We start from the raw sequence: 69,296 nt of genomic DNA, 5'->3' as shown, positions 1-69,296 counted from the left end.
GCTGTTGCGCATGCGGCAGTAAACACCTCCTCTGCACAAAACTGAGTCCGGGTAGAGTCCATGGAGACAGTGTTGGTAAGAATCCCAGGTGCTGCAGAAAAGCAGTCTGAGGTCTCAGCTGAGCTGTACTGCTTCAGAAGGGAGATTAGCCATAGATAGGTACGTGCTTTCTTTCTCAGAGAGGGGGAGGATGGTGTGGGATAGTCCTTTGCTCAGTGGTCCTGGGGCATGTGCACTGGAGAGGAGCCATCACAGGCCACCTCTTCCTGAGCAAGCCGCCACTGTGGGAGGCACTGAGATGCTCAGCAGAGGCAGTTTAGGAGCGACAGGGGTGGCTGGTGATCTGTCCCCCTGCTTGGAGGTAATCCCCTCCATACAACCCTGAGATGCAACGTACCCAGCTAGAAGGAATCCCAGCAGAGATGGACAAAAAGATGAACACGTGCAGGTATTGCTCCCCAGCAACATGTGAAAAAATTCATCAGCAGTACATATCCTGGCATGTATCTGTTCATACGGACGGTGGATATTTATGGTTTTTAGTGTAAGTCAAAAGTTGTTGGACAGTCTGTTTTGCCTTGGAACGAAACCATAAAATTAAATTTTGCGAAGCAACCCATGTTTCAAATCCGTGGACAAGGTGAAATGCCATGTGCATGAGAGCGTTTCTCATCAGCGCGGATCTTTGCTGTCTCTAAAGCAGTGCAGGCTGGGGCTGTGGGGGCTACTGGAGACATGCAGCCCACCTGCACGGCAGGAAGGTCATTCTGGTCTGACTGTCAGCTGGAGCTGTATGTTGTACAATATTGTACGTGTTGTGCCAAGCTTCCTGCAGGTAAAGAAAGCAGCAGTCATGTATTTGACAACAGCAATCATAGGTGATGCTGTGAAGAAATTCAGGGAAAATCTGCGGCGCAAGTGATTTTGACTATTAGCAATGTGTCATTAATTAAAAAATAACCGGTGCATGGGTGTTGGTCAGAAAGGCCTGGTTTCTCATGTGTAAATTCACCAAGTCAGAGGCACTGATGCAAGTGCCTGGATGAATCGGTAAAACAGGGCTGGGCTAGCCAGGGCTGGCACGGGCAGTGTGTGCAGCATGTAGTGGTTTAGGCAATAGCTCTAATTCAGAGTTATGGTGGAGGCGCTGGATGTGCTTGGGTTTGGAAGCACACGGTCTTTGTTAGCTTCAACGGAAACTGCAGGATTCTGCTGTGCAAATCAACGAAACTGTGAGATACAATCCACTGTTCAGGAAAGTCAGAACATGTTTTTAAGGAAGTCTCTGTTGGGAGGTAAAGCCGCTGCTGAAGCAATAGCAGCGATGGAGCGTGTGTAAAAGAGCCTGGGGAGACCCGCAGCCTTCTGGAGCCAGGCAGAATATTTAGGTTTGCATAACGCCGTCCAGCTTTACCCCCAGCACTGCTGTGAAGTGTCGCACCACATCTGAAACCAGCAGGCAGGGAAATAGGGAAGTGATTCTCCCTTCCCCGCCCTGAGGAGGAATGTGGCCTCTAGAAATGCTGAGGGACTTGGTACTTTATGCAGTAAGATTTGCACATGTATTTTGCCAGAGATACCGAGGCTAGAAAAACGTGGCAAGCAATCATTCTATGTTGAAGACACCCATCATTAGAAATTATACCTATAAGCACTTTTCAGCTGCAGCGCTAGGACTCCTGGAATAAAAGGGGTTTCAGCACCAGCTGTTTCCCTTTGAACTGGTGGAAATTAAGTGTCAGGATTACCTGCTCCTCTGCTGTCAGACAAATGGCGTGTGAGGTGAGTTGGGAGGAGCTATGAAGATGCACAAAAGCCTAGGTGAGCTGAAGACGACCAGATGTCAAGTTTTCAATCTGCATTATCTGTGCTCCCGGGAGCCTGGGAGCCCAAGCCCGTGTGCCGCCTCCTCCCGGGTGTGCTTCCTAGTGAGAGGATCCTTAGCCCGAGTGGGGCGGCTGTGGTTTGTCTGTGAACCTGTGGGCAAGGGTCAGGAGGCAGAGGAGAGCCTGACGGGGAAGAGCCCGTTTGTCGTGTCAGAAGCAGATGGTCCCTGTGTGAGGCCACTGACACCAGCCCCCCGGTTCCCGTGAGAGTTGCCCCCCTGAACGCAAAGTGCCAGGGCCGGGAAGGCTGGGCTGGGGCTCGGGCTGGGGCTGTGTGGGCGTTTGTGTCAGTCCGTGAGTGACCTCTCCCTGCCCCTCGCCTTCCCAGCCCGGCCTGAAACGGGTTTTGCTCGTCTGTTGCGCGCTGTGAGAACCGCTGGGTGCTGGGGGAGCGGGGAAGCAATGGCAGCCGCTCTCATGTAACCCACCCGCTGTCACCCTGGGATGTGCCATGTTGTGTCAGCGTCACTCCAGTCTGTGAGCAGCAGCTGAAATACCGACAGAGAAGGGAGAAGAAACCCAGGGTGCAACTCTTCTGGAGAGCAGCCGATAGCACTTGCGCTCTGTTTGTCTTGTTCCATGTCAGTAATACATTTATATAACTTTTCGTAGTGATTTTTTTTTTTTGTTCTTTTCTACAAGATCACTTCTACAGGATCCGTATCGCAATGTCTGGAAGTACAATTCAGTTTTCCAGCAACATCAGTGGGTCTTCTGCTCAGGCATCTATTGTCAGGGCAGCAGTTTGACTGAAATACTCTGTCTAGATCCATGTCTAGAGACACATTTGTGTCGGGCAAGGAATAAAGCTGGGGTCTTGAAGATTTCAAGCCTGTGACTTTGTTGTTCGTGATTTTCTGTGCACAACACACAGGGAAACGGAAATTGCTGGAGGAATCCTGTGTGGCGCACAGTGTGTCAGAGATACAGAGGTGTATATCTACGTATGAGAGAGAGAGAGGTTGTGCATGTTTAAGAAACAGGAAGGGCCTAGTTGTGACCATATATAGTGATTTTCAGCCAGTTTCCCGTATACGTTAAAAGGTATAATGCCCTGGAAGAAAGGATTTCACACAGATGCATCTTCAATCTGTATGATGATAATTTTCTCTCTAGGAGTGCACAAATTTGAGGGGATGTTTTATTTTGTGTTAAGATTTTTGTCACAAGTAGAATGATTCAAGATGCACTCTAGGTGTAAATAAGTAGTATTAAGTCGTGCTGGTTATAAAAATGTGTGGTTTTTCACTGCACGTGAGAACTCAGGATCTACCTTTCATACGTCATCATCAGCTGAGAAAGAAGACGTGAAGGACGCCATTGAATATTATGGGGTGTGGGTATGTAAACCCAAGTATTTTGGATTGCAGTCTGATTCAGTAAGTTGTACTATACACTAAGGTTAAGAAAACTTACCAGTCAGTGAATAATGCTGAAGGGAGAGTCCTGTAGGTGAAGGCTGCGTTACAGTCTGAAGTAAAGTTGGATACAGTCTTCTTATGGTGGGGTAAAATCCTTGTCACTATGCCGGATGCTTGCTGTTACACTGATTTGGTTTCAGTTGGTTTGCTTAAATTTTGAGCGGTGTTTTTCCTCTTGTGCACTGCTGAGAAACAGTGCGGGCAAATGCGGGTTTTTTTGCCTGTGCAAAATGCACGTTCAAGTGAAGAGGGAGATTTGTCTGTAATAGGCTGATCTGTTTGATGAAACATGCCGGTCTTACTCTTTGTAAGCCAAAGGTCAAAGAGAACACCTTGAGATGTGGTGACCTTTCTGAGGCTTCCCCAGCCTCTGCAAAATACGCTCTTGTTTGGCCACGTGAAGTGTTTGAAAAGGGTTTCTCAGAGGGTATCCTAGAGGGGAATAAGGCAGGCGTCCTGCTTGTGTTGGGCGTGCGGGGCAGGGCTGCACAGCGGGGTCTGGCGTCCTCTGGAACACCCGAAGGGACAGCGTAGCAAATGATTTCCACCCCACAGCCGGGCATCGCGAGAGAGGGACGTGCCTAATTCTAGCAGGCAAAGCGCAGGACTTAAGCCTGTTGCAAGGCGGTAGTAGTTGGCCAGTGAGCTTGGGAAGGGGGAGGGTGAGACAGGTGGTGGCTGGCTGAGGTGCTCCTTCCCTCTTGTGAGCGGAGGGGTCTTTGCCGCGGGAGAGCAGGGCCTGGCTGACGAGGGGAGCGCGAGGAGCGTGAGGGTCTCAGCCCGCTGGGACACCAGGGCTGCAGGCCCTGTTCAGAAGGCACCACGAGCCGAGGAGGCGTGTGGGGAGGGAGCGTGTGGGCAGGACTGTGACACGGGGCAGAAGCAGTCGGAGCTGTTGAGAAACAGCGTGGGGACAGGGGCTTGAGGGGGCTGGGTAGGGTTAAGGCATGGTGCGGTTTTCCTGCAAGCTTGGGTTCCTGATTTCTGGGATGAGGGCAGGAGCAGGCAGGTTTCCCTAATAAATCCTTTCCTTTGCACCTTGGAGTGGAATTTATTATTTCTGAAGCTTGGCTGAAGAAATAATCCTCCCTTAGCCAGTTCTCTGTGTGGTGAACGGTAAGAAGCTTGTCATGTTCATTCCCCTTGGGTTAGCTTAGACGGCCGGGGACTGTGCAATGCCAGACAGTAGAGCGCGATGGAGGGAGGAGGGTGGGTGAGAAAAATGTTGGCAGTTTTAATGAAAAATGGTATTAAAGCAATAAAGCGTGAAAAATAAACATGCTCTGTGACAAATGCCGGCAGTTACAGAAAGCGAGCAGGCGAAAAGGTAAAAGCAGCGCTAATGCCTAGGCAAATCTAACCCAAGAAACTGTTGTTTCCGAGTCCTTCTCTTGTTAAGAAGATGGTGACGCAGTGAACCTTTCATTTAGTATCCCTTGATTTTTATTATAAAAATGGCTTTCAAAATGCCTTATTTCTATTATAGGATGAGTTTGCAACAGGAATTGCATCGATTAACTGTATTGTTTTTTCTTGATAATCTTTCTGTCTGTAGCTGTTTACTTAAGGATAAATATATTTTAGAAACTACCAACTTGATAGAAAAAACCAGCACGTGAAAATCCCACTGATAAGGCAGAAATTTTACATCGGAAAATGAGGAATTGCACAGTGCTGACAAGCAGTTACGTTCAAAACCTTGGGAAGAAAGGTATGCAAGAATGTGGGTTGAAAATGAGAAAAGGGAATTGAAAACAAGTTTTCAAAACGTTACAGCAGAACTAAAGCAGCTGTTTGGTGAAATTAATGAAGCTGGGAAAACTACTTCCCTTGTGGAAGAAGTGTCAGTAGATGGCTTCAGCGATGAATTGAAGAGTTCTCATGTTGTTTCATCTCATGCAACAGAGTCAAGTAACAGCTTAGAAAGTAAAGGTGAATTTGGAGATATTAAACTTATGCTAGGTGGGAAAGTACCCAAAATGGAAACTGTAATCCGAGTCTTGGTGTCCTTTCTGATCAAGATAACTGAAATGCAAACACGGAAGATACCTGGAGTACGGATGAAGAAGATTGCACAAATAATATCAATGATACAAAGGTGCCTCTAGCAAATGGAGAGAGAGAAAAAAAAAGCCTCTTATGGAAATGGAAGAGAATGAAGATGGAAGCAGCAGAAATGCAGTGGGAGGTTGTGAATACTTCCTGAGATACAGCTTAAAACCCAAGTCTTTTGGATGACGTTCCTAATATGATTCCTAAAATAAGACCAGTTTCTACATGTGATGAAAATGCACTTTTTGTAACAGAGAGGGAACCTGGAAAAGACTCTGGATTTAGTGACGGTTTTCCCAGGGACTGCTTTATCGACAACAAATTAGGAGAAACAGAAATGGAAAGTCTTTTTGCAAATGCTCAGCAATCATGTGCCATGCTGAAAAGGAATCTTGATGAAGAACTAAAACAAGATACGGGAAGATTTAAGGGTAAGGTAGGAATGCTGCAAGTAGTAGTCCCGGCTTTGGAGAAAGAGAAGGTACAGCTGCCAAAAGAGGTAGTTCACCTGCTACTCCTTTATTCTTTAATCTCGCTCCGGATCAATGGTCCTGTTCACTTCAGCTATTTGTCACGAAGGGAAGATGCTTCCTACAAATTGGGTTTTGTTCTAATGGAAATAGGTGACTGGTGAATAAAGAGGGCAGTGGAGAGTTGTCTTTTTCCCCATTTTTGGAAAACGGAATGCATTATTGTTCCAGTTTAACAGCAGGTGGCACTCGGTTCCAGTGCAAGTAGTTATCACTTCATTGCCATAAAAAGAAATCCATATAAATATGTCGGTTCTGAGTCTGAATCAAAGAATGAAAATAGCTTCTGAACAGGGTCTTGACTATTAATTCATGTGCTGTGCTATCTGCATGGTGTGTCTTCATTGTCTTTTGTGAAAGTTCCTCTTTCCTGTGAAACCATTTGTGTTTGTGGGTTTGGGATCTTTTTTTTCTTTCCTCCCCTTGTTCAGGGAGCAGTAGCCCAGCACAGTTCCACTTGATTTTTTTCTGGTGGTGTTACAACTAACGCTGCAGTCCTTCTAACTGTCCATCTGTAATGCTTTCACTTTTTTGTTGTTCATGTTTTAAGATACACTATTGTTTCCTTTCTAAGGGCTGTATTTTTGTTATGTCTCTCATGATGAGTGAATTTGAAGAACTCTCAATGACATAATACACACTGTAGTGTAATTTTGTGAAAATGCTTCTCTATGGATTAAAAAAAAGATTTCATTTTGTATTATTTCAAAGGTAAACCCTGAATCAATCCATCTTGGGTGTGGTGTTTCTGTCTTCTAGGAATACTAAGAAATACATGAAGCTTAACTTTGTTTTTATAGGTTGAGAAGAAAAAAGCAAAGAAAGATGTTCAAGAGCACAGGCGGTGGCAAAACAGGAATGCCTGGATAAATTAAATACGCCACCAGGCAACATGACTAATTGGCAAATGAAGCAAAAGATTACTCTAAGGAAGAACGCCTGTTTGAAAATGGAGAATGAAAACACTATAGAAGAAAAAAACAAAAAGAGTTTTTCATCTGGGGAGAGCTCAAAATTGATTAAAATGCCAATGAAAGGGTAAGCTAAGGAAATAATCTCTAATTCTTAGTTGTAGTGCTATGTAAGTGTCTTAGGTTTTCTAATACTGTAGTAGTTGAAGTAGTTTCCCCAGGGGTGAAAGCCCTAGTGAGTAGTCCACTGCTTCTCAAAAAGCGAAGAAAATTTCTTTTTAGAAAACACGAAGCTCACGATGGAGGTTCAATTTTGTTGCCTGCTCTAAAAAAAGAAAAGGGGACAAAAAAAGAAAACAAAACCCACCCAAATTCCTGTGATTTACATGTTAATACTGAGGCAAAATGCATCTTCAAAACCAGAAAGAAAAGCAGACTGGAAAAAGCCGTTACTTTTTTAGGAAATGGCCACCTAGAAAAGAAAAGTAGGAACTTGGGGTTTGCTACTACTCCCTTTTCTAGGTGATTTTAGTGATCTCCGTGCAGTTGGTGTTTTCATTAAGTTAATATGCCCTTTGTCAGGGGAAGATGATATTACCGAACCGGTCTCAAAAGTCTAAAGAAGGCACACATCTTTTTATGTAAACCTAAGCAGGAGTTTTTTCCTGTCTGTCCTTCAAGGAATCTCTGCTCTAGATGCTTTCTGTACCGTGGCTATTTGGATATAGTCCAGCTTAACCTGGATCTAGCGCAGATTCCACGTGTCCCCCTCACTCCTAGGGGCAGGTTTTTTAAGCACTTGGGCATCTTCCATGATCTTTGCAGTCAAGTCTGTGGTTTTATCATAGATATTTGTCGTCTCAGTTGTTTCTGGACATCATCTTAAGTATGTCTGTTTCACAGAAATACTTTTTGCAAACCTACTCACTCGGTGATTTTTTTCTTTCTTTCCGTGTAATGCACTAAAGTTGCCCTGAATGCCAAAGGTGCAAAGGAAAGTAAAAGACAGCCTTCAAAGCAGAAGGCTCATCAGCAGATGAGCTCTTCCAGTGGCAATCATGGTCAAGTACCGGACGATAGCACGTCCAGTGAAACGTCTCAGGATGAAGGAAGGTATGCATATAAGGAATGTTGAAAATAAAACTTCCTGATAAAAACTGACCTGAGAGCTGGAGGCAAGTTTGGGGTTTTTGTTGTATTTTGGGTTTTTTGGCAAATCTGATGCATATGAAGATTCTTAGTCTTCCGTGTGACCACACTACCTGATGCGCTTTGTGTTGACAAACACTTCTTTTTTGTTTAGAGTGCCTTGAGCATGCTGGCCAAGTCAACAACGAGGCCACGTGCACAAATTCTGATTAATTACATGAGTGTGTGCACAGGCATAGAAGTATTACATGTGTTTAAAAAGGGCGAGGAGAGACTTACAGAAAAGCAAAATTCCTCTTTCACTGCAGGTATCTCAGGATTTTTTGCCCTGCTCCCCGCTCCACCTTTTCTCTTGCAGCTGCGTACCCTCCTGACTTCTTGCCCACCCTGAACTTACCTGTGTGGGTTGTGGCCAAGTGAGAAAGAGAAGTTGTTGACACTGTTCAGCACTAGCTAAAAATCTAGTGTGTTATCACCGCTGTTTTGGTCAGAAATCTAACACACAGCGCTGCAAATAGAGGCAAGCAAACAGCGCTGGGTGCACCGGGAGCCTCCGCTCCACCAAGACGCGCGCTGTACAAAGTTTATTTTTGGTTTATATTTCCTGAACTAAGACATATTCCTAGCTATTTCTAAGAAAGGGTCGGTTTATGTCAATGGGTCCTTGGAACAGGCGTGTACTTTGTGGCGCATGCTCTTTCTATCTCCGAGGGTCTTCTTAACCCCTGTGGGGCGGTTGGTGGATGAAGTCAGCAGTCTTCCTCGGCTCACCCTTAGGATGACCCTAGATTTTACGCGTGCGCCCTGTAAACTTCTCTTACTTAACACTCTGCTGTTAGCAGCTCAGCCTGCATATCAGGGTGTGTAACCAGATGTCCTTTTTAAGATACAGAAACGAGGTATGTAGCCAGATGTTCTTTGCAAGATACAGGAACTATAGACATTGATCACTCTGTTTTTCTTAAGCGTGTGGTTATACAAGGGTCTGTCAGACAGAAGGTTACATTTCATCCTGCGGTCCTAGCATTGTTCTATATCGACACGAAGCAAATGCACACATTTCACACAGGGAAGTGGCTGTGATGAGGGAGAGCGATTTAGTGGGGCAGAAGGTTTTAGCCCAGCCGCAGGGTGGGAGCGGGCCAAACCAGGGGAAGTGATACAGGCTCCCCTGCGCCAGGCTGTGGGAAATGAAGGACCCATTACGGTGACGGTCCCGTTTTCAATAACAGAGTTGAAGCATTGCAAAGCAACTGCAGGAAATTACCGAGACGACCCTAAGAAGGCGGCTGGTGTTTTTGAGATAATGATGGTTAAAACACAGGATGGTCCATGGCCGGAGCAGTGCGCTCCCCAGCCAGCTCTGGGAGCCGAGCGGCAACTCCCTGTGGGGCCGAGTGCTGCCCTGGGGGCTGGCAGGGGAGCCGGCACAGGGGCTTTTCCAGCTGGGACACGGGGGCACGGGCGAAGGGCCACAGTCACGCAGCCTCTCTCCTCGCCTTCTCTTGCAGACGGACAGCCCGGCGTGCAGGGTGGCAATGCCCTCCATCAGGGTGAGGCGGGAGGAGACAGCCCGTCTGCCAGCAAGGCAGGCAGCAGCACCACAGAAGGTGCACGCAGCTCGGGCACCAGGAGCTGCCAGCACTTGCTGCAAGCTCCCGCCTCTGCCAGCAGCAGCCTCTGCAGCTTCTGCCCAGGGCAGGGGAAAGGCCAGCAGCACTGCAACCAGCAGACACCGACAGCTTGTCCCATCTACTCGGGGCATCCCTGGTGAGCAGGGGAAAGCCACCAGTGGGCAGAGCAGGAGCCATGCCCCACGCAGCCCTGCAGCCAATGCCACAGCTGTCTCCCAGCCCACCCGCACCCGCTGCCTCCAGAACCAGCTGCAGCAGGAGATGGCACTGTCCACCCAACCCATCCTGCAGCGGTTCAAGCGCGAGCTGCCTGCCTCCCCCTGCACGGCCCAGCCCGAGGGCTCTCCTGGCAACCAGGGCCATCAGGGGACGCAGAGCTCCTGTTCCTCTGGCAGAAACAGGCCCCACACCTTGGCGGCCCTGCAGGAAAGACCAACAGAAAGCCACAGTGCTGGGCCACAAGCAACGTGCCAGGCTGTGAGAGGTGCTCAGCTCCGGGTGATGGAGCGGGAGGACTTGATGCTGCCTGGCAGCGCATACAGCCATCTCCTGGAGCAGAGCAGACGCCTGCAGCGTCTTCTGAAAGACCTGGAGAGGCAACAGAGTGCCCTTGAGATGGAGAGCCGCCTCCTGGGAAAGGACGGTTCTCCAAGAGCATGCAAGGAGGCAGGGAGACTGCAGCAGAAGAATGCTCAACTAGCTGCCCTCACCTTGCGGCTGGGAGAGCGAGCCAGGCAGCTGCAGGTGACCATCCATCGCCTGGTCAATGCTCGCGGGCCACTGCCCATCCAGCGCTCCGCTGAGCAACTGTGCCCGCCATTGCTTCCTCATCCGAGGCGTGGAGAAATGGGAGAGCCCAGCAGAGCTCTGCTGGCACGGGACAAGCGGGACGACTTGGCACAGAAGGCAGCTGAGGGGCTGGAGGCCCGAGCAGCTGCAGATGAAGAGGGATCCTCTGATGTGAGCACCCCCGGGCAAGCTTGTGAGGAGTTGCAGGTGCAGCTCGCCAAGGTGACAAATGAAAACACCCACCTGGCTGAAGAAAACGCTCGCCTGCGTGGGCAGATGGCTTTGACAGAACAGGTTCAGGCTGAAAATGCCAACCTGAAAGGGCAGCTAGCGCATCTGGCAGAGGAGCGAGACTCTGCCATCCAAGCAACCATCTGTCTTTTTACCCAACTGAAGCAGCCAAGCGCGAGCTGACAGCCATGAAGGACAGGGCAGAAAGGAGTCGACAGCTGGAGAGGGAACATGAGGAGACAAAGCTGGCCCACAGGGAGCACAGAGAATCCCTGTGAGCGTTTCCAGCCCCGCTGAAGGAACTGAGTGATCGGTTTGAGAAGCTAAAGAAATGCTGCCAGCAGCTGTTTCAGAAATTGGGACGGCTGGAAGGAGAAAGATCCAACAGCACCGTTTCCAAGCCGCAGCAGGCTAACCTGGGAGCAGACAAGGAGTCCGTCCTGCCGGAGGCTATGAGAAAACAACCGGCAGAGCTTCGAGCATTCATCGCTCGTTACAGCTATGATCCTTTCGATGGTCCCAACGAGCGGCCTGAGCTGGAGCTTCCGCTAGTTGCTGGGCAATACGTTTAAATCTTTGGAGACGTGGATGGAGACGGTTGGTACGTGGGAGAGCTGACCGACGGCACAAGGGGATTGATCCCCTCTAATCTCGTTGAGGAAGTTCCAGGTGACGGGCGACCTGATGACACCACAGTCTCCCCAGAGACAAGTGATTGGTGGCAGGGCATAGATGACGTCTGTCCTGTCTTCTCATAGAGCTTCTCATTAAACCTCTTTTAATGACCTCTCTGTGTAATCTCACTCCCTGTCCTGTTTGTCTGTGAGCTGAAGGGACTCTGTGCCTGCTATGGGGGACGTGGCGCGGGTGGACTGAGTGCCAGCTACTGGAGTCAACGCGAGGCCGTAGGCAGCTCTGGCTTGTGGTGCCAGCTACTGGTGTGCGTCCCAGTGCAGCCAGTGGAGTGAGAGGGGGTCCGAGTGCAGCTACTGGAGCCAGTGGGGATCTCAGCCATCAGGCACTAGGGGTGGGATTGGCGTGCGTCCTGAGAAACCACAGGGTATTTGCACTACAGTAGCATGTGCAGTAAAGAAAACTGGTCTTGCAGTTTGATCCAACGCTGCATCTGCAAACAAAACGAGGCGGAGGCATGAGGAACATGGATGGAAACCTCACCTGCCACACCAAAGTTACGCCACGGAAACTCTTCCCTTTTTGTCACCTGCCTCGGGTTTGGTAAATCTTTTGCCGAGTCTGAAGCAAAGGCCCATTGCCTCTTCCTGTTTCTAACAGCTAACGTCTGGGTTTCACAGGCTGCTTTGTTGTGCGGCACCGCTTACACCCCAGAGTTGCCTTCATAAATGCATCCTTGTACTCGGAAAGGAAAATTGCCTGTCATGCCAGTCATACCGCTGTACTACCCTACCCGCAGGGCAACAGACCGCCCTGCTTGTAAGAGGATTTAATACAGGAAATAATCCTCCAGTATCTGGGTGTTTTAACAGTTCAATCACGTGCTCGCAGTCTGACTGCTGACACAATCTAACAAGAAAAAATATTAAGGGGGCTAAATCTGTGTTTCAAAAAAAGTGGGGTTTCTCTTTCCTTTCCTGAGAAAACTTGCTCCCTCTACGTTTCTGCCCTGTCATTTCATCTAGCAGCTTCGAAGAAGGGTTTCCCGGCCAGCTATTTTGATGTCATGGTGAGCTCTGAGATGTTTGAGTTTGTTCCTTTCACGCCCCCAGAACTTGGAGTCCTGTGGCTACAACAGCATCTCTGCTGCTGTACAAAAGCAGGGCCCTTGCCAGGTCCTCACGATAATGCACTTGATGGGCAAGGTGAACACGTTATTTTACACAGCTTCAGAAATCTCACTGCATTGTTGCCTGCGAAAAGCCACTTTCCTTTTGGCATTTGAGACACCTTTGAACACTGACCATAGAGCCCTGTGGCAACCTCTAGGCCTGGGGGAAACCTGCATTAGGGAGGAAATAGGCATCTCCTCCTCCCCTTAAGCTTTGCGTGTTGTTCTGTAGAAGGAAGAGAGTTGCCTTATTGCCCCAGGGTGGGGTAGGGGAGCCCGGAGGCAGCGGTGCCTGAGCCTGGGACAGGGTTCTCCAGCCTGGAGGCCAAAGCTGTTGGTGGGACTCTTCCCTCCAGCCTCCTGCCTGGCCCCTGCAGGGGGCAGGGGACCCGTGCTGGGGCAGCAAACACTGCTGTAAAGCCTAAAGATGTCCCCAGGGGCTGCTCTCAGCTCTGCCTGGGAGCTGCTGCCGTCAGATTCACCCACTAGCAAGCAATTCCTGGTGCAGGAGTGACAACTGCGTGGAGGAGAACAAGTCTGGGTGTCTAATACCAAGGTCTCCAACATCAGCTGAGCAGCGTTTATTTTAATGGTTTGGGTTTTTTTTTCTCCCCAGGAGTTTCCATTGTGCCCCAAAGCCATTTTCTGTCAGAAAAGGTGCAGGCACGTGCATGAGACACAGGTGTTTCTCTGTGTTGTAACTGGGAACAAAGGCAGCTTTTCTTTTCATTCCAGCTGGAAAGGGAGCACAGAGCATCAGCCCCAGGGAGGCAGCCCTGCTCCCTCGTCCTGGCTGTGGGTGTGAGCCCGTGCACGCTCCACCTCTGGAGGAAAGGCACTGAAGAAGAGCAGCCTGGGAGGGACCTCCCAGAGCCGGCTGGGGAGAGGGCTGGTCACCCCGCGGCCCATGGCGACTGCCGGGAGCAGCTCGGCGTGGCCAGTGGCCTCTGGGCACGGGCCTGCGGGCCTCCCCTGCGTTGCTGTAGCGGGCACCGGAGCGTCCCCAGGCCTGGGCGCCCTGTGTGGGAGCCATGCCTGGGGACAAGGCCCCGGGTGGTGGCAGCCAGAGCTGCTGCACGCACACAGGACTGAGCTCTGCAGAGGCTGCTGGCACCGGGGGGATGTGGGAGGTGCGGGCTCGGGCCTGCTGGGGCCTCTGTGAGGGGCAAGCAGGGGCTGCCCCACGCCGGGCACAGCCGGGCACAGCCAGTCCCCGCCAGGCTCCACAGCATCCACAGCCAGGGCTTTGTGATGCAGGCGGCGCAGCGTGCCCAGAGGTCATTGTGATGCGGGTCCCCACGGTGACCCCGCGGGTATTTAAGGAGCCAGAGCCCTGGGGTGCCCACTCCCAGGAGAGCCACTCCCTCAGGAGGCAGCATCTCCCCTGGGTGACCATGGCCGGTCGTCGGCAGGCGCCGCCGAAGATGCCCACGCATGAGGAGGCAAACGCGCCCCCCCAGCCCAACAGCAGGCTGCCGGGCCTGCAGAACCGGCGCCAGGTGAGGGACGGGGCAGGAGGGGGAGGCCGGTGGTGGGACAGGGCCACGCGGAGCTGCCTTAGTGCCAGGGCCGGGCTTGCTGCCACTGTGGGGGCCGCTGTGCCAAGGCAGCCGCCTCCAGTCCTTGACTTCTCCTCCTCCTGCCCGCAGATGGGCCACAGGCAGCCGCTGGCAGCGCCGCAGGACAGCCAGGGACAGGCTTCGTCCCCCCATGGGAACAGGCTGCGACGGCTCCCCTGCCCACAGAGCTCGCAGGCCGCTGGGAGCCGACGTGCACAGGTAGGGAGCCCGAGGGAGCCCGGGACAAACGTCTTCCCGAGTCCAGGCGCTGCCGACAGGCACGCGGGAGCTGCAGGAGGGGACGGGAGGGCCCGGTCACCTAGCAAGCTGAGCCCCCCAAGCCGTGCCTGCAGGCTGCCCGGGCATGCTGGGGATGCTCCCAGGAGTCACTGTGGGCCATGGCCGGAGCAGTGCGCTCCCCAGCCAGCTCTGGGAGCCGAGCGGCAACTCCCTGTGGGGCCGAGTGCTGCCCTGGGGGCTGGCAGGGGAGCCGGCACAGGGGCTCTTCCAGCTGGGACACGGGGGCACGGGCGAAGGGCCACAGTCACGCAGCCTCTCTCCTCGCCTTCTCTTGCAGACGGACAGCCCGGCGTGCAGGGTGGCAATGCCCTCCATCAGGGTGAGGCGGGAGGAGACAGCCCGTCTGCCAGCAAGGCAGGCAGCAGCACCACAGAAGGTGCACGCAGCTCGGGCACCAGGAGCTGCCAGCACTTGCTGCAAGCTCCCGCCTCTGCCAGCAGCAGCCTCTGCAGCTTCTGCCCAGGGCAGGGGAAAGGCCAGCAGCACTGCAACCAGCAGACACCGACAGCTTGTCCCATCTACTCGGGGCATCCCTGGTGAGCAGGGGAAAGCCACCAGGGTGCAGAGCAGGAGGCATGCCCCACACAGCCCTGCAGCCAATGCCACAGCTGGGAAGGAGACAAAGAGGTACCTTTTGAGTACGGACCCGGACAAGGTTTGCACTGGGAGCCACCAACCCAGCCAGCAGACAGCGGCACAGTGGCATCGGGAACACAGGCTGGGTGCGGCGAAGATGGCAAGATCAGAGGAGGTCCGGGTGGCCCACAGTGGCAAGGCCCCTGCAGGTCAGCACGTGCCTGATCCTCATGCACGTAAAAGCACTGGTGCTGCTGGCAGGGTTTCTGTGCCAGCTTCCCTGGGCAGGAGGGATGTGGCTTCAGGGCAGCAGGGACAAGCGGAAGAGCGCGATCTCAAAACACAGGTGACGCTCACCAAAAACAAGTGCAAAGGCAAATCGCTGCGGGAGCACCACAAGGCTCTTCAGGAGCATGTGGCCATGCCGTCAGTGAAGACGGAGGATCAGAAAGCCCAGCCCAGCAGGACAGGCAGTCATGCAAGCGCAGCGGCTCGTGTCCTCAAGAAGAACTGGGCAAGGGCAGCAAGGCCACGGAACAGCCCGGGGTCCCTGCCAAAGGAAAAAGACTGGGGAGAAGACAATGAGCTGCCCCAAGAAGAGGGCATCACCATTCACAGCATCTGGGTCAACCCCTCATTCCTGGAGTTCTTCCAGGACCCCCACGCTGGTCCCCAGGATGGGCCCTGCTGGCTGAGCAGTGTAGGCAGAGGGGCAGCAGCAGACGCAGCTGGCAACCTACAGAGCATTTCAGCTATGCAAGGGGAACCCGTGGAAGTTGAGCCAGCAGCTGCTGCCCTGGCCACACCTTCTGAGGAAGAGGGGCACTGCGCACATCTAGCTCCCATAGCACAAGAGTCAATGAATGCACCCGATTCTGCTCTCCTCAGTGAGCAGCCCACAGCAGCACAGGCAGAGAGCCAGGCGGCTGCCCCACACAGCCCCGCAGCCTACAACATGGCTCTGCAGGACACAGACCAGTGTAAAATGAGTGGGGTCCTGAACGAGGCTGTGGCTGCGATCCAGGGACTCGGTCAGCAGCTGGCAGAACAGCGGGACCCAGCACAAAACGTGCATGTGGTGATGGCACCAAGACCACCTTCAGCAACTCAGGACAGCGAGTCTTCCTTGCCTGGAAAGCCTCCAGGAGAGGCCAGCACAGCCTCTCTCGTGCAAGAGGAATGTGAGGATGGGGAACACATGGCTTCTGCCATGTCTGGAGACCATCAAGGAGAGGCCAGCACAGCCATTTTCTCCCCAGCAGCGCACGAGGAAGATCTGGCTTCATTGCTGCCTCAGATCTCTCTGGATGATGCTGCCATACCCCACCTTGACCGAGCAGGGGAAGATAAAAGAGGTTACATGGATTCTCCCTTGTCTGCAGAGTCTTGGCACCAGGTGAGCCTGGAGTGCGTGTCGGGCACGGACCATCACAAGGTCCTGTAGGCACGTATAGTGTCCAGGGTGTGTGCGGCAGGGAGATGGCTGGTGCTGTCCGTGTCAGCCCGCTGACAACCCCTCTATCCCCTGCCTGTGCTCTTGCTCTCCACGTGCATGTGGCTTCTCAGCGCAGAGGTGACGCACAGCCCCCCTCTGGCTGCAGGGACCATAAACCTAACCAACCCGACACACGGCACTGCGTAGTCTACCACTAAAGCATGTCCCTAAGCGCCTGTCTTTCCCCGGTAGCCAATAACGGATGCCTAGATCTCCTTTGGCTGTTAATGTTTTTATAGGATGCGCCAGGGTTCATGTCTGAGGAGGACAATTGGGAAGATGACGATGATAAAGAGCTGTCCCAAGATAAGAACATCATCTACCACAGCATCTGGGTCAACCCCTCATTCCTGGAGTTCTTCCAGGACCCCCACGCTGTTCCCCAGGATGGACCCTGCTGGCTGAGCAGTGTAGGCAGAGGGGCAGCAGGAGACACAGCTAGAGACCTGCAGAGCATGTTCCCTGTCCCGGAGGAACCCATGGATGCTGAGCCAGCAGCTCTTTCCCTGGCAACCGCTCCTGAGGAAGAGGGGCACTGTGCACCTCTAACTCTCATAGGAAAAGAGGTGGCAAAGGCACAGGAATCTCCTCTCCTCAGTGAGCAGCCCACAGCAGCACAGGCAGAGAGCCAGGCGGCTGCTCCACACAGCCCCGCAGCCTGCGCCGCACCTCTGCAGGACACAGACCAGTGGGACGTGAGTGAGATCCTGCACAAGGCTGTGACAGCGATTCAGAGACCCAACAGGCAGCTGGTAGAACAGCGGGACCCAGCACAAACCATGCATGTGGTGACTGCAGCAACAACACCTGCAGCATCTCAGGACAGTGAGTCTTCCTTGCCTGGAGAGCATCAGAGAGAGCCCAACTCAGCCACTCTAGTGCCAGCAGAATGTGAGGATGGAGAACACACGGCTTCTGCCATGTCTGGAGACCATCAAGGAGAGGCCAGCACAGCCATTTTCTCCCCAGCAGCGCACGAGGAAGATCTGGCTTCATTGCTGCCTCAGATCTCTCTGCATGATGCTGCTGCACCCCACCTTGAGCCAGCAGTAGAAGATGAAACAGATGCCCCGGGGTCTCCCTTGTCCTGGGACTCTTGGCACCAGGTGAGCCAGGGGCGCGTGACCAGCACTGAGCACCACGAGCTACGGCCGGCAGGTGCAGTGTCCAGGCCATGTGCAGCAGGGAGATGGCTGGTGCTGTCCGTGTCAGCCCGCTGACATCCCCTCCATCCCCTGCCTGTGCTCTTGCTCTCCACGTGCATGTGGCTTCCCAGCACAGAGGTGACGCACAGCCCTCCTCTGGCTGCAGGGACCATAAACCTAACCAACCCGACACACGGCACTGCGTAGTCTACCACTAAAGCATGTCCCTAAGCCCCTGTGTTTCCCCCGGTAGCCAATAACGGATGCTTGGATCTCCTTTGGCTGTTAATGTTTTCATAGGAGCAGCCAGGGCACTCAGCCATAGAGGAGGACAAGCGGGAAGACGACGACGGTGGCAAAGAGCTGTGCCAAGGGGAAGACGTCGCCATCCACAGCATTATGGCCCACCCCTCATTCCTGGAGCTGTTCCAGGACCCCCGTGGTGGTTTCCAGGAGGGGCAGCCAGCCCCTGAGCAGAGCGATAACACGTGGCCCTGCTCCAAGCCCAGGGATGAGCCCGAGGATGAGCCAGGTACATCCCCGAGTGTAGCGCTGGCCCGGCAAGGGGAGGCTTAGCCCAGCCGTCCCGGCAATGTGCACCCAGGCCAAAGCAGAAGGACTGCGTGCATGGGGGCTGGCCGTTCCCTGGCCACCACTCCCTGGGGAAAGCTCTCGGTGGCGGGGAGCAGGCAGGATCTTGCCCGGTACCTGCCCAGCCCCCTGCCTACACTTGTCTTCCTTCCACAGGCATGGCTGCCCTCCCGCATGCCCCAGCTCGACGGCGACGGCCCTCCCTCCTCCGCAGGGCGCTCAGGGCTCTGCGCAAGGCTTTCTGCCCTTCTTGCATCAGGCCACAGCAAGAGCAGCAGCGCCGTGCTGGCAAAGGGGTCCCCAGAGATGGCAGCTGGCCCTGATCCTGTGCGGTACCCAGAGGGTGTGGCACAGGGAGGCACGCGAGGCATGGGTGCATGGACGGCGCCCAACACGTTCAGCTGCCATGAGGACATTGTGGTGCCAGACTCTGCTCCACCCTGGGCACGTTCTGAGAGCAATAAAAGCTGAGCACGTTCCGCCAGTGGTTGCCTGTGCCTGGTCCATCCTGGGAGAAAGACGTGTGCAGGCAAGGCCCATGCCGGCAGGCAGAGCTGGAGAGCCCCTGTGCTCCTTCTTCTCCATGCCAAGCAGAGCCCACGCCTTGGGCCTCTGCCCGTGCCTCTGGCGCTCCAGCTGCTGACCAGCTGGGGCCTCTGCTGCCCTTGCTCCCAGGGCCTGTTATTTGAGTCAGCCTCTGTCCTCAGGGTGTCCTGGCACTTGCTCGGGAGAGCCCTGGGCTGGTGCTGGCAGCAAGCCCGCACTCTGGCCGGAACTTGCCTCTAGCTGACTTCCAGGTGCCTCTCTGCCATTCAAACCGAGGACTTTGACCATTTCCTTTGCATCGTAAACTTGGTCTGGTTTAACTAATGCTTGCACCGCACCACCCCGCAGCACCTTGGTCTCACGAGGAACCTGCCCATGGCAGGGGGGCGTAGGAGCACCTACATGAGCCACTTGTTTTTAAAGCCCTCCGTTTTTAAGACCTTGTCCTGAGAGTAGCTGTTTTGGTGAGAAAAGCCAGACCTTCGGTAGTTTAGCTGTTGGCCAGACGTCTGGGGGCTCCGTCTAGAGTTGGTTCTTGACATTTTGCCATATTAGCAGGGCAGCAGGACCATGCTACGAACGAAATGAGGTGCACAACAAACCTCTCAGAATAAACTGAAAGAGGTTTTTACAGACGTTTGAAACAGAAATAGGGAAGACTGGATAAAGGTGGGGAGGAAGACTGATGAGGATACTTGAACATTGCTGCCTGAGGAAGCAAACCTCATAGTAAACTGTTACGTGTATGTGCATTTATGTCTCTGTCTCAGGCGTCTTTCCACTTGTGCATTTCCCTGACCTTTGGCTGTTCTTAGACGAGAATCAGTTCTGGAGGAGAGTGCTTCAGACTTCTTTCTGTAACACTGGGACCCAGGAAGTGCCTCGGTGGCACCCCTAGCTGTGACGAGAGAAGGATTTTCCTTCCGTGGAGCCTTTCCTTCACTGTGGCTGTTTAGAACAGGAGGAGGCATGGGAGACCTTCCAGGGTGCCTGCTAGCTGAAATGATTCTGGCGTTCTGTGGGCAATATAGCCACACCTTTCTCTGTCCTCCTTTATGGAGAACATCTGGCATGAACCTTGGCTGGTAATGGGTGTCATTGTGATTCTCTTTTGAAACGTAATTTTTCACAGTTTAAACTCCAAAACGCTCTAGTGATTACACGCATGCATGCAGTTGGGCATCCTTTTCCTTCCCGGAGAGAAGCCTAGAAAAACCTCAAGCATGTGGTGTAGCTGAGAGTTGCAACGGGTAAGAAACTAGGCAAGGAAGCGCTTTCTGACATCAAGGACCAAGCGGGTTGACAGTTTCCCCCCTTCTGGCTTGGCACTGGAGTTTCAAACCGTGGCACCGCATGCCTTGCGGCACCATTTTCTGTGTTGGCTGCCTGAGGCAATGGAACAGCTGAATTCAGAGGGATCCTGTGCCCAGGGCTATGAGGCCTCCTGTCGGGCCTCGCCCCCCTCTCACAGTGCAGCCAGGAGCTGCTCTCAGGTGAGCGTCCCCTGTGCCTGACGGGAAATTGAGGCTTTGAGATGTTTGCACCACCCCTCAATCATCAAAACCGATGAGATTTTTGAGACATCAGCTGGAAAAGTGTACATTGTGATGGAGCTGGGGGAAAAGGGAGACTCCTGGTCGGCATGAGGAACAGAGTTGGCTGCTTTGGGAAGAGCCCTGTCAGAGCGGCCATGGCCCAGAGGAGGTGACTTTTCGACGGTCTGAGAGGGTTTTTCACCGTGACCGCCTTTACGGGATCATTTTCTGGTGACCCAGGTGAGACTCTGCTATTGAGCGTCGGTGGAGCTGTGAATCGCAGCAATTCCAGCTTCTTGGTCAGCCAGGAGCGAAAGCGTGCCCAGATCTAGTCTGAGAAAGCATTTGGCACGTCATAGAGTTTCGCTCTTCCCTGTGGTCAGCCTTTGTGCCGTTTCCCTGGTCACAGGACTCGGGACTTTTGCTACGGTCCAAGAGCGATTCCCAGGTGAGGAAGAGGTGTACGCGGTTTGAAGACCTGTCTCCCAGCTGGACATTGGTGAGTTATCTCTGCGGGAGCTCGCGTTCCTCACAGAGGTGAGGAAGGCAACTTCACATGGCTACCAGGGCACAGCGAGAACCACAAACAGAAATCCATCCTGCATCTTCTCTGGTGGAGCTGTGCATGGGTGGTGCCGTGGAGCATTTTGGCTGCGGCCGAGTGCAAATGTCAGCTTCTCCCCATTTCACCCCAGAAAGTAGGTAGCACAACTGTTGTGGTGTGCTTCACATGGCTACCAGGGCAAAGTGAGAACCACAAACAGAAGTGTCCTGGGGCCTGGTTGTGGGCCACAAGTTCCTCTGGGGGGGCCCGTGGTGCTCGTTGGTGCCGGAGGGGGGGGCACAGGGGCCTCTGGGGAGGCTTGGAGGGGCCATAGAGTCTTCCCTGCCCCTAGGAAGGCATAGGGGCCTCGGGGGGCGGCACAGGTGCCTCTGGGGGGGCTTGGGAGGGATAGGGGGCTCTGGGGGGGGGGGGCACAGGAGCCTCTGGGGGTTTGGGGGAGCCCATAGGGGTCTGGGGAGGCATAGGGGCCTTAGTGAGGGGGCCTGGGGGCTTCTGGGGCCTCTGGGGGGGCCATAAGGCTATTTGAGGGCCTGGGGGGGCATAAGGGCCTCTGGAGGGACTTGGCGGGCAGGTGGGGGGGTACAGGGGCCTCTGGGGGGGGCAGTAGTGTTGCTGCGAAGGGCCTTAGGTCCTTTAGGTGAGCTGGGGGGTGCAGTGACTATGCAGGGGCCTTGGCAGCGGCTGGGGGGCTGGTTGGAGGGCACAAGGTCCTCTGGGGGGCTTGGGGGGCATCTGGGGTGGATGGGAGGCACAGGGGCCTCGTGGGGGAGCCCATGGGGGGGCCATGGGGCTGGGGGGGCCATAGGGCAGCTGTGCCCCCAGCCCGTTCCTCTATACTCCCAGTTCCTGCTGGTGGGTCCACAGAGGGCCCAGGTCGAGCCCCCTCCCCAGGCAAGGGGGGGCCCAGGACGGCGGACACGGTAAGGGGGCCGGGGGCGGCACTGACACACACACCCCAAGCGGGGGGGGGGGCGTGCGAGCTGTCCCCCCCGGTGCCTCCCCAGCAGCAAACAGCCCGGGGGGGCTGCCCCACCCCCCTGGAGCAGGCAAGTGGTGAGGGGGCGGGGGGGACAGGATGGGGGCTATAGGGGTTAGGAGGGGCTGTAGGGGCTATGAGGGAGCAAACCGGGGCTGTAAAGGCTGAGGGGGCAGGGGGGGCGGGGGTGCAGGGGGGCGCGGGGGGGGCAGGTGGTCGGAGGAGGCAGGGGGGCGGGGGACACGGGGGGGGGCGCACGGAGTGAGCGGGGGGGGGGCTCTCCGGGCAGGCACAGTTTTGGGGAGGGATGGGGGTGCGGGTGTGGGCAGAGGGGGGCCGGGAGGGGCAGGGGGCTGGAGGGGCAAGACAGGGGCTATAGCGGGGGGGGAGGGCGGCAGGGCCCACAGGGGCAACCCCCCCCGGGGCCGTGGGCATGCCCGTGGCCGGCGGCGGGCCAGGCCCGGCCCCGGCAGGCGGGTTTAATTTCCGGCCACGCGGCGCCCCGGCGCGGCTGCGGCGGTGCGGGGCTTCCCCGGGAGCCTGGAAGGCTTTCGGGCCGGGCCGTGCGGCGGCGCGCTGGGTGAGCGGGCGGGCCCGGGCCTCCCCGTCGGGCAGCGGCCGGCCGGGGGGGACGTGGCGGGCCGGCGCTCGGCCGCGGCAGGGAGCGCCTGGTGCCGGCGGCGGGCGGGCTGGGGCGGGAGGACGGCCCGGGCGCGGCGGGGGCTGCCGGCGGTTCTCGTCTCCCCGGCAGTGGCGGTGCTCAGCGGGCTGCTCGCGGTGCTGCCTTTTTTTCACTCGTAGCTGCGCCGCTGCCTCGGCGAGGAGGCGAGGAGCGGCGGCGGGGCCCGGGAGGGGGGTCGGCCCGCGGCGCCCTGCCGCCCCCCCGCCGCCTCCGGGTGCCCGGGCAGCCGCCGCAGCTCTGCGCGGGGCTTTGTCTTTCCCCCAGCCGCCGGCCGGGGCCGTGGCAGCGGGCTGGGGCCGCAGGGGCTGCCTTGGGGCCTGCGGTAACGCTGGCGCAGGGGGGCGGCTCAGGAGCCTCTTCAGCCCCTGCGAGCGGGCACGACGAAAAAGAAAGCCGGCGGCGGAAATTCCCCCCCGCCCCCGCGGCTGCTGTCTTTCTGTACAAAGTATTACAAATGGCAAGCGCGAGGAATTGCTGGTGCCTCGTGGTTACGCAGCCGGGCCTGCTGGGCGCTTGAACCAGCGCGTCCAGTCAGGTAGCGTCATTTTTCTAGTTTGTAAATGAGCCTGAGGTTTCAGCCCCCTTACATTTCTGTACGGCAGTGTACTTGGTCAGAGAGCTCAGTCGCGCTGCCAGAGCTGGCGCAGAGTTCCCTTGGGACTCCGGACTTGACTGTCTTGTTGACAGGCTCGAGAGCCTGCTTTGGAAGTCACTTGGCAAGGCACAGCTTTGCCGTGGTTTTGGTACTTGAATTCTGACTGTAGTGCCACTGCCACATGTTAGCCTTTCTCCAGAAGTTACAAAAGCATTCACGTTTTCACTTTTTTAAAAAAACTGAACAGGCAGTATAAATAAAGGAAGCAAGCTGAACTGTAAAAAAAGAATATAAAATAAAAATCAGTGAAGCTATCAAGGAGCTATGTGTACCCTCTAGAAGAGGGGTCCTGAAACTTTTTTAAACAGGGGGCTGGCGTGCAGATGAAGTGGCAGGCAGATTCTGCGGCTGCTTGGTTCCCCCCCCAACCCTGGGCGGGGGGGGGGATGTTTCTGTAAATACCGGGGGCCGGACTGAGGACCCTGGGGGGCTGTATCTGGCCTGCGGGCTGTAGTTTGAGGACTCCTGCTCTAGAAATTCCGCTAGCTAACATACCAATGGGTGAGACTTGTGCATTTTTCTTGGTGGAAAAATATTTCTGCCCTGTGAGCCCTGAGGATGGCTCTGGTAGCAGGGAGAGGCAGTTTCTGTCACTGTGCAGAAGGGTGAAGCTTCTGCTTTCCTGGCTGGGTTTGGTAGTGCTGTCAATGGTGATTGTGTGGTTCTACCAAGATCAGTCATTGGAAATGTTGCCACTTGTTATGTATAATTGGTGGCTCTGGTCTGGTGGGAAGCTAGATCTGCCCTTCATGCTGTGTGACAGGCCATCAAGACCATGTGTCAGACTGGTTATGCCTTTACTGGTGGCTATAGACAAAGAGAAGATCAGAGGGCAAGTGCTGCTCCTCACATTCACTCTTTCCACCTTTTTGCAGGCTCCATGAGAGAGCACCTAGATGTGTTTGAAGCGTCTGGGAATGAAGCAGACATGGCTTTGCCACCTCCGTCAGGACCTCGGAAGGGGAAAATAGCAAGAGAAGCTACCAAAGCCCCAGCAGAATTGGGACAGGGGAGGTGGGAGCCCTCAGTAGGGTTGGACATTTGGGAATTGTGTGCCAGACAAGTACAGAATAAATGCTACATGTGAAGCAAAGACACCGTAAGGTGAGGAGTGTGTGAAGGGCGTGTTTGTATGAGAAAGAGCAGTCTGAAGGCACAAAAGGAAAATTGGTTGAACACAGGGATAAAATAAATGAAAACATAAAGCAGAAGCAAGAAAACAAAAGTAGTAGGTAATGTTTATTTGGAGGGGAGCGTGTGTGTGTGTAAATCCCAAGCCTTAGGAATAGCCTGACATTTCTAAAAAAAACACCCCCAAAAAGGGCAGGCCGGGGGGAGAAGAAAAAGAGACTGGTCTAGGAGAAACATGTAAGAACAGGGAAAGAACCTGGAAAGGGCATGAGGTTTAACGAAACTTTGAGTTGCCACTAGCAGCAGGGATGTCCACTGTTAGCCTGTACAAATGTGTGATCTAGTAGCGACACGGCCTCTCCTCTTTCTCCTCTCGGTCCCTGTGCTCCCCTAATACATCTGCCTAGTCTGGGCTCTGGTCCTGCCCCATTGCCAGGGTGTTTGTGCTGTGGCCAGGCTGAAGGGTCCTTGGGTTCTATTGTGCTTGTGGCGGTTCGCTGCAGTACAAATAATGGATATAAGCTAATTATTAATGTAAGCTATGTTGTCGTAGGGAGGCTGAGTGGAAGAGGAAATTCACTTATAAAGGTTTTCAAAGGAAGGATTTACCAAAGAGCTTTCTCTGTTGATGTGTTCTGTACCTTGGAAATGGAGACTGACTGTTAAAGAAAACCTGGAGTAAAACAAGAATAAAAGAAAAACAACTGAGAGGTTACTGTGCCATGTGCACACTACTGCCAAACAAAGAACTTCAGACTTGATGACAGAGCTGTATATAAGCTTGCATGATGAAATCTGAAGCTGGATAAACACAGCTTGGTCTTCATTTATAGTTTAGTGCCTGTAATCTGTCCAGCATCATAAAGATCTTAAAGCTGAGCCAAGTTTTACGAGACCTTGGGTGAGTTATAGTTTCTGATGGAAACCATGCAAAAAAAGATGCCAAAGCAGACAAAAGTTAGGGTTCTGACTGTGTTATGCTTCAAGTTTCAGAATTAAAGTCTAAGCTCAAAGTAAAATAAAACTGGGGCACTTCTGGCCAACAGAAGAAAAAGTTAACTGGAGCTGCTGCCTGCTTGCTGCTTTGTTTTGGGTTTTTTTTTCTTTTTTGGTTGTTGTTGTTGTTGTTGTTGTGACAATCTGTAGTCTGCCTTTGTGGGTTTTTTTGTACTTCCCACGTTGTCAGAAATGAAAATGGAATACAGATTCTGTTCTGCCTTTTATTTTCTTGTTGACAAACATCTGGAGACTCAGCTTCTATAATAACTAAGCCTTAGCAAGTAGGTCTTGCTCTGCACTGTCTCTTGGGAGTGGTTATGTTACTGCTGGCTCTGCTCTAGAGGAGGAAGACAGCTCAACTTGTGTTTTCCCGTTGCAGGTGTTGTCCTGGAGAAGGCCATGCATAAGTGCATTCTGAAGCCGTTGAAGAGCCATATTGAAGCGATGTTGAAAGAGTTTCATACTGCAGATGGTTCTTGGAAACAACCGAAGGAAAACCTTCAGGTGGTGCGGCAGAGGAATCCTCAGGAACTGGGCGTGTTTGTTCCAACACCAGACTACGTGGATGTTGAAAGTTTGTGACCCCGCAGAAAATGTATTCGCCTGAAAAGAAAGTCGTACTGCTGCTGAGAGTTTGCAAATTGATTTATACTGTTATGGAGAATAACTCGGGTATGGTGCTTCTTGTGGTTCAAGGTCATTGTTTTTCTAAACCTGGGGTTGTGTTTTGGTGGAGGAAATGAGACCACCTGATTCTGCAGCTTTGTCTCCTTCGCCTGGAGCTCTTGTAGGATCTCCTTGCCCTTTTGAGAGGGATTCTTCCTCTCTGCTTCCTTCCTGATCTCTCTGCATCTGGCAGCACATCTTACACATTCAGTGTGAAGCAGAGTTGTGAAGCAGCTTAAACACCACCCCCCCCAGCCACCAGCTTTGCTTGAGTGTAGGCATTTGAATTTGGCTGTCAGAAAGGCTGTCCTGTAAGCCTAGAATTTGACACTGGTTCTAAATTAGTGTTTTCCTGGAAATCGTAATAAAGGATACACCCAGTATCTAGCTGCAGTAATTCAGCAGTGTGTGTGCAATATGACAATTACAAGGGCTCTGTGTCAATGGCTGGGGGAAAGCAGCCCCTGATGCAGTGTTTTGGGTTTGCTGTGCCTCTGAATGTTCTCGTTGGACAATTTCTTTGTGTTTTTGCAAGAGAAATAACATCTATTTCTACACTGTAGCAGGAGTCCCAAAGTGACCTTGAAACCTAGATGGTGAAATGGAACCACAGACCAGTTAAGACCCGCTTGATTAGTCAGTGGCACAGTTAAAACGCTGTGCTGGACAGTATGAATTCATAGGTGCAGCTCTGTTGCCTGATGTCTTATCATACACTGCTGTGGTAGGTCACGAGCTAAGGTGAAGCAATGCTGGTGGTAGTGGAAGATTTTTTTTTTCTCTAAGAAAGTATAAGCTGCTGCAGGTGGTTGGCAGTTTTCTTTCAAGCGCTGAATCTGCAGCTGGGCTCTGTGCCGATCAGGATGCTTGCTTTCTTTTGAGATTTGAGGTGAATGGTGAAAGCTTGAGGCTGTAAAAGACCCCCAAGCACTTTGGCAAGATTTGGGCAGGAGCTTAGACCTGGTTTATTTCTGTGCAAAATCCTGCATTTTAAAATGGATATAGGAATCTTTGCCCAAAGTGATGTAAACTTTGTTTTTTTCTCCATACTGTATTATCACATTGAGTAAGGTATTCCCAACACGCAAAAGAAAAGTACTGAGAGGCTTCTGGTGAACCATTGTACTGAGGGGCTTGGGCTAAGATGCAGCAAATTGGGTTGTCTTGCTTTGTCGTGTAGAGTTTTAAAACGTGGCGTCGCGTCGAGCCAGCACCTGTTTCCAGTACCTGCTTTGTCCTGTAATCTCAGCCAGATAACAGTGCGATACCTGGAGGGTACGTCTTAGCTGGTCTGACTTTCAGTATCAGCCCTTCAGTCCTCTGGAGTTTCGCCACAGTTTAAATTGGCTCCCGATCTTGATGTTTCAAGTGACCATCGCACCGCTTCTGCAATGAGGACAGTTTGGCCAGCCCCAGAGATCTAGCCACATAGCGTTTTCTAAAGAGAAAGTTTAAATGCGGTAAAAGTAAGAGGAACACATACAGACCTAGGTACAGCAGAGCCTCTGTGTGTTGCGTGCTGTCGTTACCGATGATGCTTCACCAGCTAGTTGGGAGTTACGTGAGGCTTTGCTCACTGGTGTTTTTAACCATGCTCCGTGAAGGAAATGTGCAGAGTTTTCATGTAAAATCTAATAGGCTTTTATATGCAGGCTTCTCTGCTGGGTTTCGGACTCAGGAACTGGTACTTGTGGCTGGATCCTTCCAGAAAGGGGACGTCATCCGTGCATGTATAAAGAAAATGCCCATTGATTTTCTCTTAGCCACTGACAGAAGTGCGGGTGGAGGTCAGGCCAGGCTGGCATGGCTGCCTCTTGTGAGTTCACCAGTTGAGCTGACGCCAAGGTGAGCCCAGTCTTTAAATTCCCTTGCGTGCCTCAAGGTCTGCATCATCCAATTTGTGCTCGTTAGAAGTACAGGATGAAGCTGGACGCTGCCCACCAAGTGGCAGATGCTGTTCTCTTTGCTGCACATCTGTAACGAGAGGCTCTAGAGTAATACAAACGTACTGGTCAGTAAAGGCAGCAAAATAACGCTTTCCTTTCAAACACCGAAACTGGTCAAAGGGTGTGATTTGTCTATCGCTGCCTGTGTTCTCTTTGACCCAGGGAGGCTGTACGGAGCTGATGACTTCTTGCCTGTGTTGACATATGTGCTGGCCCAGGGTGGTATGCTGGAGCTGGATACTGAAACTGAACACATGGTGGAATTGCTGGATCCATCTTTGCTGCATGGAGAAGGTAATCGACTTATTTCTATTAGAACTGTGTGAAGGGCTGGGGAAGGGGGATTCTTCCTCACCTCGTTTGAGTAGAAACCCTTTTGACGGAGTCATGTAGTCGGTGATGTCGGTAGTGTAACAAGAGAACCTCTTAATTGTTTCCACCTTAGAATAAGGGAGGGCTGGTTAGCTTGCAGAGTTACAGCCCCAAGTGACCTGGGAATCTACCGACGTATATACTGCCTTAGGAGGGAGTATGTTGTTTTCCGCCAAGAAGGAGGAGGCGTCCTGACTTAGCAAGCAAACACAGGCTGTGCAGGTGCCAGCTGTGGTTATCCTCCTGTGCCTGAAAATGTCCCGAGAGTATGTATGGGTCTGCAGCGTTCAACTGAGTGGTGAGACCTGGAGTGGGACCCGGGTTAGGTGCTTTGTAAAAACTTCTGGGGGAGTTCTCTGCCCCTCTGGGGAAAGTGCTTTTGAGAATGTTGCCCCCCTTAATGATCCTGGTTTATGCCCGATACTTGCTTCTCACAGAGTATTTTTATGAGGCCTAGGAATATGTTTCTTAAGGCACTCTTGAACGATGGCTGAAGTCCGCTCGAGGCAAGGAAATCTCCCTCCTTTGTTTTCACGGTGGTGGTTTTAACAAAGAGGTATTCTGCCAGCCCTTGGTAGGCCCCAGAATCTATCAGTTTATGAGGAAGTTTCAAAGGTTCTTGTGACCAAGCTCAGCTGTGAGTTTTAAGTATAGGTGTATATGTCCCATTTCTGCCATCTCTTGGGTTGCTGAAATTGCTGTATCCTTTTACATGCCGATACGCGTGACAGAATTGTGTCGGGTTTCCTCCGGTTCAGTACTAGTCTGTTCCCTGCTTTGTGTGCAGAGTGCATCGTTCGGGAATCCTAGGACAGAAAATACTTGAGATGTGAAGCTGGAGATCATCAACACGCTTGAAAGGCAGAAATATTTACTGGGCTGTTAAGCCGTGTCGTTTTTAATGTAGCAGAAGTCGTTCATCTATTGGCTGGCCCTGTCTGTGGCACTGGTTAAACTGTACGGTGCAGGAAAAATTGTTTAGTGCTTTGGGGTTGTGTGGTTCAAAGGTAAATGTATTGTCCAGGTTGTCTGGTGGGTCTTGCGTGTCTTCCACGTATTGACCTCGTCACAGAGCTGAAAGCGAGAGGATGCTGTCGGTAATACAGAAAGAACTACTGTGAGCATAGACTGCATCTCTGAATGACTCCACAAATAGACCGTGCTGCCTCTTGATTGAACGCTCCCACTCAAATAGTTTACTTAAAGAGCAAGAGAAATAAATGATAGCCTGTCTTTTGTTTCTCCTGGTTGCTGAGGACTGTTGCCCCTGTTGAGAGTCCTTTTCCTTTGTGACCTGCAGCTCCTTTTGTACATCGGCAACTCTGTTGTGGCTGTACTTTGTTCTCCACTCATGTAATAAAGGTGAAGTCTGGAGAGCTGTACACGCTGCCTCCCGAACTAGTTGGACGTAGTGTTGGACCTAGGTGAACAAACACAGCCTGCCTTTTAAGAACAAAAGCAAAACCTTTGGGATGCTTCCAGGTACAAATCACACGCTCGGTCATTGCTTTGTTGCCGCTAAGGGAGTCACTTTTAAGTTCCTGAGCAGTGGTAGATGGTCTTTTATGTCGTTTAAACAGCTGTGTTTGTTTGATACCCGCTTGAAGCTCAGGAAGAAAACAAATGGCTGCTTGGAAACTGTTTAGAAGAAAACTCATGTTCCACCTTTGTAAAAACGCTCAGGAGTAAAGGAGTGACACTGGTCCTTTAAATAACCGGCCACCCCCAGCGCTAGCGGACCCAGAGGTAGATACTATTGCACCCCTTGGTAATATGGAGCCCAGGCAACCACTGCATGCCTCTTAGCAGCTGAGAACACACCGTCCAGTATTTTGCAGGCCAGTAAGCTGTTTTTCTTTACGTATAAATATTTTGGCCATAGAATGCAGTGACTTTCGTGTATGTGTGCGTCTATTTATTAAAAAAACCCCAGAAATCGTTTGTACTTTTGACTGTGACCAGTTGGAACTGGCGTGGTGTTTGTGACCACTCTGAATTGTTCTTCCCCTGCTGTCCTTCCCAGGAGGCTATAGGTGCTTATGGAGCACTTTTGCTGATCAAGCACTTCCAGGAAGACCAGGCTGCCCAGCTGCTGAGTTCAGAAGCTAGAGATACTCTCCGGCAATGGCACAAGAGGAGGACAACTAACAGAACAATGCCTTCGGTTGATGATTTTCAGGTAGAGCTTCAGGCTGAAGAGAACCCCCCCCAGGGGATGGTTGTTGTGTTGGAAATCTCCATTTGAGAAGTATGATTCATAATGATTTCCTTGGGGCCACGAGTGGTGTGAAGCAGTGCTGAGAAGATGGCTGGTAAATTTGCCTCTGTTTCAAAGTCTTTCCACTTCATAACAGAGTGTGGTTATGATGGTATAAAGGAAACACTAAATAATGGAGCTTTCCCACTGTCCTTTGTATTTAAGTCGTGCGGAGCGAGGACAGACCAAATTGTATTTTAGATTCAGCTGCTTTGTACGCTTTGCTGTTAAAAAGAACAAACCCAGATTTCCAGTGGTATAAATCAGCACAACTCCCCAGTAGCGATTGGTGGCTTACCGTGGGTAATAGAGGGGAGACCTGGCAGAAAAGCTTGCCTACAATTCGAAAGTTTAAGCAAGGAGTAGAGTTCTATACTGTGGATGTCTTCATGTTTGTGGTTTGTTTTGTGGGTTTTTTTCTCCCCCCTCCCATTTCTTACTGCTCTTTCAGAGTAGGGCAGTAACTCCAACTGAAGAATAACAAAACAGTCGGGATTACTTTATCTTTTAAAACCAAGTCCGCATGCCTTTCATATAGGAAAAGATTGTTACATAGGTAGGCATGCTGTTGTCTGTCCAGATGCATCAGTTTGCGAACTGAAGCAAGGAGGATGTTGGAATCGAGAAGAAAGGATTTACTCCTTTGTGTCCTGTTGTTTACAGTTCATACCACAGTGCAAAGTTGCTGGAGAGGCTAACGACAACCGTCAATAAGTTATGATGTAGCTAAGAGCTTGATAAATGAAGGTACGGGGTCATCAGGAGGTAATTAAACCTTTCACTTGCGGCTCCTTCTGCTTTATCAGTGTCCGTGCAAACAGCCACGGCACATCACTGAACAGGAAGGAGCTGGGAAAAGCAGCAGTCTCCCACAATTTGCCTCTCTTAGGAAGAGGAGAGCTGATGAACAGAAATTCGAAACTGTGGCCAGTGCACAAAGCTAGTCCATCTTACTGGGATCCATTTTATATTCTGCTTACCTGTAGTTAGGTGTCACATTCAAGTAGCTTGAGTCTTTGTTCTTTCTAGCAAAATATTACACTTAATAGGAAAATTAATCACCTTTGTATTTCTGCTGGATGACTAAATGACAGAAGATTTTTTCAGCAGGATCTTGTATTCAGTTTCACCTTCTCTTCCTCAGCAACTGAACTTCAGCCAAGCTGCCTGTACAGCTGGACGCTGTGCTGCATGCTGGAAGATGCAGGGGAGCACGGGAAGAGCTGGCACCAGGTGTGTCCAGGGCTGCTCCTTTGTTGACTCTTTGAAAGAGAGCCTCAAATCAGTAAGGTCGCTCCACTTCCAGGCTAGGCTTGGCACAAATTCAAGCACTTTGCTGCCTGCCCAGAATGCCAGTTTTCCATCTCCTTTCTCCACATCTGCAGTCCTGAAACGAAGCACCTTCCCTACAAGGAATGTGTAACACAGCTTCAGCTCAACTCATCTTCCCCACATTGAACCAGGGTGTGGTTGCTACATGTCTGTGGTGCTGTCTCACAGCCTTACCACCAGCTTTTGGGTCCTGGAAAGGCCTTCATCCTCCCTCCCTCAAAAGGATGGAAAAGCAAAAAATCCGGTATTTTGGTGATGATGAAATACAACTTGCTGATACTGCATAAAGAATCTTGATACTTACTATATGAGTTACAGGCATTTGCACAAACTTCAGCCTCTCCTTGAAGCAATCCTGTCCATCTAGAAGCATCGAAAAACAGGTCTTCTGTGTGTTAACTACGTTAGAAATTGAAACTGTAGTGTGCTTTGCCTTTTAGAGCTGATTTGATTTTATGTATTTATTTTATTTGTCTTCACACCGGCTAACAAAAACGGATTAGTTCTGCTCAGTCCTAATGGTTTAAAAGCTGTTGCAAAGTTCCAGTGTTTCAGTCTGCAAGCTATCAAAAGTTTATTAAAAACCCAGAGTGCTCTTTGGAACTGAAGTCATAGGAGCATTCTTCTCAGTCTTAGCTTTTAACAGCTTGTTCTTAGGAAATGTACATTTTTGCCATTGTGATTTAGCATGCTTAATTTATTCAGCGTACAAACAGAAGTACCAGCTCAGTAAATAAACAGGTCTTTCTTACTGTCATTTTTTCCATCTCCTTTCATTTTACTGCTTTTAGTTTCTAATTGCAGTTAGTTTCTTTGCAAAAAAGCACGTGATGGCAGGCTGCTTTGCTCATGTGTCCAAAAGTGTTTTGTGGTTGGGTGGTTTTTTTTCCAGTTGCTTGTTATTTTACTTTTTAAATACTTTTTGAAAGGTAGAACTGCGTTTCCTTGTAGGGCTTGTTTAGAATTCATCTATGTTATCAGTTGTGCACATGTGTGAATTTCAGCAGAGAAAAAAGATCCAGCTTTTGCCTCATGATCATACGGATTTGCTTTAATGTTGCAGAGTAAATTTTCTTTCTGCCTCCCTGTTAGATGAAATTTGGTTACATCAGGCTCAGACACCAAGTTGCCATCGGTTAACGTGATGAAAATGTCCTGCATGAAAATGGATTGCCTTTTGCGTGCTGCAGCATAAAGAGTGTGAATGGTTTATCGTGCAGCAACCTGTGGATCAACACCCTTGTGTGTTGCTGGCAGAGGGTTGGGTTTTTTTCTTTTTCCTTCTGATGAACATATTGTCTGAAGCTTCTCTTCAATAGTATTGACCCAGCAGTTGCAGCATCATCTCTTGGGTGTGCTGCCTCTGATGTTTATTTTGCTTCACAGCATTTCGTTTCCTAGTAAGGCCAAACACCAAGTCCCGTTAAAACCACTGGCGTTTTCAATGGGGCTTTAAGACTGCTATCTGTTTGTTCGTAGTTGCAGGGTTAGAATGTGAGCCAAGGAAAGGAGGGTGTCAGCTTATGAATTTCTGTTATGCCTGCCACAGTCTTACCACCGACATCAAGTCACAAGGTGGCTGTAATGTACAGTAATCACTGGTGCGTGTTTCACAACTAGAACATAGCGAGGCTTGCTGTTTGTTGCTGAGCTTCCTGTTTTCAGAGGATGAGGTTTGGAGGTTTTGTTTCTGATGTCTGTTTTCTCATTCTACAGAACTGCCTTCGTGTTGCATTCCAGGAAGTTAACGGTGCATGTACAGGGAAGACCTTACTAGTAAGACCCTGTATCACTACTGCAGATGTATGTCAGCTTTGTGCTGAAAAGTTTATGGAGTGGACGATCCAGAAGAATACAGCCTGTTTCTTTTTGTTGATGACACCCGGCAGCAACTGACAGAAGGTACCTACCCTCAGAAGATTAAGACAGTTGCACAGCCGCCCGCAACCCAAGGTCTTTCGCTTTGTCTACAAGCGCATTAACAGTGATCCACATGGTGCCATTTTTCAAAACAATGACGAGTCAGCTTCTGAAAACCAGCAACTCCTTTAATTTCTGTTCCTTGTTAACTCTTGAAAACATCTTTGCTGGCTGCCTGCCTTAGGAGCTAAAACAAGTCTTAAACCATAAATACCTAGTTAAACATGCGCATTGCGTACAAAACCCCGTGTAAACCGTGCGTATGGCCAGTTACACAGAGCGTTCCACCAGCGTGTTTGAGCCAACAGCCCATGGGGCTGAATTTCTTGTACCACAGACTCTTTTGAAGCGTATCATACCGTGGCCCTTTGCAGGTCTCTTGCTGTAGCATGCAAAAGTGTATTTTCTTGCACTCACCCTATAGCCGAATGTCATTTTGATTCAAGTATATGTATGCTAAGACAAGTGTTTCAGTAAACCGGCTGGTATGAGCTCGGTTTCACCAGCATGAGTTTGACAAGACTGTCCGATGCAGCGGATCAGTTAACTCCTCATTACTTGGATGATTGCATCCTTTCCTAACTTTTTTAATTACAGAGATTCGCCATGTTTTTACGTGTGTGTGTGTGTGTATCTGTATTTGTTCCTTCCAGTTCTTTTTATTCCCCTTCTTTTGGGGGGTTTGGGAAGGTGGGCACAGAATGGAAGTCTTTGTGGGGACCCAGGAAATGAAGTGTTTAACGGTAAAGCTTAAAGCATTTGCTGTAGGGAAGGTTTCTCTGTACCCACCGCATCAGCTGCTCATTTAGCAGTGCCTGATGTTTATAAGAGTGCCCTGTGGAAGTCTGCATGTTCATGAATGAGCTAACAGTAGCTTGGCTCTGTGTAGAAAGGAGAGGAACTATGAAGCACATATACCCATCCCTGCTTTTATTTTTTATTTTTCCTTCAACGTCCAGTGTTTCCAGGGCCTTTGCTTTCTCTTGCCACATTGGCAAAGCTTCCCAAGCTCTATTGCCCCATAGTCACGAAAGGTCTTCAGTAATTGCTGGGATGGTGAGTGGGTTTTGGGCTTCTAGCCCTCCATTCCTTCGGTCGTGAATTCCACTCAGTTAAAGACTCAAGAGAATTGCTTAAAACTTACATTTGGCAGTCACGCCTCAAACAATGAATTTGTGGAGATCCATTTATTTATTTACACTAACGAAGAAAAAACTGTAATACTGCATCAAAATGAAACTTAGTGGCTGCTGAATCACTGAGTAATAGCGTAGAGTCGCTGCTTAAGCCTTTACCACAATCATTGCAATGTTTGTTTGTAGACTGCTTGGTTTTTTGTAAAGTCGTGTGGCTGCGTGTGGTGCATTATTCCCAAGGTGCTCCTTACTGCTCTGATGCTCTGTATGTTCGCAGTACCGGGTAAGGCGGAAGGCTCTGTGGCTGGGGAAGAGTGGCTTGGACGTGTTGCTGCGCTCTCTGTTGCACCAGAATTTCAACGGCTGGGTTTGGCTGCTAAATTGATGGAACTACTGGGAGAAATTTCAGGAAAGTGAGTACCATGCTTATCTTTAATCTTCTAAAAGTAACCTCTCAACTGACATGGCTTAGGTATTTGACTTGCATGGAAGAGACCCAGAATCTTGCTTTAAGTAGTGTTCTGACTCGCTGAGGATTCCCTGTAGTTAGAGAACAAGACTAAAAATACCGTGTGGCGGCGTAAGATCTCAGGGTTTCTATGAAAGCTAACTTTCCAGAATGAGTAGGGTGTAGCCTGAATTCCAATAGAGATACTGTATAAAAAAAGGTCCTTGTCTTGACAGCGAGAGAGTTTCGTGGAGGGTCGACACTTTCCCGTAGGGTCTCCAGCGTGCTTGTTCAGTGATCGTGAGCTTTTTGCAGTTCCTGCAGGCAGCCTTGGAACCAATTCTGTATGGCAGACAGTACCTTAGCTTGCTTTTTGTCATGCTCGGCTGCTTGTACTTGCTGAAAATTTAATTGAGCATCAATTGAACCCACAGGGAAATGTCCTGAACTCATGGTGGTAGGGCAACCCCATTGTAATCGGTAAAATGGGAAAATTGCACATTTTGAGGAATCTGCCTTGTGAGGAGAAGGGCTGCCTTGTGTTAGGTGACTGAACCTTGTGACCTGTTCTGCCACTGCCCCCTGCCACACACATTGAAGGAGGCAGTCCCTAAGCCAATGCAATTGAAAACGTGGAGTTTTAGGTTTGGTTTTGTTTTTTTTTTTTTATGAAAGATTTCTTACGTGTATATGAGACCTGTGTGAGTGCTTAGCTTGCCCTGTTCTTTCTGTTCATAATTTTGAACCCACGGGCTGGTATAAAAGAATGGTGATGTGACAAAAATAGAATAAAATCTGAATTTAGACCGGATTTGTCCCTTGGGAAAGGAGTGCACCTGTTACTGCCGTGTGAAAGGTGTTTGATTAGCATATGACATCGTCAGACCTGCTCTTGGTCGGATTACAAGTTATGGGCTATTTAGCAATACATTCACCTGCTATTCCTTACTGTGGTTTTTCTTTGGTTTTATGTTTCCAAAGAAAGGGTGGATTTTTCGTCGATCTCTTTGTGAGCGTATCAAATCGGGTTGCAGTAAATATGTCTAAGCAGCTCGGCTCCCGTGTGTACCGGACAGTATCGGAGCGCTACTCTGCTAGCAGTGGAGAGCCAGATGAAGATGCTTACGGTAAGTGGTTGTTGTGCCTTAAGTTGAACGGAAAGGTTCTTGTGTTGGGGGTTCCTGGGCCTGTACAAGTTCAGATAGTCGTTGATGAATGGGATCCTGTATACTGCTTTAGATAGCTTTTCCTGCTGAAGAGGACATCAGTTATGAGACTTGATTGCAGGAAGCGGAATGAAGCTGCGTCAGGGGAAGTTCAGGGTGGACGTTAGGAAAATCTTATCCACTGAAAGGGCGTTCAGTCAGGGCACCAAACCTGTCAGGAGCTTAGGGAGCATCTGGATGGTGCTTTCAGTCATACGGTTTAGTTTCAGGTAGTCCCGCAAGGAGCATGGAGTTGGACTTGATGATCCTTATGGGTCACTTGCAACTCAAGATATTCTAGGATTCTAGGAAATCTTCTTGAAAAATGATCTTAATGTAATAGAGAAGTCACTTAATGTGGCTTTGTGCAATGACTGTCTTTTATAATAGCATTGTTTTCTTTTGCCATAGATACGAGGAAAGCTCTTTGCAGAGATACAGAGAAGAAATCAATTATACCTCTGCCTCATCCTGTGAGACCAGAAGACAATGAGTAACTGTAAACTGTGATTCTCAGACAACCTAGTGTCAGTTTCCTTCTCCCCAAAGCCCCCAAGAACTCTACAGATGAGAAATATTAGGCTCAATGTTTTTCCCCGTGAAATACCAAAAAGCAACACTGAGAAGCTTCCCAACGCTGCTTCTGTCGGTATTGGCTGCATATTCGTGCTCTTACCCTATTGTTCTTCCTTTCGAACCGTGGCACTCTGGAGACTATTAAAATGGAATTGCTTCCTGTATGGTGGTGTCATGGTTTTCCTTCTCGGCCACAAAACAGTCCCCTCACTTTGTCACTCTCACGGAGCCCTGCTCCGAAACTGAAAACGCCTGGCCGCTGCTCCCACACAGAAGGTGCCAGGAAGGAGTTCTGTTGCTGGCTCTCGCCTTCCCTTTGCAGCCATATAACTGCTGCGACAAAACCTGGGCTCCGTTCTTTCTGAGCCACAAAACCAGAAATTGGGTACATCACAATACACTCTCCAGAACTCAGAGGTCTCTGTTTCTCTGTGCCTTTTACTTCCCTCATTCCCTAATTTAATTCTTGGATCCATCTGTCCCTTCACAGTCTGTCTGGATGTCACGGATGCTGTTACTTGGAGGCATTGACCAGGTACTTAGTTCCAACACAGGTTTCTGTCACTGTCTTCCCTGGAATTTCTTGGAGAAGAGTGCAGAGGAGTGAAGGCAGAAGGTTGATGAGCATTGATAACATGCAGCTGTGACCTTGCCTCCAAGGCAGTGGGTTGAGGGACGTGGATGATGAGCAGCTGTAGCTCGTTCCCGTCAAGTAGTTAAATAGCCCTGAGGAGTGTGGGAGAGGGGGTTGGATGGAGGGGGAGTGGTCTGACCTGACCTGACCTGACCTGACCTGACCTGACCTGACCTGACCTGACCTGACCTGACCTGACCTGACCTCTGGAGGAAGGAGAAACAGCACAGACAGCAGAATCTGACTGAGGGTAAAAGCCTTGTTGCAGCCTGATAGCTTGCTCGTGCTGCAGCAGCGGCTGCCCTGTGTGAGGCTGCCCGAGTTGGGCTCCAGCTACCGCAACTGGCGCCCAGCGTAGCTGGGACAAGCGGGAGAACCTGTGACCCTTAACAGACATGGTGAGAGGCGAGCCGTTGCAGCTAATCGATACGGGTGTGTTGCGATATTTGTTGTCTGTCTTAACTCGGATCGCAACTGAAGAGGACGTGTATTACTTGTGCTCGTAACAATCTCCAGGCAGGGTGTCTTCTTTTATTACAGTCCCGGGCATGCAGGCTTTTGCTGCTATTCTGGTTTTGCTGTTCTCCTTAAGTGCCCAGTGAGGTTTGCTCTAGTATCAGCCATGGCAGTTAATGTTCTCTCGCTCACCTGTTGTGTTTTTAGCACCGGTTTCTGTGGGCGCAAGGGGTCCACTTCAGATCTTTGAGTCACCGCGTCGTGCCCTTGGGGCTTTTCCATTGGCGAACTGCTGCTGTAATTCCCTAAGGGGCTTCCTAGGTCAGGAGGTAGCGGATGGGAGCAGGTTGCCGCCCTGGGTCAGTGGTGAGTGCTGGCATGTATCATCTGACCTAGAGCTGATGTCTGTCACCACTTTAGCTCTGGAATGACTCTGAGACCCAGGGAACTCTGGTTCCCTTAAGCTGCAACCTTGGAGCTTTTCCAAGCAGTGGATGAAATTCCTGTCACAGGCTCTAAGGCACCTTAAGGAGAAGGGGGCACAGTCTGAGTTTTCCCCCATGTAGGCGCCAGGGAGGTACAGTTCTGAGCTTAGTGCTGGCCGCTACTGGGAGACGCTTTCAAGTGATCTGAGTGCAGCTCTGGCTACCCAAAGCTGGACAGGGTTGGCAAATGGTGATGTAGAGTTTTGGTGGTAAACTTGACCAGCCTGTCTTAACGAGCAGGCATGTTCTGTGTTCGCAAGCACCGTTTGGTCCCGCCTGGGCATCCCGAAAGTTTGAAGGGCCGTGGTCACATCTTCCCTGGGTCACACACAATGAACGGTTGCCTGTGCAGAGTTGCTTTTTAAGGAGCAGGCTGTGGTTCTATTTTCTCTGTTTGGCTTTGCATTTGGGAAATAATGTAACAGCTACAGCTCAACTGAAGGAGCACGATACCTGACGCGGCAGAGAAGGAGGTGCGTTTTACTAATTTTTTGGTGTGCGTCAGTTTGACCCCAAAATGACATCGTGTCAAAGCTTGTGGCCAGGTTCCGCTGTAGATGTTGACTTGGGGTATGAATGGCTCCAGGTGTGCTTTAGGAGAGCTCTGTTGGTGTAGGTGTGCTGAGCAACTGCTCTGCTGTGTGTGCAGCTGTTCCGGTTTGGCTTCCTGGTGCGAGCACGCAAAAGAAAACTCGCAAGTGTGGTCAGCCTTGCCGTAAAATCAGAACGCTTTCTGCTGCTGCCTGGATATCCGAGAGCCTCCTGAACGTTTCAGGCAGGCAAGAGATGTGCTCCAGTACATCTGAGAGTCCACAGCTCTGCAGTTCCCTAGAGGGGCACTCACTACAGGTAAGGCTGTAAGATGGCAGAGCTCTCTGCAAGTGACGCTGACGGAGTTTCTTTGGGTATATATTTGGATACATGTGCGAGCTGAAAAGCTATTGTTTGCTTTCCTGCTCAGTAAGCACAGATCACTTGGGTGGTCATGGACACTTGTCATTTACTGAGGAAGTTTCCACCCGTTGCATGGAAAGGGAAACGGTTCAGAGGCACTGTTTGGGGGTTTTTTGTTTGTTGTAAAACCTGGAGGTTTAGCATTTTGTTCCGTGGTGTCGGTTAAAGAAAAAGTATTTTCACAGCCAGCGTGAGTCGAGGTACCGACTATCTCAAAGAACTTCAGTTACACGATAAACCTGCTTTTTTGTAAATTAAGTCTAGCATTTTAATTTCAAAGGGAACTATGGGAACTCCTGTCCGCATGGTGACCTAGCATAAGCAATGATGGAAAGGTGCATCAGATGTGACCTCCGTGTCAGCTCAGTGTGCCTCAGACAGACCGCGTTTGGCACTCCGTGGCATGCTGCGCAGCTCCAGAAACTCATGCTAGGGAAAAAATGGGCAAAAATAATAGTCATGTAGACACATGAGTTAGGAAGAAATGCTATAAATTAGGTATTTCTGTTGACTGAGGCAGTTGATCTTGCTTGTGGATCTTTGGGGTGTGAACTTGATGCTGAACGACTCGTTTTTCATTTGACATGCCGGAATTATTTTAAAAGAGATAGAAGAGAAGCTTATGAAATAGAATAGGTTATTGAGTCTTCCTAAAATGCTCACAAGGATTATGTATAAAGCCAAAGTGAAGGATGATGGAATAAAATTCTGTGCTTTACAAGTAAATGCAGTACGCTTAACTAGGACCCTGCACGGAGATCAGGTTTATTTCTGTTTTTAAAATCCAAAAGAAGTTTAGGAAGTCTTAGAGGTTGGTATTGTGGGAAATAAATGGCTCTTCCACAAAAAATTCCACGTCAGCAAGGCTCTTTGAACAATTCTTTTTGAAATCGGTTCTAACTACAGCCAGTTAGCAGTTTAATGTTGAAATGTATACTTGCTCTCCTATAAAGCAGTATTTCGTTTGCATTTCAGTGCTGTGAGTCTTGACAAATTTGGGAAGAGCCCGAGGGAAATTTTTCATCCTGAGATACAGAAGGTAGGAGGCGACTTCTTTTTTTTTGTTTGGTTGTGGCTTTTTATTCTTTTCTGGAAAAATAAGTCGTTAGGTGTAAATGCTAGTGGTTTGTTCCTTTCGGTAGCAGGATAGTAATGAGGAGTAGGGTTACAGTTACAAAATAAGCTGTCTTTATCGGTTGAACTGGCTACTTTGAAATTAAACAAATATACGAGTATGTTCCAGGGGGTTTTGTGCTGTCTTCAGTACCAGTGTGCTAAAGATACTGATTTGTTTACAGGATTTATTTGCTCTTGAAGAGCAAGAGGTAAATGAGGTAAATGTAAACTTTTCACTCCTAGCACTTACTTAGTGACTTATAACAACTTCGGTATCGATTGCTTATTGCAGTAAAAAAATGTGGTATTTCTGTGCAAATATGAGATCGAAAATCATTTAAAGCACCGGCATAATATATCCTATTAATAGATGAGCAACTTAGTGCTATCATAAAATTCATAATCTGTGATCAAAAGTAAATTATTAGGTATCTGCTACTTGAGCATGCAATAGAGCTGGTATGAAGTGTATATTCCCGTGTGTAGGGCGTATACAAAAGATGTATAAAAAAGTCCTTAGAGGAAACATTGTTTTAGGTCTTTTGTTTGATTGTCTGTTTATCCTGTACTATTTGGTTTTATTTCTCAGGGACCTGTGAATTTTAAATTTGGAGTCCTTTATGCTAAGGGTGGGCAGCTTACAGATGATGAAATGTTCAGCGATGGTGAGTTTTTCACCTTTTTCTTGGCTGACGGTTGCATCAAATATTGAGCTTCACTGTGAGTACAAACAGTCACAGTCGTGACCCTCTTAGAATTCATCTTAGGAGCCTTGAAGATTTGTATATAAATCAAATTGTTATACTGGATAAACTGTTTCTTTTTCTCTAGTGTGCGTTCCCACAATTAAGTGGTGTCGAGCTGAAGGGGACTACAATGGAATGGTGATGGAGCCGTTTGGACCGAGTCTTGAAGATCTCTTCAGTTTTTGTTCAAGGAAATTTAGTCTCGAGACAGTCCTATTACTCGCTGACCAAATGGTAGGAACCTGCTTTGTTGATCTTGACGGTGCAGTATGTTGGGATATTCAGTTTCCTTGAGAGGTCAGAACCAAATACGTTGTTTCTGTAATTTAGAGGTGAATAGGCCTGTTATCATGAAAGAAAAGACTCAACATTGGTTTTGTTTCTCTTAAATACAAAGTGCCCCATCTAAAGTGATTACAAAGTTTTAATTGATTTCTAAAAAGCAGACTTGCGCTGTTTGCAAACCGTCTGTTGCACTGCTCAAAGACAAAAGAAATTCGCCCGAGAAAGTTTTTGGAAACAAATGTAAAATAGACACGGGGAAAGAGCTGGAGAGGTTTATGTGTTGTCTGTCGAATTATGTTCTCTTTAATGCCCTTACATTTTACAATAAAAAGTTTCATTACCTCTTTTATCGTTAAGACAATGTTGCTAGTGTTTTTATACGGAAAAAAGTGTATGCCTAGTCTCTCTCGAGTGATTTATGGTTTGTTGGGTTTTTTTTTCCTCTTTATCTAGATTAGTTGAATTGAATACGTTCACTCTGAGAACTTCATCCACTGAGATGTGAAGCCAGACAACTTCTTAATGGGCCTTGGGAAGAAAGGCAATCTTGTCTACATAATAGACTCTGGGTTAGCAAAGAAGTAGCGAGACTCTCAAACTCACCAACATATCCCATATCGTGAAAATAAAAACTTAGCAGGAACCGCCTGTTATGCATCCATCAACACGCATCTTGGAATCAGCGAGCTGGAGAAAGCAATAAATAAACTTTGAAAGTGTCGATGCACTTAATTTTAGCACAAGTAGATGTTGCTTTAATGAGGCATAGAGTATGATCCTTATTTATGGCACTTAACAGCGCAGTGTGCTTGGCCTCTTATCTCTTGATTGGGTGGGAATTGGTCCGACTGTAATTCTCAGGAATTAGCACCTTTTTTTTTAATAATTGCAAGGGTGATAGGCTTTTTCTTGTACTGTTTATCGTGGGCATAGTAACTCAGCTATCCCTTGTTTTTCAAAGGTTTTTTATGACGGTCTTGTTGCACAGTCTTTTGTTTTTCCGGTACTCCTAATGAGTCCACTTTTTTATACTGTTGTAGAGCAATCTCACGGAGATGACTTGGAGTCCTTGGGCTATGTACTGATGTATTTTAACCTGGGCTCCCTCCCCTGGCAGGGACTGAAAGCAGCAACTGCGACGAGCGAGGGGAAGCACGCGGCCGACTCAATATGAGTGATAAAGCAAGCTTCGATTTATTACGGCGCGATTATGTCTTATATACAGTTCCAGTTAATTATGCCTACTAGTCATCTGCTGATTGGCTAAGCTCTAAAGGGTTACATTTTCATACGTCCTCCTACTTGGGGTTTCTGCGGATAGCTAGCTACATATTTTTTTTTCCTCTCTTGTCTACGCGAATTCCTCAAAGTTATTTACAACATTAGGCACAAGGTCAGTGTTTTTCTCAGCTTCCTTATCAGCATGCCTCAGCATAGCTGCAAGGCCTGCTTCAGCTAACTTACGCTAACTTTGTTTCACAAAGATCTTTAAGGGAGTCATGGCCATGATCACACAGCCATTCTGCAACAACAGACTACCACAGCACAGCCCTTTCCCTTACCTCCTCCCACCCTTGGGGTCTGCAGCTCAGAAACGATCCCTTCCCCTCACGTGCCCTGCAGCTCAGGAGTCCTCATCTGAAATTTCAGGGGCAGAACTTATGAACGGGACTTCATCAGTCCAGCTGCCTGGGCATGCGGGACTGGCAGAAAGGCATCAGTCCAGTTTCCAGGGCCTTGGTGCAGTTTGGTCCCTCACAGCACAAGGGTTGTATCGACATGATGAACATCCGACATTAGGGGCAAACTCCATCTGCTCCTCTTCAGGGTGAGTTTAAAATGGTTCCCAAAGTCAATAGGAGTCATGCATGCACATCTGAGGGTCTTCACTAATCCATCTGCTAATTAAATAATAATTAAAAGCCATGCCGTCCACATGCACTGCAATCATTACTTTTCATAATTAGCTAAACGTGTAAGTCAGAACCACTGCTTCAATTATTTTTTGTCCGCTGCCTCAGCCATCGCTTGCTTTGATTGCCTAGGCTCTTCACCAAGATAGAAAATTGGTTTAGCTGGCATTTAATGGGTCTGTGCTAAGTACCACTACATGCTGTGAACTCCTTGATGCCTATTTAATGACTCTTGCCTATTAAAAGCATTTTCAATTGAGAAAAAGAGATGATTCCAGGATGACGTTCAGCGGTGGTCTGGAACAGCAATTGAACAAATCCAACGAAACCCAAAGAAAATGGTCATGCCGCCTTAAGGTTGCTACAGCAGGTGCTTACAATTAGAAAGCACTCAAAGAAACCCTGGGTGTGGGCCAACACTGTTTACTGCGTATTGACACGCTCTTTCTTCAGCTAAACACGTCTGTTGGACCACTTGCATTGGTGCTTTCCCCAGCTTTGGAGAGAGAACAGAAACAGTGTGAGCAAGGCAAGAGAGCCACGGGCACAGGGAGGCTCCCACCTGTGTGCAAAACACTGGCCCTTGGGCTGCTTTTAAGACTCAGCCCAGTCCTCACTGCCTGGAGCACGTTTTCCAACAGGATTCAACTCCAGTTCAGATAAAAGCCTATGTTTTGGGCATTATTTTGATGTGGTGTAAGGAGAGAGAGACACACACACTAAAATTAGGCTATGGCTGGTTATCAGCCCAAAGAGGCTCCCTAGCACCAAAGTAGGGTTGGGTCCTCTGCTAAGCTGAGCAGAACTGCCAGTTGGACAACTCAAGCTCAAACTTCTCTGGAATAAGGCCCCACCTTTTTCCTGAATGAGTATTATTCCCTTGCCAAACTGCAGTTCTGCTCAGACCTCAACATTCTGCCTGCAGGCTTCTCGGGAACAAACGTAAGTATTACTTTTATAATGGGGAAAGTTTCTTTTTTCATGCTGCCCTAACTCAAAGCCAGCCAATGCAATTTTGCTCAAGCTTTCAAACAATAATGCCGTCTCAGAAAATGTCTACAGATTGTATTTTTGAATGACTCCAAAACCTGGAAGCCTGTGTCTACGTTGCAGGAGAACAGACTGCCCAGTTACACGATTGCTTGAATACTCCCAGATCATCCCATCACATGTAGGCTCTCAGCTTCAGCATTGAATTTAAAAGTGCAGCAGCTTTAGGCATCCCTGGAGGCCACAGTACAGGCAGGTACCTCAAGCAGAAATTCAGATCTTTGGTGCTGAAAACGGTCTCCTGGAAGTGCTCACCTGCCTCCATTCCCTAAAACTGGAGCCTAAAGCAACCATACTCCTAATGTAGGTACCACACCTAAGTGGCTAATGGGTAACTGTTGGGCTCACGCTGACTGTGCAGCTCACCACCCGGGGAAGCCGGGGGTCTCTTTGCCTGGGAGGGGTCCGTGTTACATGGCTCCCAGCAGCAAGCGGCAAGATACAGGTGTCTGGCACTGCACTGAATGATGATGTGCACATATATATCTCCAGGGCGACCAGGCAAGGCCAGAAGAAACTGACGCTCAGGCTGAACACAGGTAAACGAGCCCAGCGGTGGATCTGGAAAAAATCTACACCTAATCCTGCCCAAGCCGGAAGGTGCTTAAATTCCATAAGTATATCCTTTTTCACCTGCAAGAGCCCCGGGCATTCAGAGGAGTCTCACTGCAAACCCCCAGCCGGCCTGGTGGTGCAGGGGAGCTGGAAACATGAGGCACAGCTACGCCCGGCAGGACTTGGAGAGGACTCTGTTAAATAAAGTCCCCTGAGGTGTTCAGTTCAGTAGGCATTCTCAGGGCAGATCTAACATGCACCAGCTGGATGAGAGTCATCTGAAAGCTCAGCTGCAGCAGCCGTTCTCACTGAAAACGTATCCAGAGGAGACACAGGAGGTATGCCCAAGCTTCCAGAATTCCTTCAGCAAGTTGTGAATGAGGCATGAGATGAAAAATCTCTCCCCAGCGGACAACACACAGACAAAGCTCAGCATACACTGCCCTTCCCTTTTTTGTTTGCCTCTGCTTTAATCAAGGACACTCCACAGTCAGCTTGAATGAAAAAAAAAACCAAACAAAAGGAAAAAAAAAACCCTTTACAAATGCCCATCAAGCCCAAAAGTGTCAAGACTATAGAAAAATGGATGGGGAAAACCCCTTGAGAAGGTATTTAAAATATTCAGTACATATTAAAAATTTCCCTTTTTTTAAGTTCACTGAAGCTCCCCCTAGCAAGATCAGCTCCTGCTCAGGGAAAAGTGTGAACTGTGGTTATTTGTTCAAAGGTAACCTTTCCCACTAATATATAAAAAAAAATAACTGAACCAAGTATTTCAGAAGTTGTAAAGACTGTTTGAATCTGTGCTTTGGGTTTTGTTGGTTTTTTCATCCTAGTTAACACTGAAAGTTTACTCTTGCCTCTTCCAGAAGTAGCCAAACAGGCAATCAGGGATATTCTCCAGACCTTGGGTCCCACTGCTGGTGACTGTCTGCCTGTTTTACAAAGTACTTGGAACACCAGGTTAACCCGGGACGGTACAAAACACATGGGCATCAGGTGAACCAGGTCTGGACCTCAGAGCCCAGCTAGATTTCCCAGATCAGTAAATGGCTTTTGAAACAAGCACTACCTACAAGTCCTTCAGGGTTGTCTTAAAATTTGCTCATTTTGTCTCAGGTTTAGTGAATAAATAAGCTTCTCTAATTAGTGGCAACATTTCCTTTAATGTTCTCTATACCTGCTGAATGTAATCTCCTGAATGCCGAGATAATGTTATTCTAACGTCTTCAGGAACTGCCACCTCTGTAACAGGGACACTGACTGATCTGTGGTGAACAGCAGGAGTAGGTAAGCACTGTGAGAAAGCAAATCTCTTCCTTCATCCAACACCTTTGGTTGACTAAATGCATGGATTGCTTTTGCATTTGGTCACAAGTATCAAGATCTCAGTTATACTTTCCATTCCAGCTGTAGCAGTCAGGGACTTGTACTTCTAAGTTTGTGCATTCGCTTTACTCCTAAAAACATCCTGAAACCCCTCCATGAGAAATACTTCAGCCACAATCCTTCCTCTTCCAAGTTCCTGAACCTTGATTTTCAAATACATGGCATCAAATTACGATTCCCTCATCATCATAACTGTTGCAAAGAAATTACATGCTTTTCTCCCAAGAGCAAAGTTTCAACAACTGTGGAATAAATCTGGACAAGTGGCTGGTGTAAAGGCAAAGTATCTTTCCAATGGTAGAAAATACTCATCGCGCTTACCTGCCTGAAAAAGTGCTGTGTTGTTATAGCAAAGACATCAAAGCCACAGCTGGCCCTTTTAAGGTCACCTTGAATATTGCTTAATTTCTGGGACTGCTCATCACACTCTTCCTTCAGTCTCTGAATGAACTGCTTTTCAGCATCTCGACTCTCTCCCGGTTTGGGGCAGAATCCCCTCTTTGGGGTGGTTGGCCTTTGCTTGGGATATCCTGCAAAGGAGAGAAGAAAAGACCATCAGGGTCCCTTTATATGTATGGATATGACCTTCCTGTGTTTCTAAGGCCCTTGGGACTCAGCCCTATAAAAGAAAAAAAGGTCTGTAGCATTCACACAGATCTGTAATGACTTTCAAAAAAAGCAAGAGCACAGCGCAATATGTTTCTGTAGGGGCCAAAGCTCAAACCTTTGTAACAGTCATCTCACCGCAGGCTCTGAGCCTGAAGGTCTGCTATGAGCCGGGGAGAGCTCTCCTAAGAACGTCTTACTGAGAACTGAGGTTGTTAGAGGAAGGTTCCCTCTCGCCTATGTTAGACATCGACAACAACAGAGGTCTGCATCTTGATGCGTGATGCTGGACTCCCTTGGATAACAGTGAGAGAAATGGGCACGTCCGGACTGAGATTCAGCTTATCCTGTTGTGGATGTGGGAAACAATAGGATGATGTCTACACGCTACACATGATTTCTTTGGCCACCTCAACCCCAAGTCTGGTGACTTGACAGAGGTCCCAGATGGCCTTTGTAGATTTCCTTTTGCCTCCAGATAGGACAATGTGGGACTGGAGTTGTCCTTCCCTGAATGCAAACACAGCATGGGTTGCTTGCTATTGGGATTCGCGACTTCTTTTTCTCAGCAATACTGCAGTCTACCTTGCCAGTCCCCCTTGCTCTGCCCTTTGTAACACTTCTAAAGTTGCAGCACAAAACAGATCTGTACAGAAATGCCCCCAGGTGCCACATGGTGATGACCGTTACACCACTGGCCCTGCATGGCTGCTCTCTCTGCACCGTCAGTCACAGCAGCAGCGCTGTACGGTTTGCCCGCAGAAATGGGCCCCGACCGACTCTGGCTCCTCTGACGTGCTCCAGGTTGGCTTGAAGCAAGTCTGATCCTGTATAAAGATGTGGAACCACTGGTGTAGCTTGTGTTCAGGATATCAGCTCAAACACGGTGTCATATTCACGTGAATGGCTCAGGAACTAAAGCTCGCTCATGATAAGTCACTTTGGGGAAGTGAGGCTTTTATCCTAGTTTAAGTTCATATCCTGCCTGGGTCAGCTACTCATTTCTCTGGAGATACTCGGGAGGATGAAGCAAGAAAGGGCAGTGTTCTGGTAGTGTCAGGTTGCTCAAGCCACTGCTTGGACCATCTGTTTTGTCTTTATCTTCTTACCTTCCTGAGAACTGTCTGCAAACATCAGGCTGGGGCAACACCTTTGATTTAATGGTTCTTGTTGCTACCCTTGTGTCTCCTCAGTTGTTGCTTTCTAGCTCATTCCTGAATACTGGCCAGGAATTTCTGGTTCACTTCTTGAGCTCCTCCCACTAGTATCAAGCGTTTAGCCGAGGAGCTCGAGTCAGTAAGAAAGAGGCAGAAAACAGCCAGACACCTTGTTCCCATGCGTTACTAGAAATGGAGGACATTGGTCTGGATAGATGAAAAACAAACACTGCTGTGCTGGCAGCAAGGGTTGGGTATGGAAGAAACTGGGAAAAAAGAAAAGGAAAAAAAAAAAAAAGAGTATCTTGTGGTCTTACAGTCTTGTAGCACGCAGTTCCTGCAAAACAACACAGGAACAATGTCTCCAACTAGTTGTCAGCAATGAAGGTAACAGGGGACAGTCTTCCACTGCGGATGCTACCTACCCCTTTCCCAAAAACCAGAAGAATCTTTCCACAGAGATGCATCTAATGGTATGAGTTAGAACCAATTTACAAAGCCGAGCATTGTTCCAGAGGTAATTTTGTTGCGGCGAATGAAGAGACGGGACGCAGCTTGATGCAAGCAAGTTGTCCATTTATTAGTGATTTTCTTACAATTATATATGTTTCTACCTTCTACATATTACACACTGATTGGTTAAATCTTAAGCGTAAAAAACACTGATTGGTTGATATTTAAGGCCCACCGTTAGAACAATAGGAACTTACTAGTTTATCTTGACCTAGCAATAATTTCTATTCCAAGGTTAGGGAGTTTCTTTCTACGCGGCTTTCTTGATTACATATCGGCGCCATCCGTTCCCTTATCTGGCTACTTGTTTCTCTGTCCGTCTGGTTGCCTCCTCAACTGTGACGGCTCAGGGGCCTGCAGTTAGCTTGTTCCTTTGCTCCCAGGGCTTGTGCCCTACAAGTTCTAACAAGTCTCTATTCATCAGGCTATCAGTACTTGGACTCTTGTCCTTGAGGCCTTGTCCTACACTTCACCGACGGCACAGACGAGGGGATGGAGCGCGCCCTCCGTCAGTTGGCAGAGGACACCAAGCTGGGCAGGAGCGTCGATCTGCCGGGGGGGCAGGGGGCTCTGCAGGGGGCTGGGCAGGCCAGGCCGAGGGGCTGAGGCCACTTGGATGGGGTTCAACAGGGCTCTGTGCCGGGCCCTGCCCTGGGTCACACCAGCCCCAGGCAGCTGCAGGCGGGGGGCAGGGGCTGGGTTGCTGCTGGTGGGAAAGGGCCTGGAGGGGTGGTCAGTGGCCGGCTGGGCACGAGCCCCCAGTGTGCCCAGGTGGCCAAGACGGCCAGCAGCAGCCTGGCCTGTATCAGAAACAGTGTGGCCAGCAGGACCAGGGCAGTGACCGTCCTCCTATACCCGGCACTGGTGGGGCCGCACCTGGAATGCCACGTTCAGCTTGCGGCCCCTCACTGCAAGAGAGACACCGAGGGGCTGGAGCGTGTCCGGAGACAAGTAGGGGGCTGGGGAAGGGGCTGGGGCACAAGGCTGACGGGGAGCATCTGAGGGCACGGGGGGGTTGAGGCTGGGGGGGTGCTCAGGGGGGACCTTCTCACTCCCTACAGCTGCCGGACAGAGGCTGTAGGCAGGGGGGGTTGCTCTTTTCTCCCAGGTAACAAGCAACAGGACAAGAGCAAATGGCCTCAAGCTGCACTAGGGGAAGTTTAGATTGGATATTCGGAGACATTTCTTCACTGAAAGGCTGCCCAAGCATTGGAACGGGCTGCCCAGGGAGGTGGTAGAATCACCATCCCTGGAGGCGTTTAGAAAACACATAGGTGCTGCGCTTAAGCGACATGGTTAGTGGTGCGCTTGGCAGTGCTGGCTTAATGGCTGGGCTTGATGATCTCAAAACCTACATGATTCCATGATTCTAAACAGACAATATAGACAATAAGAAGCACCAGCCCCATATTGACCTAACTGAAAAAGAGAATGATAATAAAATCAAATACATTGTTAAAATCATAGACAAAATCTGTACCAGTCAGGAACAGGACACAGATCTCCTTAGACTGTAGTTAACTGGCATAAAGACTGTGAGACAACCGCACGAACTGCAGGGTCCCTGCTTGAAAACGGCTTCCCCAGAAATTTACAGTGTACCTATAGCTTTATTGTTTATTGTGATAACATAGTGTATTTTCACAGAGGTGTCTGGTTTTGCACCTTCTTAAGAAAGTCTCCAAACTATTTCGACTAATTTTGTTTTTCTAATCACCCTTTGTTAATGCCTGTAAACAATCCCTAGCTCCAAACATAATTTAAATATATTGGGCTGCAAGTTCAAAATAATAATAATAATAATAAAACCCCACCAAAACCCCCAAAAAACCCCAAAACTGTAAGGAAGGAAAATGGAATATCATTAGCCTTTACTTACTACTAGACAAGGACTGTTCATCCAGCTTTGAGCAGAATAGTGGAGTAGATGGCCTACTGCAGTTCCTTCAAACCTGGGTTACCCTATAGTCTTACAAGATTCTTGGGTTTGGGTATGTTTTCAGAAGTCCCTTATGATTTAATTTACATGGAATATCTTATTACTGGCTTCCTTCAGACTGAGTGGAAAGTCAATGGCTTTGTGACCTGCAAAATCACTCCCAATGTATTGTTGGAAAGGATTTTAATCGGTTCTCTGGGACGTACATCTTCTTTTTCTCAGATGAAAGCCCATGATTAGGAAAAAAAAAAAAAAAAAAAAGACATGGACCTGGAGGAATAAAGGCTCAAAGTCTAAAACTCATAATAGAAGAACGAGAATTCTTAGCCTGTACAAACTGCTCTTCATGTGTGGCTCTCAAAGGACACGGCAATGAGAATTCTTTAACCACTGTGCATGAAGAAGCCAAAAAACACCCACAACAAAACAGGTTTATTAATGTGCAGACTTCCCTCAAGCACTGCCTTTTGATGCAGCATACACTGTATACGAAAAAGTTATTTAAGCTGTTATTAGCAGCAGAACATAGATTAGTGCAATTGTGTATGACTTTACCTTATCAGGAAATGCATAACTAAAAGCAGCAAAAGCTATAGTTCAGATGGCTACTTAATTACTTGCTATGAATAGATCGATAAACAGCTTTGATTCTGATTTGTTTGAATATGTTAATTGAGCAATTTATCCCTGAGCAGGAGTGATTTTGCAAAATGCCATGATCCCCAAGAGACAAAAAGGTGCAAAAAGTTGAGTTGCTGCACTATTTTCTGAATTTTCTGTTCTCTCTGATGCAATTTTATACAAAAGGGCTAGTCTGTTCTAAGTGGTTGATTGAACATCTGAAAGTTGTAACAGAAATGGTTCAACCTAGAAAAGCACCGGTGGTCAAGGCCACAAATGTTATCCTGACCCCAGGAAATCTATAGAGGTTTTACTGTCTAGCTTAAAATGCTTTGTTGTTTCGTTCTCTCACTTAAAGAAAAAAAAAAAGAAAAAACAAACCAAAAACCCCACAAACAACCCATCTCAGAATGTCTCCAGAAACCTACTTTCCAGCCCAAAAAGCTGGCTTAGAAGGAGTTTCTAAGACAATTTATCTTTCCATATAAAAGGTGAAAATGTGGCAAGGTATCTGCAAAATACACCCAACCATTTCTAAGAAGCTTAAAAATGCAAATATCTGGAACTGACTATTCCTTAAAGAAATCTTCAGTAAGCTATTATTTTGTGTGCTGCTTAATTGGTCTCTTAAATCTAGAAGCTAGGGCAAACACCTGCAATTACAGTATTTATTTCTTTTATTATAATATAAATACATACTAACAAGTACAATTTGGTCCTGAAATAATAGTCTTATACATTTAGAGGAGAATCTAGAATCTAACCCTGTACTCCGTGCAAACGACCAGCTTTCTGTGAAAATCATCTCCAGCTCTGTCCCCAGGTGAATTCAACTTCTAAACACCTGCCAAAGATACATCCATATACTACTCTTTTGAAACATATGCAAGAGGGGAGCTTGTATCCATCCGCAGAATCTATTCACAGTACTTCTAGTTTATTAACATGATTCAGGATCCTATATGTTAAGGCCCAAGGAAGAAGAAATCATTTTCCACTTGCAGAGTCTCTGTGCTACGCTAAATTAAGCAAAATAATAGCAACAGAGACAAACCATGCGTTAGAAATAGTCCACAAACAGCAGGGAGGAGGGAGAGGTGTAACAAGCATTACAGTATCTCTTAACTAACGGAATGCTTATGGAAATAGGGATAAGGTGCACATGCATGCCAAATGAATCCTTATCTATAGCACCGTAAGAAAATATACCAAAATAAATCCATGAGGGACAGCAGTTTAAAATGTAAGACTGTAAGCATACAGCCATTAGTTTCATCTGAAATGCATTTTAATCACTCCCATCCCAATGAACTCATTTCACATCCATGAAAATGTGTTCTATGTTTCCACTTATAACCCAGTCTTCGATCAGTACCATTAAGGATTTATATAACATCAAATGCTATCATACACAATTAGAGCATAGAAGAAGTACTGGGTGCGTATTAAAAGAGCTTCTAAAAATGAATTCCATCTTTATGTGCTGTTTTACTGATCCTGGAACAACTAATACTTTTGTCTTTATCAGTTAGAGGTAAGAGTTGTTGAGGAGGCACATCCAGCAAGCGAGGATTTGTTCTAGGACTGTTCTCTTCCAGCAGAGCTGCACAACAAAAGGAGAAAATAAAAACCAATCTGCTTGTAGGCAGCAGCACATCATATGTCTCACACAACCACATTACTGACCATACCAGTCTCCGCAATGTGTAAGGCAACCCACAAATACTCAGAGAAACCGTTTCAGAGATATTAGTTGGAAAATTCCAACCCTCACTCAGCCAGTGCCCTTGCTGACTGTAGCATACAAAACCTGACAACCAGAAGACCAGGACAAAATTCAAAGCAATTTTTCAATGCCTCTATTGATTAAACTTTCAAAGTTACCCTTATTTACCAAAAGCGCCCTGCTTGAAGGAGCAACAGATCTGAGAGAAGAACACAGATTTACGCTGCAACAAAATTCATTTCAGTACTAAGCAAACAGCAAAATTTCCCAAGAAAACAATTTCTTCTGCATATTCAATTATTTCCCTCTTTGTGAACTCTGTGAAGGAGAACAAAGACGTATGTTTCCTGCATGGACTGGTCTAACAGCAATACCTGCGGAGTTGTTCAGATGAACGCCTTCAACACCGCGTGTAATTGATATGCCATTCTCAGCCTACCTGGTGTGTTCGGCAGCCGGGACGTCTTGCAAGAACAGGAGACAAACTGCTGGCAGCATTCAGCACTGCTGGTAATGGCAGAAATCTGGTCCATCGTTGCACTGTAGTTGAGCTGCAGCACAGATAACTTCTCCAGGCTGTTGCCTCCCACAGAAGTCTACGTTTGCAGATCATGGTACACAGTTGTCCATACTTTATCCTCTGAAAGAGAGGGCAAAAAGGCAAAAATTGGTAAAAGACAGACAGTGGAACTGAGTTAAAATAAATCTAGGCCTTTGACAAAAGATAAAAATATTCTGCAAGATGACTTTTTAGGGGGTAGTGTGGAAGAAGGGCACTGCACAGGAAAAGTTACCATGTGAGAGCACAGTTCCAACCACCGTGAGCTGATGAAAACAAGAAACCCTGATTGCCCTTGTAGTTTTGATAACCAATATACCATGTGAGGAGACTTCCTTGAACAACTGGTGCTAATAGTGACAGATGGAACTAATAAGGATTAACTTTGATCAGACACTGAGTAGAAGAACACAAGGCTGATGCACTAGAGATTCAAGGTTTCTATGTGAGCAAAATTCACTGTCCGTGGTAAATTGCTGTGTGGGCTGGAAAGCAATGCTGCTTTGCGGTACGGTAACAAAAGAGATGCACCAGATTCTCATGTGATTACATCATTTAGTGATTAAGACTGAAAACATTGTAGTTCATCAAGGTTTCCACATTTTTTTACCCAAGCTGTGCTCCTTGGGTAAGCCAAAATTACTGCTTATTGAGACTGGACTATTTTACAATAGCAGTACCATACGGCCTCATCAATTGTGGTTATGGTACAGATATCAGCGTAAGAAATAACAGAAGTAGGAGACAATGGAAAAGCAAAAGCTTCTGTTTAGCTGTGAAAAGAGAAAAAGAAGGGGGAAGGACAACCTCATTTTGGGGATGAGGAATATAGCAGCACTGGCTGAATCTCATGCCTAGTGCACATGCAGGAGGTGTGTAGCATGCCACCTACAGCAGACTGTATGCATTATATTGCTTTAAACTACTAAACAGCAAGTCAATGGAAGTGTCACTGTGTTCCATTTGTCAGCAGTTACCAGAGGAGATTTAAGATGAGATATCATAATAATGAACAACACACTCCACACTCCTCTTGCTAGAAGATTTGTGGAAGTTGGGAGTTAGTTTAGAAAGGAAATAAAGAAAAGGCACAGAACTACTCCTGTTACAGACCAACTATTACTTTTTCTTAGGGGGGCATTCCACAGGGAAAAAAATACAAATAAAAAGAGTGAGAAAGACCCAGGGTTTCAGAATTAAAACAATGATGGTCCGGCTAGTATTAGCGACACTGTCTTCCTGTAAGAATACTATTCTACCACTCAGGTGTGAAGAACTTTTAAATTCAAGTTGACTAGCTCAGTGTGAAAAACAACATCTCAGCTGATACTACTCACATTGTCCATCTCAAATAGCCAAGGACTGAAACAGGTCAATCCTCTCCTGCAAATAAAACCTAGAAAATTCTCTTTTTTTCTACAGACTACCCTTTAGCATAATGCCACAAAGCTTCCTAGAAGCTCATCAGGTTTTGTCGCTACTATTTATCATGTATAGTTCTTTAACATTCTAAGTTTTCCTGTTTGTTTTTTAAATTTTCTTTCTGCTGTTTTATACTAAGTATAAAACTCTGTAGAGACTCAGATTCTGCTACTGACAGCCAAGTCAAAGAAACAAGTCTGGGACTTGGAACAGAAAACGTGGAACTTTAAATAGATCTGTAAGAATCTATCCTGGTGCCTTGAGCTGGCTTGCACAGAAGCCCTGTTCCCTGGGTGAGCTGGCCAGGCCTTTGCCCCAGGTGGTTCAGCTGTTTCTGTAGAGCAACACCACTGACCACAGCTGTCCTTCCAGTGGTGGAGAGGTGAAAATATGCCATGCTGCTAACTTTGCTGTATTTATCACAAAAGCAGATTCTCCAGGGAGATCATCCGTCAGTTTCAGAGAATACTAATTCCCGTGACAGATGTGCCTTGCAGCAATAAACCCCGTAAAATGTAGTACATAGCAGTATGTTTTCAATTCATCTATGTAAATCTCATACCTGTTAACACAAATCTCTGAGTCATTCCAAAACTTATGTCCTGATATTGCTCTTCAGTCTTTTAACTACATGACAAGACTTTGATAGACTGAGGCGTACTCAAATGTGCTTCAGTACTTCCTCATCAAGTTCACAGAAATGTGCTTACATACACTGATGAGGTTTGGGTGTGACCAGAGTAGTCATCTTTCCATGTTATCCATGTTTCCATCATTCTTATCTCCAGGACTCTGTACTCCGCCTTCTTTTCCACTCTTCATTTTCACTGCATAGTGCCAGGCTATTTTGGATTACATGGACTCATGTGGCCCCATGTGTTTCTAACCGACATGGTGCAAGTCTTCCTAACCAAATGTTCGGAGATAAGATAAGCAAAGCAGATGGATCCTCCATAGGGAGCATGCATCACTACCCAAATTGTAGTAGCATAGGGATGTGGCGATGCGGAACATCACGTGTTGTGATGGAAACGTAGGAACTCAGCAGAAAACCACCCGCGAAGGGCTGGCTCTGCTACTAGTATGGAAGTGCCTGTGTCTTTCAATAAACTGCCATTTGGCCTTCCTCTCCATGAGAGTCTGAGTGCTGATGGTCCCTCAGGTGCTGCGCTGATGTTTGGACACGTCATAAGCTGCTACACCAAATGAGATAAAATTCAGCAAGTGATGCAAGATGGTTATGACTTTAATATTCATATCCTTAGTCCAAAGCTCTACATCAAACAAAATACAATTCTTGCACCAAGATAAAAAGAAAAAAAAAAAAGAAAAAAAAGGCAGGGGAAAGGAAGAAGAGTAGTTCTTATTTCTGTATTGCTTTAATCCCCCTGCCAGGTACGAAGGAAAAAATTGTAATTGTCACCTGTCAAGTTGTATAGACAATATAACACAGTTTTGTTGAGAGCCTGGGCTGGAAGCTTGCTGCAGGTTCCTTTTAAAGACAGGATTGCTATAGCTTATATGTTCACTCACAGTAGTATCTCATCTTTGGCAGAAAACGCTGTACATGTAAGAGCTGTGACATGTCAGTAAAGCATGTATTCGGCCGGTTAGAGCCTCATCTCGGATTTCCGAGCCAGCAAAGACTCCTAGACTAGCCATTCGGATGCCGTAGGCATGTTGTTAGCAAGAAGAGCTGCATTAGGTATTACGTCTGTGAAGGGCGCTCCTTTTTGATACTGGATTCTGACCAACGCAGCCCTGACGCTTCCTCTCCCGGTGAGGCTGCTTCAGGCTTTACAGTGGGACACTGTACGAAACAAGACAGAACCATACGTGCGGGTGGATCTAGGTTGCCTTTATGTCAATCAAATGTATCCTCTGAACCACTTCAGGATCCTTCTGTTGAACTACAAGTACCACTAACAGATCAAAGTTTGTTGCACCTTGTACTCTGTCTATTGATAAATACACCGATGTGCATAAAGACAATAACCATCTCTAGAAAAGCATCTCAGACTCTCCCTGCAGTCTAGAAGATGATGGGAGATTGATTAGGGTATGCCTGGAAGGAAATCTAGCTCCCATTTCACCTGTAACATGTTGATAGACTGGCTCAAATGGCTGATGAGCACTTGACTGTAGTAAGGAAAAAATTACTGGCTTACCAACGCACAGGGCACGTAGGGTAGAAGCAAGGGACGCGCGGAGGCTGACAGTCCCTCGACATTCAGCAAGCTGGCCTGTCCAAAATCTGGAAGCTGAAAGATCTGTGCCCACAGGATTGTGGGGGGTAAGTTGTGGCTGGTGTGCAGGAAGGAAGCTCCTTCTCTGGGTGAGGGATTTGACACTTCACACATTTTTTGGATTTAACTAAAAAGCCCTGTCATGAGGCATGGACTGAGACAGTCTAGAATGACAGGGTCTCTCCTCAGCTGGAAAAACACATTGACAGCATACCATGGACATCCCTGCCCCTCAAGAGCAGGTGCCTGCATCTCAGTCATACAGTCATCCTGCTGGGATGGCCTTCAGATGTCTGGGAAGGCTTAAAGGAGAAAGTTGCCAGGCAGGAATCTCAACATTATGTATTGCGTGCTGGTTACAAACTGCTTTTTCACTTTTACTCTTAACTGTTTGTTAATGTGGTAGTATGTCCCATGGAAATCAACCAGACATTTATAGCTTGGAAATAACTCCAGCTTCTTCACGGATGGTTCCAGTTTCTCAGACACTGCTTGTTAGTGGAGACCATTCTTCAGAAAGATCGAATCCGTGACCTGCTTGCAGCCAGCCTCCCTTGCAGAAACGGTAATGCAGATAATTTGTACCATCTCAAATAGCTGTATCATCACCATTTATGGAATCATTCCTACGTAGCTGAGAACAGAATGTGATAGTCATCCCAAAATCTGCAAGAGAAGCTACCCCTCATTTTCTGTCAATAGCACACAGAAATCTCGTGTAAGGTACGTGGAAGTGAAAAATCTGTCCTAGTTAACTGTAATTTGATATATATTCCTGGCAATTAGAGCCACCACAATATTGGTAGGAGTATTCCCCTAATACGCTGGCAATTATTTTAAGAAATCATAATGTGGCTATTTCTAACCACAAGTGTTTAGAGACAATTTGTCAGAGCTGCGTATAAGACTTCTGCACAAACACACTTGCAAAGAGCAGACATCAGTTAAGAACGATAATGCTGTTAAGTAGCATCATCTATAAACTATTCTATGTGCTCATAACCTTTGCTGTTGAATTAAAAAGTATATAAAAATGAATTGATGTTGAGAGTAGTTACTCATAATTTAAGGATAACTATAACAGTCTCATATTTCTTTATTGCAGACATATTAACAGGAAGTTAAAATCTAATTCCTGGAGATAGCTCGTTACTGAACATCATGATTTTTACCATCATCGGTCCACTTGTCGCTTCAGATTACTGCAGTATGTTCTACAATATGCTACACTACAAATCACTCAGAAAACTACACAAGAAAGCCCATTTAAAAGTGGACTGCCTTCTAGAGAGGATAAAAATTACAGTCAGAGTAATCTCATTTTATGAGATTTCCAATTGTGTTTTCTGGTAAGAACATAGTTGGTACTTCAGTTTCTCTTGAATTGTGTGGGATGGTACCACAACAGACATTAGTAATGTGATTAAACTAAGCATTTTTTGCAGCAATGTTCTAGGTACAAGATCCGATGTATAAAATTGATGTGGAGGAAAATTACAGTAGAGAGCACCCTCTTCTCCTTCCATCCCCTTTTTTTTTTAATCTTTAATGTGTATAGATAGATAGATAGATAAAAGTTTAAAACTATACATAGTAATCTGAAACTAATTCTGCTATGGACTTCAAAGGAGCTGCAGTTGGTTTATAAAAATGAAAAATGTAGGTTCAATTGAAGTTAATGAGTATTTTGACGATCTTGTCTGATATTGACAAATGTCAATTTTGCAGTAAAGTTACTCTGGTGATATGAGCTCTATTGCTCTCATCTCGCTAATGTAGAAAATTGGGTTTAGATCGGAAAAATCCAATATCCTGAAGAAAAAGAAAAGTAAATTAAGAGTGTTCTTATGGACTGAATTCTATAGAAACAAGAGTCAGTGAGTTTCTTAATCTATTTAGGTAGGGAATAGCATCAATCCCAAAATGTAATTCAACCATTCCTGCAGTAATTTTCTCCTTCTACTGTTCCTTTCGTTGTTTCTTCATCAAGATAATAATGAATCTTCAAATTTAATTACCAACTACTGATTGCATATTTTCCTTTTTACTTACATTGTCTTCTGAGACAATGAAGCTGTACACTTCCCCTTGTATTTATGTAGTATTTATGTTCGTAACAATTTAGCAAGAAGAAAACTCTTACTTTCTGAACATACCGTGGTATTGAATGACATAAGTTTACAATATTTTAAAACATATGCAATAGATGAATCAGATGCTTTACAAGATACAGTGGAAAGAAGTGACCAAAATAACGTTTTCAGGGAACCAACTCCTATCAAAGTGACAATCAAACGGCTGTTCCAACACAACTTGTCAGAAATCTGAAGGGGTATTAATGAGGCAGAGCATGACTCCTCTGGATTACTAGAGATGATTTCCAACCATTCAACCAGTTGTAGGTATGTAAGAGCTAATGCCAAGAGTATCTCAAGAAACAGAACACAGATCACTCCTGCCTTCAGAGAAAAAAAAAAAAAAAAAGACTGCAGCAGCACAAACCATTGTTATGCTAAAAACAGTGCCTGGGGGGAAAAGCTTAAATCAGGTTTGGGCCCTAAGGAACAAAATTACCTCATATGGGTGTTAATAGAAAGAAGAATTAAAAAATGATTATATCTTGAAAGGAACAATAAATAATGAGACACAGCACAGCCGTATGAAGGAGGACTCGGATCATTTAAGGGCCTAGTCTAACAGATGGCAATTGCAGTTCAGTTTAGATTAAGGAACATTAAAGTCAAGAACAAAGGACATAAAGGAATTAACAGTACGGTTGTTTTCAGCACAGTGAACAGAATATGGGCAAGGGTTGGATTTTTTTTTTTTTTTTTTTGCAGTTCAATAACTGAAGAATCGACGACTAATTCTACCTTCCGAGGACTAGACTAATCTATAACCTGGTATCTACAACGGGAAAAATCAAATGCGTGCATCTGCCTTAAAGTGTCTTTCAGTTCATTTTATCATATCGTGGCAGCATATGAACTTAAAACAAAACAGTTAGCGCCTGACTTTTTTTCTTTTACAAAACAACATAGCACAATTCTTTAGATATGATTCTAAACAGCGCTTCCTAGAATCACTGAAAAAAGGTACCACAGTTTAAAAAAATATATTTGAAAGGCTATCTTGAAGTAGAGGGGTCTTCAAAGCTTTCACTGCATTAGCTTGAACCTTAAGAAACCATTTCCTGAAATCAGTTTTAATTTCTATTCTCCTGAAGAGGCAGAAGGAAGACTAATGCAGGTCTCAACTGCTACCACTAAACAAACTTCACCTTTTTTTTCTTTCATCAGCTTTTGAATGCTTGAATCCTCGACATAGTCTTCACTGATCCAACTTAATTATCTCAAGATCAATGTTCTCCACTCTCGCATCTTGCTAACTCCTCTCCTTGGACAGGAAAAGGAATATAGTGCACTGAGGTCGCCTTTCGAATTATTTCATAATGAAAAAAAATAATATTGGTGTGAGGCATTAAAAAAAAGACATGTTTTCATTAAGTACCCTGCTTCTTTTTCAAGAACATAGCTTCCCTTTGATACTGGCTTTTTGGCCATTTGCAACTGAACACTTAGAAAGAGAAATCTGGACAATTGCATTCCTAACCAATATTCTTTTTCATTTTGCTTTCAAAAGGTGTCTCCGGATTGGAGAAGTTACAGTTCAAAGTTATAACGACCATTCCTGATAGTTTGTAAAAATTTCATCATTATCCCAAATCACATCGGCCACACTTACATTTAGGAATCCATTTGAAGACTGCCACGTAAACTTAAGCATGTTTTCCTGAGGCATTGCCTAACTACATAGCAAACACCGCTATCATATGCAGTTCAGTGTAATATCGTGTTTCTTGTGGTTTTGACATTTCAGCACTTGTTCATTAGGAAGTTCAAACCCCACTGCCGTTAGATGCTACAAGATAGAAGAATGCAGTTTAGTTACACTGTGAGTGACAGACAATTTTTGATGTCTTGATTCTCTGTTACTAATCTCTCAAATGAAGCATAACGTAGAACTCCACAGTACATCACAGTACTTCAGTGATTTCATTTATCATAAAAAAACCCATTCGTTGTTTTAAAACACATTCTATACATAGCTTTTTAGCAAACCTGTGGTTTGAAACATGACATTATGAGAAAAGAAAAAGCTAATTAGACTTCATGTTAAAGTAAGCATCTTTAATGAAGCCAGTTTAAAAGTTTTCCCTTGTGTGGATGTTGTCATCTGGTTCTATCTCAGTCAGCTCGTAAGGTAGAAGAGAGAAATCATAATTTATTATGCCAAATTACAGAAAAAGGCATAGCTTGGTCCTAAGACAAAAGTCCCACATATGAACACTAAAGATCACAAGTTTAATTCTTTTAATGAAAAAATTAAAACTACGATAAGAGGAATAAAGATTATGCTAGACTGACAAGAAACTTTCAACCTCCAGAGATTCACATTCTCCAGAATGTGAAATTTTTCACTTCCACATAGCCAAACGATGGGACCTCTTTCCCTCTCCTCTCAGGAGCTACACAACCATCATTAAACACACCCGAACTCATTGCAGGGGACACTACTTCCACCTGAAGGGACAGAGTGCTTTTATACAAGTGGTTCTGTTAAGGAAACACAAATCAGCACTCTCAGAAACTCCAACTACCCTTGCAGTCTGCATCCTGTGAAAGTGCTACCTGGAGTGTCATGTACCTCCAACAGTGCTGTGCAGAAGCAACACTCCAAGAAACCCCAGTGTTGTACCAGCTGCCTCGTGGCTTCCTGCTAGCAGATATCCAACAGATTCTTTCTAGCATCAGCAGGCATAGGATTCACGAGAAGAAAAGCAGAGAAAGGTGTATTTCCATAACCCTGTTTTTCCTGCATACTCTTTTTATGCATTCATAAAGAAGTCAGATCATGCACAGAAATGACCACAGAATTCGGAGAAGAGGGTGGAATACATGAAAATAAAGATGCTTTACTATGTCTAATATTGCTTTCCTTTTCATTGAAGGCTTACAAATGCTGTCCCATCTACTCCAATAATACTCAGAACGAAAACACTACCTATTAATATATTCAACATATATTTCATTATGCAGAGATGATATTTTTTAGATTGCTATTTCTGAGAAGCCAAAACAATTGTGACTGTGCATAGTTGGGCTTTGTAGCTTGGCTCCATGAGGACTGAGTGGCTAAGTGGTTTTGTTCCATGCTTATCAGGGAAAAGATTCATTACACCATCTCTGGTCCTGCTGAGGTTTCAAGTACATACAGAAGCCATCCATGACAACAGCTAACTGCTTTCCAGAGCAACGAGAAATTTTATTTGCAATGAAACACCTCAATTCACAAGAGACAGCCTGATATTTAGGGATTATAGAGAATACTATGCTGGATCAGGCAAGGTCCCACATGTGATCAAGTGGATTACTGCAAAAGCTTCCCCAAATGCTCCAGCATATTCGGTCTGGGCCTGCACTTTGGCCTCCCTCCATGACTACTCTTTACACATACATCATCTTTTCTCTAGGCACGTACACTTGCATTTCATGCAGCTTTGCTGGACGTTTAGCTGTTTGACTACGTTTGACATAGCACTTTAAAGGATTTCTCCATCATAATATAAAAAGATGACATCTGGAATAAAATATATAAGTCTCAAGTGGAAGTACTGACTGCAACGGAAACCGTCTAAATATTAGCAAGTTTCCTATTTATTTTATTAGCTTTCCCCATATTTAACAAATGGAAAGCTGACTTCCTTGAGCAAGAGAAACAAACGATACCGTCTTTTATAATCAGGCAACCTTCTGATTTCTAGAGTTCTCTGTAAACACAAGAACATTAAATTATCTATGGACCAAATTAACTAATGACATCCAAGAGGTCTCTGAAGTTTTTCTTGCCCAACAGACATGTATTTATTTACACTTCAATATTCAGTTTTAGAATTTCCTACACTATGACAAATTATCCTCATTGTTTAACTTCAAATATTATCCGCTACAGAAGATGAAATCCATTAACCAAACACCGAAACCTTATGAAGACTACTGACTTCATGGCATACTGTGTAGCCACAGAAATCCATCTGCTTGCAGACTTCCAAATGCAGCTCTGAAACTTGCACGACAACTTATATTTATTTCTTCTATACTATCTGAACAATTCCAAACATGCGCACATAAAGATTACATGCCGAAAGAAACCAGTGAACACACAAATATTCCCCAATTAATTCAATGGGCCAAAGGTTTCGTTGTACTTCTTCAATAGACTTGTCCACTAGTTAAGAAGCACAATAAAAAGACAGGAGAAGACAAGGAAAGGGAAAGGGAGTGGAGGGGAGGAGAGGAGGAGGAGGAGGAGGAGGAAAAGAAAAAAGGAAAAAGAAAGAGAAAAAAAGGCACAAACCCCCTCAACAACAAGGTACACAGCGCATGGGGTGAAAGGCTGGATGAATGGCTCAAGGAGTTAGTAGTGCACGGGGCAATACCTGACTGGTGACCAGTCCCCAGCGGTGTTTCTCGGGGCTCAGTTCTGGGGCCAGTTCTCTTCAATAGTTGTGTCAGTGACATGGATGCAGGATTTGCAGAGCGCTCTGGATAGACGGGGGCAATAGGCAACCATCAGTGGCATGACATATAACAAGACCAAATGCCGGATCCTGCACCTGGGAGGGAGTAAAGCCGGCCACAAGTACAGCTTGGGAGAGGAGTGGCGGGAGAGCAGCCCTGCAGGAAGGGCTCTGGGGGTGCTGGCTGACAGGAGGCTCAGCAGCAGTCAGCTGTGTGCCCGGGCAGCCACGGGGGCAAACCCCACCTGGGGTGCACCAAGCACAGCGTCACCGGCCCGTCCAAAGGGTGATCATCCCGCTGCGTTTAGTGCTGGGGCGGCTTCACCTTGAGCATTGTGTGCAGGGCCCCCCCATTTAGGAAGGCTGTTAAGGTCCTTGGTTGTGCCCAAAGTAGGGCACCAAAGCTGGTGAAGGGCTAGAAGGCATGTCCCGTGTCCTTTGTGGCATGGCTGAGGACTCTGCGTTTGTCTAGTTTGGAGAGAAGGCAGCTGTGGGGTGACCTCGGTGATCTCTACGGCTGCCCGAGGAAGGGACATGGAGAAGGAGGTGCTGAGCTGTTTCCCCCGGTGCCCAGTGCCAGGATGCCTGGGAATGGCTCAAAGCTACGTTGACAACACAAAGAGGGTGGTTAAACCCTTGAACAGGCTTCCTGGCCAAGTGGGCATTACCCCATTCCTTTCAGTGATTAAGAAGCATTTGGATAATGCCCATTAATATATGATACCATTATATAACACCATGCTTTGCTTTTACTCATCCCTGAAGTCATCAGGCAGTTCAATGAGATGGCTGTTGTAGGTACCCTGCAACACAACTAGTCTACTCCCATTCCATTCCATTCCTTGTTCTCACCGTGAGTTCAATAACAACGAGACTGTCTCATAGTTCATTGTTTCATAGTATCATCCCTAAAATGCCAGGGGTTTCTTGGCTCCCTAAACACTTTCAAGGACACAAATCAGAAAGGTTACTTTATTCTTCCGAAGCTGCTTTGAAGCACGTGTTCACAAGCCTTAAGACAACGCACATGTGTAGCCAGGAGCAGGCTGGTGCATCGCTCGGTTCAGCTGGAAAAGCCATCCCTTGCAGCCTGGCACAGGAAAGGCACAGAGCCACAGAGAGGAGCAGCAGGGACACAGGCCAAGAGGGATGCCAAAGATGGAAGTCGGTTTTAGAAGCTCTTTTAATACGCACCCAGTACTTCTTCTATGCTCTAATTGTGTATGATAGCATTTGATGTTATATAAATCCTTAATGGTACTGAACAAAGACTGGGTTATAAGTGGAAACATAGAACACATTTTCATGGATGTGAAATGAGTTCATTGTGATGGGAGCGATTAAAATGCATTTCAGATGAAACTAATGGCTGTATGCTTACAGTCTTATATTTTAAACTGCTGTCCCTCATGTGTTGGGGCTCTTGCTGTATTGAATGATTATGCTGAACTCTGAAGCAAGTGGAAAAATACTGAAGAAATAAGACGAGGTTACGGCCAGAACAGTGGGATGAAGAAAAAGGAGCAAATTGCAGATGTTTGCACAAAACCAAGGCCAACGGGACGTGATAAGAGGAGCTGGGAAACCGCAGAAAGGAGCCTACATGCCAGAACAAGCAGAAACAGAAATCTTCCCAGTAAACAATTGTTAACCAATCATATTATTATACGCTTGTAAAATAGCCAATCACATTATTGCACGCTTATAGAATGCCTTATAAAAGTCTACCTGGTTTGTACAATAAACGGATCAGATCTTGAACTCTGTGAGTATTTGAATCTGACTCCCGCTCGCCCGAAATGCCCGCAGCACTCATGGATTTATTTTGGTATATTTTCTTACGGTGCTATAGATAAGGATTCATTTGGCATGCATGTGCACCTTATCCCTATTTCCATAAGCATTCCGTTAGTTAAGAGATACTGTAATGCTTGTTACTCCTCTCCCTCCTCCCTGCTGTTTGTGGACTATTTCTAACGCATGGTTTGTCTCTGTTGCTATTATTTTGCTTAATTTAGCGTAGCACAGAGACTCTGCAAGTGGAAAATGATTTCTTCTTCCTTGGGCCTTAACATATAGGATCCTGAATCATGTTAATAAACCAGAAGTACTGTGAATAGATTCTGCGGATGGATACAAGCTCCCCTCTTGCATATGTTTCAAAAGAGTAGTATATGGATGTATCTTTGGCAGGTGTTTAGAAGTTGAATTCACCTGGGGACAGAGCTGGAGATGATTTTCACAGAAAGCTGGTCATTTGCACGGAGTACAGGGTTAGATTCTAGATTCTCCTCTAAATGTATAAGACTATTATTTCAGGACCAAATTGTACTTGTTAGTATGTATTTATATTATAATAAAAGAAATAAATACTGTAATTGCAGGTGTTTGCCCTAGCTTCTAGATTTAAGAGACCAATTAAGCAGCACACAAAATAATAGCTTACTGAAGATTTCTTTAAGGAATAGTCAGTTCCAGATATTTGCATTTTTAAGCTTCTTAGAAATGGTTGGGTGTATTTTGCAGATACCTTGCCACATTTTCACCTTTTATATGGAAAGATAAATTGTCTTAGAAACTCCTTCTAAGCCAGCTTTTTGGGCTGGAAAGTAGGTTTCTGGAGATATTCTGAGATGGGTTGTTTGTGAGGTTTTTTGTTTGTTTTTTCTTTTTTTTTTTCTTTAAGTGAGAGAAAGAAACAACAAAGCATTTTAAGCTAGACAGTAACAAAAAATTGCACCACAGTGTTCGCGTAACACCTGTAACAGTTTGTACATATAGTACAGCAATGACTTGTGTGTTCATAGGGAAGAGGCCAATACATTTTCTTTCTAAGCTACGTATTCTGGGTTTCAGTCTATAGCTTCTAAGCTAAGGAACTAATTTTTCATACCTTTCTGTTTCGGGGTTGGTTTTTTTTTTTTTGGTTTGGTTTTTTTCCCCCCACCCCGGAGGATTGCCTTATTTGCTAAATATGACACCTTATTCATCTCACAGCACCGCTCCAAGTGCTCATATGGCTTCTTCCACCACAGAGCTTTCTATATAAATTTTTCCATTATGGTGCCCACACAAGCAAATGAAAAAAAAAATCTACATTTTTGTATTCCTCAGGAAACGGAATCCTGGTTGTATTGAAGCCAGTGGTAAAACCTCTATAGATTTCCTGGGGTCAGGATAACATTTGTGGCCTTGACCACCGGTGCTTTTCTAGGTTGAACCATTTCTGTTACAACTTTCAGATGTTCAATCAACCACTTAGAACAGACTAGCCCTTTTGTATAAAATTGCATCAGAGAGAACAGAAAATTCAGAAAATAGTGCAGCAACTCAACTTTTTGCACCTTTTTGTCTCTTGGGGATCATGGCATTTTGCAAAATCACTCCTGCTCAGGGATAAATTGCTCAATTAACATATTCAAACAAATCAGAATCAAAGCTGTTTATCGATCTATTCATAGCAAGTAATTAAATAGCCATCTGAACTATAGCTTTTGCTGCTTTTAGTTATGCATTTCCTGATAAGGTAAAGTCATACACAATTGCACTAATCTATGTTCTGCTGCTAATAACAGCTTAAATAACTTTTTCGTATACAGTGTATGCTGCATCAAAAGGCAGTGCTTGAGGGAAGTCTGCACATTAATAAACCTGTTTTGTTGTGGGTGTTTTTTGGCTTCTTCATGCACAGTGGTTAAAGAATTCTCATTGCCGTGTCCTTTGAGAGCCACACATGAAGAGCAGTTTGTACAGGCTAAGAATTCTCGTTCTTCTATTATGAGTTTTAGACTTTGAGCCTTTATTCCTCCAGGTCCATGTCTTTTTTTTTTTTTTTTTTTTCCTAATCATGGGCTTTCATCTGAGAAAAAGAAGATGTACGTCCCAGAGAACCGATTAAAATCCTTTCCAACAATACATTGGGAGTGATTTTGCAGGTCACAAAGCCATTGACTTTCCACTCAGTCTGAAGGAAGCCAGTAATAAGATATTCCATGTAAATTAAATCATAAGGGACTTCTGAAAACATACCCAAACCCAAGAATCTTGTAAGACTATAGGGTAACCCAGGTTTGAAGGAACTGCAGTAGGCCATCTACTCCACTATTCTGCTCAAAGCTGGATGAACAGTCCTTGTCTAGTAGTAAGTAAAGGCTATCTGATATTCCATTTTCCTTCCTTACAGTTTTGGGGTTTTTTGGGGGTTTTGGTGGGGTTTTATTATTATTATTATTATTTTGAACTTGCAGCCCAATATATTTAAATTATGTTTGGAGCTAGGGATTGTTTACAGGCATTAACAAAGGGTGATTAGAAAAACAAAATTAGTCGAAATAGTTTGGAGACTTTCTTAAGAAGGTGCAAAACCAGACACCTCTGTGAAAATACACTGTGTTATCACAATAAACAATAAAGCTATAGGTACACTGTAAATTTCTGGGGAAGCCGTTTTCAAGCAGGGACCCTGCAGTTCGTGCGGTTGTCTCACAGTCTTTATGCCAGTTAACTACAGTCTAAGGAGATCTGTGTCCTGTTCCTGACTGGTACAGATTTTGTCTATGATTTTAACAATGTATTTGATTTTATTATCATTCTCTTTTTCAGTTAGGTCAATATGGGGCTGGTGCTTCTTATTGTCTATATTGTCTGTTTAGAATCATGGAATCATGTAGGTTTTGAGATCATCAAGCCCAGCCATTAAGCCAGCACTGCCAAGCGCACCACTAACCATGTCGCTTAAGCGCAGCATCTATGTGTTTTCTAAACGCCTCCAGGGATGGTGATTCTACCACCTCCCTGGGCAGCCCGTTCCAATGCTTGGGCAGCCTTTCAGTGAAGAAATGTCTCCGAATATCCAATCTAAACTTCCCCTAGTGCAGCTTGAGGCCATTTACTCTTGTCCTGTTGCTTGTTACCTGGGAGAAAAGAGCAACCCCCCCTGCCTACAGCCTCTGTCAGGCAGCTGTAGGGAGTGAGAAGGTCCCCCCTGAGCACCCCCCCAGCCTCAACCCCCCCAGTGCCCTCAGATGCTCCCCGTCAGCCTTGTGCCCCAGCCCCTTCCCCAGCCCCCTACTTGTCTCCGGACACGCTCCAGCCCCTCGGTGTCTCTCTTGCAGTGAGGGGCCGCAAGCTGAACGTGGCATTCCAGGTGCGGCCCCACCAGTGCCGGGTATAGGAGGACGGTCACTGCCCTGGTCCTGCTGGCCACACTGTTTCTGATACAGGCCAGGCTGCTGCTGGCCGTCTTGGCCACCTGGGCACACTGGGGGCTCGTGCCCAGCCGGCCACTGACCACCCCTCCAGGCCCTTTCCCACCAGCAGCAACC

General features: G+C 47.2%; 1 protein-coding gene, 2 long non-coding RNA genes and 1 other non-coding gene across 7 annotated transcripts; all 4 read left to right on the top strand.

Moving 5' to 3' along the window:
- The first annotated feature begins 22,182 nt into the window (after positions 1–22,182).
- On the top strand, positions 22,183–25,904 carry LOC129783411 (uncharacterized). Its single transcript, XR_008745276.1, has 3 exons — positions 22,183–22,275; positions 23,908–24,136; positions 25,542–25,904. It is a non-coding gene; the product is annotated as an uncharacterized LOC129783411 (long non-coding RNA).
- Positions 25,905–30,177: 4,273 nt separating this feature from the next.
- On the top strand, positions 30,178–37,416 carry LOC129783407 (N-alpha-acetyltransferase 20-like). 3 transcript variants are annotated; one of them, XM_055793387.1, is made up of 5 exons: positions 30,178–30,325; positions 33,452–33,637; positions 35,032–35,204; positions 36,221–36,366; positions 36,856–37,416. In XM_055793387.1, the coding sequence occupies exons 3-5, from the start codon at positions 35,050–35,052 to the stop codon at positions 36,939–36,941; spliced, it is 387 nt and encodes a 128-aa protein (XP_055649362.1). In that variant the 5' UTR covers positions 30,178–30,325; positions 33,452–33,637; positions 35,032–35,049; the 3' UTR covers positions 36,942–37,416. The 3 variants fall into 3 exon arrangements, with proteins under 3 accessions (XP_055649362.1, XP_055649361.1, XP_055649360.1); XM_055793386.1 differs by lacking the exon at positions 30,178–30,325 and having other exon boundaries at positions 33,340–33,637; XM_055793385.1 differs by lacking the exons at positions 30,178–30,325; positions 33,452–33,637 and having other exon boundaries at positions 34,300–35,204; positions 36,856–37,413.
- A 1,052-nt stretch (positions 37,417–38,468) lies between these two features.
- LOC129783432 (small nucleolar RNA SNORD45) lies at positions 38,469–38,553 on the top strand. Its single transcript, XR_008745301.1, has one exon. It is a non-coding gene; the product is annotated as a small nucleolar RNA SNORD45 (small nucleolar RNA).
- Positions 38,554–40,374: 1,821 nt separating this feature from the next.
- LOC101911026 (uncharacterized) lies at positions 40,375–42,384 on the top strand. Of its 2 annotated transcripts, none has more exons than XR_008745272.1 (4): positions 40,375–40,588; positions 41,255–41,330; positions 41,517–41,645; positions 42,150–42,384. It is a non-coding gene; the product is annotated as an uncharacterized LOC101911026 (long non-coding RNA). The 2 variants fall into 2 exon arrangements; XR_008745271.1 differs by having other exon boundaries at positions 41,497–41,645.
- Positions 42,385–69,296: the final 26,912 nt, after the last annotated feature.

This window comes from Falco peregrinus, unplaced genomic scaffold (assembly GCF_023634155.1).
Source record: "Falco peregrinus isolate bFalPer1 unplaced genomic scaffold, bFalPer1.pri scaffold_40, whole genome shotgun sequence".
Taxonomy (NCBI): Eukaryota; Metazoa; Chordata; class Aves; order Falconiformes; family Falconidae; genus Falco; species Falco peregrinus.
The sequence above is the reverse complement of the archived record's forward strand: the minus strand, read 5'-3'. Positions and strand labels throughout refer to the sequence as shown.

What these genes read in the sequence shown, in the direction of transcription:
- LOC129783407 (XM_055793387.1), top strand. Translation starts at nt 35,050, where the DNA reads ATGCTCTGTATGTTCGCAGTACCGGGTAAGGCGGAAGGCTCTGTGGCT. An exon ending in CTGGGAGAAATTTCAGGAAA is followed by an intron (nt 35,205 to 36,220) that starts GTGAGTACCATG and finishes ATGTTTCCAAAG; the next exon opens with AAAGGGTGGATTTTTCGTCG. An exon ending in GCCAGATGAAGATGCTTACG is followed by an intron (nt 36,367 to 36,855) that starts GTAAGTGGTTGT and finishes CTTTTGCCATAG; the next exon opens with ATACGAGGAAAGCTCTTTGC.